The sequence below is a fragment of the Telopea speciosissima genome, chromosome 3 (assembly GCF_018873765.1).
Source record: "Telopea speciosissima isolate NSW1024214 ecotype Mountain lineage chromosome 3, Tspe_v1, whole genome shotgun sequence".
Classification (NCBI taxonomy): domain Eukaryota; kingdom Viridiplantae; phylum Streptophyta; class Magnoliopsida; order Proteales; family Proteaceae; genus Telopea; species Telopea speciosissima.
Window position 1 is genome coordinate 717530 of NC_057918.1, and position 66016 is coordinate 783545.

The window sequence follows — 66016 nt, forward strand, 5'->3', positions numbered from 1 at the left end:
TATGGAATATTTTGAGGATCGCGTTCTTCATGGTGATCAGGAAGGGCCTCATCTCCAAGAGGAAGCTGCTCGTGGACATGAATCTGATGTTGAAGAGGGGTAAGCTACTGAAGAAGACCCTCGGTAGCCTCATATTCCATCATCATCACTCTCACCCACACCCACGTGGTGGTTCCTCTTCGGATGGCCTTCGGTTTGGCCTGCAGGAGTACGAGTTCTCGTGCAGCAACAGCCCCTACCCTGTTTTTTTTAACATGTCAAAGCGCAAACACCATTACTTAAACTTAAACTTCCCCTGCATCAACCCTCCTTCCGTAGATGAGGAATGCGATGCCCACAAGGGAGAAGACGTGCACATGAGCATGGCGGTCCTTGTGTCACCAAACAACAACAACAATAACCTGCTCTCTCCGGCGGACCACTATTACCCTCACTGCTTCCGATTCGACACATAACACCCACTAACCCTGACCTCACCCCTGGAGGAGAGGCAGTGATGAGCCCACTCCTCCTCTCCCCATTTTCTGTTAGGATCTCCAACTACTCCGACGACGAAGACGAAGGCGACAACGAACCCAACAGCCGAGTCGACGATGAAGCTGAAGAATTCATCAGAAAGTTCTATGAGCAGTTAAGGGTGCAAAGTCGTACACAATTACTCCAGTATCAGGAGGAGAGGCTTTCTCGTTCTCGTTCTTCCAAGACCAACTCATCGCTAGCTACCTACCTAGCTAGCTGAAAATATTTATTTATTTACAAAAGTTGCCTCCCCTTCGCTTCGATCCTTTTTAGTTTTTGTTTCAAAATCATTTTCACTTCATTACCCTCACAGTCACCGTCGTCGTCGTCATCGTCATCTTCTTCTCTTCATCAAAGTCATTATCGTGCTGTATCTTAAAAGTCGATCTCCCGTCGTTTTTTATGCGGGAAGGAAGATGGGCCAGTACTGGTTAATTAGTTTCTGATCGATCGTCGTCTTTTTGGTAATTTATATGATCAGGTGTTTAAGGGACATGCTATGCTAATGTGCTGTACCACTTTACTAAATAATATTATATGATTTCGAGTTTATTTTTTATTTAGTAACGTTGAGGAACTTTGGTGTAGCTTCTCCGCATTCTCCCTCCTAATCCAACAAATTAAGAAATGGGGAAATGTTCTCGGCACTGCGTGGGGTAGTTGATCCGGACTCCTGGGTGTAGGTCCTGTAGGATGTGCTCAGACACATGGGGGTAGACGAAATGACCACCCCAACCCCTTGAATGGCTGAAATGATCGCAAGTCCCAGACCCAAGTGTCTTAGTGTCTAGGTGCAGCCTGTGCCCCTGTTCCCTCCCAGACAATACCATTGCCCCTTATATGGAAAAAAGAACTTTGTCGGAGAATGGTCTACGCCAACTCTCACATGAGTCTCTTTCCTATATTCCAAAATATATATTGGAAAAGAGAACGCCATCCAATCGTGCAACGTACGCCTCCTCTCCACCCAAACACAAGGATGCACAAAATGACCACCGCACCACTATTCCATCTTTCCAATGGATGTGGTAGTCATTATGCACGCCCCTACCTATATGTCAGCACTCCCACGAGTCTATCTCTCTCCTCTCCATATGGAAAAACACCTCTGCCCCCTTGTTCCATCACAACACTGCTGGACAGAGAACTATTTCCCATAATATATATGGGAAAAGAACACTATCCTAGAGTGTGGCCTAATCCCATGAATCTATCTCTCTCCTCCCCCACTACTCCATTGTTTTGAGGGGAGTTTGGCCTCCGCCAGACTCATGTGAGTACTAAATTACTAATATTGAAAGGTTTGTTTTTAGTGGGCGAAGTTGTTTGGGTTTGAACGGCAAGTAAAGTTCATGAGAAGTCCGTCAAGTCCCTATATTTGGATATCAAATGATACTTTGAAAATCTTTCTAAATTGTCTTTGCTTTTGCTTTTCACGGTGGTTTGAGCTTTTCCAGGCCCTCTATCCATCGCAACCACATGACTCGGAGGAGAGAGCTCCAAGAATATAATTGAAACGGGGAGATCCGAAATTAAACATAATAAAACATAATTGAAAAATATAAAAAAAGGAAAGAGTAGTGATGAGTCATTACTGCATCCTGGAGTCGGGGTTGCATCGCTTGGTGTTGCTAGTGTTGCCCAAGTCGGCAGCACACTTGGCTGCCTTGTCAAGTGCATCTTTGACACCAGATAGCCAAAGGGAGCCTGCAGCAGAGAAACGGTCGTTGCTCATTATTGCCGACTTCATGTGTTCTGCCGTTTGCTCCACTGCAGAGATTGCCACTCTCGTTTGTTGTGTCAGTACCCTCCCTTTCTCCGACAGCTTATTGTATCTCTCCTCCAGTTCTTCCTTGGCCCTGCAAAATGCTTCATATCCTTCCAAAGCCAGAGCTTGCACTACATACTCTGCACCTGGAATGAGACCTTGCCTTTGATTGTTCTGAACCAATAGATTATGATATTCGTACATTCATTAGCCTACCAAAAACTGGGTTCATTAGCAATTTGTACATTTTAAACTCTCCCCCCACCCCCCAAAATAAAAAGTTTGTACATTAAGCGCAAGGGAGTCGTAATCTTAAATCAAAGTTACAGTTACAAACTATAGAATCCAAGGAGACGGTGGAGTCGTGATCAAAAAATTATCTTCTCCAGTTTTCTGTTCGGCCAGTTCCCCAGTGCCTGTAATAAGGAGAGTGAACCCCACCCAAGCGGGGTCGGGTGATTATTGCCCCCCCCCCCCCCTTATTACAGGCATGGGAACTGGGCAGGCAGGGAGGGTACAAAGATCCGTTGTGATCTTTCTTGCCTTGGAAAAAAACCTGCGCTTGCAACTAATGATCATACTTGTACCTATATGTAAATCATATAAAAGAAGTGGACCCCACACAGCCGCTATTTCTAATTAATATAAGAATCATCATCCTAAAATCCAAAGGCTGAGATCTTATGCTCAATCCTTGGAATATTTTACTTTTTCTTTGGGTTCATAGATACCATCCTAGGTTTCTAAATAACCCTTCAAGATTCCATTTTCTTGGCTGCCAGCAGGGTATGCCTCCTGCTACTCCTCTGGTAACAGCAAAATTTCGTTCAGTGCAGGCAGGCTAGGCCTTACAGTTACAGGGCAAACCTAGTATTTGGATTTTGGATCCTATGTGAGAGAAATGGGCGCCATGAGGCTCCGAAGTCTTGTGACCCTCGATCAGTTCTTCCTTGTCATCCTCGCAAACATGGGTTTTGGGATTGATATCTGACTGGTCGTATTTTCGAAGTCAAGTAGGGATTTAATTAAAGTGGCGAGGGGGGGGTGGGGGGGAAGAGAGATTTCACGTTTCTTCTTTCCGTTTTCTCCCAACTCACCCCTACCCTCTTAGCTAAAACTCAACAAGGGGGCTGTGTCACTTTTTCACTGCTTCAGATCCAAGGGAAGACTAAGGAGATCTAAAGCTCCAGTTTATGAATTCTTGAGAAGTGGTTCTTTGCGAAGACATTTGCATAGCCAATTGGTTGGAGTCTTGCCAGTAAACAACCCCCCCCCTCTCCACACACACAAAAAATGATTCTTTGCCAAACCAACGACTAAAGTAATCCGAACACTAGCTTATCTTCTTTTTCTTCTCTTTTTTTTGCATGAAGATTTCTTGCATTAGTTTGAGTTAGATTAGTGAAGATTCATTGGTTATTTCTCTCATCCAAAGAAACCCCTTTATTTGGATTTAGAAAAATATGTACAAATCTGAAGACATCTATTTCGTTTCTAACCTAAAATCTTCCGATCTAAAACAGACGTTGACGAGGTTACTTGGGTGACGGGTTCAAACTTCAAAGTGCTGGAGAGAGTCTGAGAGGTGTGCAAACCTCCTCCATTCCTTCATAATTATTTGGTTTTTGTTTTGTTTCTTTTTTTCTTTTTTTTTTTAACTAAAATTTTTCCTATTTCAAAGAAAATTTTCAGATTTTTGTAATTATTGTTTTAGCGGCCAAACCCACAGTTACTTCGATCATCAGCCAATACAATCGATAAGACCCGATTGTAAGGGCAACCTCCAAATCCTTGCTCAAAGACATTCATATCTTGCCGCGAGTCTAATTCACCAACCAATTAATGAGCCCAAGGATTGCATATACCAAGAGGTCACAACCTCACTTCATGAATAAATCAAGTCAAACTTAAGTTTTTGTGCGTGACTTGATTTATTTATGAAGTGAGATTCAGACATTCAGTTAATTCCAAAAACAGGACTGCTGATTCCATGATTCATTTGAAGTGAATCCAATCCCTCCTATAGTTTGACAGGGTTAAGCCCTGACCTCACAAAATCCTATTTGCTGTCGCTGATGCCATAATCAAAGTATCAGACCCAGCTATATGGGAGCAACTATTAAATTGAAAACACCCGTGGCCAATCATACAAAAAGCCTGTAAATTCAGGTCTAGGCCTTGGCCACACAAAGAAGAGAATACCTGGGATCCACCAATCGTTTCCTCTGAAATGGGAATATCCACCAAGTTCTGCAAACGGAATACACGAATAGGACGATCTACGACTGTGGCACCCTGCATACAGGAGAAATAAATGGTAGAAGAACAGCTTTAACCCAGTAGACTACATAAAGTCTAAAGTTGAAACAAATTCATAAAGATCTTTGAAAGGAAATACGTCTAAAACAAGAATTTCTATATTGAATCTGAAACATTCCAAACCACCCTCCCCCTCCGTCCCATGAAATACAGCATACACTTCCTTTGCAATAACTTTTGCACGACAAAGCTCTCACTAATAAACAACCATATTACACGCCTTTCTTTTGGGGGCCACTTGTGTTTACACGCATGCAATGTCCATAAATAGAAAACGAGACAATGCAGTATCATATCAATTGGCAATAAAACATGGATTACAAAGATATCAAAGTCATTGACTGCCAGCCTAGCCTGCCAGTTAGGACCATGGCCCCCATTGATTGTCAGGTCTTGGATCAAATCCCACCTTCACCCTCCTCTCTGTCTTAAACCAACCCCCCCCCCCCCTTTTTCTTCCCCCACCCATTGATTGTCAGGTCTTGGATCAAATCCCACCTTCACCCTCCTCTCTGTCTTAAACCAACCCCCCCCCCCTTTTTCTTCCCCCACCGCAAAATTGAGCATTTAAAAAGAAATCAAAGACACATTAATCATTCCTTGATATCATTCAGGATCTCCTACCACCAGCCCATGCATATCAAAGATTTTAAAAAATGTAGTGTGTGTGTGGCGGGCACGCAAGTGTATGTGTTTTTCATCATAACTATTCTGCACCCACTTTCCCCACCCCCTTTTGCAAACAAGCTCGCATGATGGGTGGCTGCAAATCAAGCCTGCAATTCAATCAATTGATATGTTGCTCTGACCATTAGTTAACATGCTCACTGCAACTAGCCATTAAAAAGAGAATAAGAATAATAAATTAAGAAAAAAGTGGACAACGGCTTTGGGCGTGATCACGACATTCTTTGAATGAAGTGAACTTTATCTTGTTCGAAAGGTATGTACTATCACTTACACTTAAGAGAAGAGCAGTTTGGAGGGCATAAGGCTGCCTGAATGTCACATAAGCCATCTGTGATTGGTCTTTGTTTCTGCCCAAAACCATACCATCTAAAAAATCAAATGGACTGCTAGAGAACATAGCAAGCAAATAAGGGTAGGGAAAATTAATAGCGAAAAAGGAAAAGCGAGGTAGGAAGAATGGAGGAAAGAGGATAGTTTACCTCACTAGCTGAACTTTGTCTATCATTCCACAGTAGGAGAAGAAAGTGTTAAGCTCACTGAGGGTCACCTTGGGAGACAGGTCAAGAACGTGCACAGTTTGATCTAATGTATCCATGCAGCAATTTAACAACTTTCTTCCGCTAAACCCTATCTTCACTTTCTGTATAGAAGAAGCAGAAGTAATGAGAATATAAGTAGCGTTGAGAATCCAAACCTGATAAGGTTTTAGGAGAATCAATTAAAGTTGGGAATAAAGGAGTTTGAGAAGTTATTCCTCCATATCCAAATTTAAAATTTTTTGGATATTACAACTGACATGTGCAGCAGGAAGATACCCAACATATACCTTCAGAATATAAAATAACACATACAAGTTGTGATGTCAGGGTTGTTACTACCATGTGACAACAGATGATCCAAGGTCTGGTAAAAATACCTTCAGAATAAAAAAATCTCATGGGAAGACTCCCAGAAATTTTCTTTTTGTGGAATGTGCTCTGCGCTCGATCAATGGAACCAGACTTAGGATTTTCACATTCGGGAAGAAAGACGATGAACGAATATCTTTTATATATATAGCTGGATGTACGGCTATAGCCAACTTCGGTTAACGCAGGAATTCAAATCCTCAATAGATGTGTAAGTCGGTTCAGTTATTTTCATCTGTACTTTTCCTTGCTCTTTTCTATTGATTTACTTCTTTTGTTATATTGATGAGGAAGGCTAACCCATGTTGGGAGAGATTTAGGAACCTCAGTCGCCTGGTAAGAGAGGCAGAGTGTGAAAGTAGAAAAAATGTCCAAAAAAGGGGTCGACAGGAAAATTTCTACCTTTGCTTGGCAAAACACTTCACTCAGAGCTGCAACAACTGTGAACTCATCAAGGTAGGGTTTCTTTGTTACTGGCTGCAAAGGACTGTTCTCCCCACGGGTCCAAGCATACCTTTTCCATCCACTCAAAAATTAATCCAGATTTTAGTTTTCCTCCCATAAACAAGCCAAAAGTGTTCCAAGAAGTGCAGCAGTTAGTTATCCACTGACCTGAAAATGTATTCGTTCCAATAGAAAATGAAGGAACAGTAGTCCCAAAAATAAACTCACTGGAAGCCAACTTGACTGTAAGTCTCTCCTGCACCAAGAGCCGAATGCTGAAATTACATCTAAATTGTTCTTTTTCACAGGTGAAAAAAAGAAAAGCAAAATCCTTGAAGCCCCTGGGGAAAAACTACAGTAAGGAAATAGAACAGTTTAGCAAATCCACAACCTGAAAGATGTATCTTGAAACAACAGGCTCCTCCATATCACCGGCCAATCAAGGAATCTGGAAGATGAGGCAATCAAAAAGTAAGCCTCTTCATGGATCTCTCAAACAAAATGGGACTGCCTAAGGATGGAGTGTATCCTTATTCAAGATCTACCAGGATCATTCTTGTAGACACGTTTAATGAGGATGCATGATGGTATAATCCTCTAGATGTCCTGAGATCTTCAAGTACAGCTAAAGCTTTAGCTCATTTACAGTTCCCATCTCTATTTAGCAGTGTCCTGAAAGTTTCAGCTATGACATTCATATACAGGAAGAATCGACATCCAGTTATGGGAGTATGTTTGCATTTGATAACTATTTGCCTATAGTTGGACCATGATATTAACAGAAGCACTGCAGTTACACAATGAGATGTAAACTGAATTACAAGTATTGCAAAGTATTTGCTTTGTCTTTTTTTAACATTAAACTCAACTGTACCCACCAACTCTTAAACTGATTAATATTTTCTTTTTTCATATGTTGTAAAAAGAAAAGTGGATTTTGTATCAAATGAGCAACAATGGAAGAAATTAACGGGAACCCAGAAATAAAAACTGCATAGAGTATGATATCATTGATTTGATCAATTACACCTTGAGACAACAAGAACAAGGAAGGGGGCAACAAGAAGAAAATCAAAGGAAAAAGAGAGGACAAAGAGAGAACCATTTTCTATACAATCATGATACAATGAAAGAAACTAAAAAAAAATTGTCTTCAATGAACTTTATGATTTATTGCTACCTCTACCCATGGTTTTGTGAGATTATGGAACTTGTCTCCAACATTGTCACACCTTCCTCATCCATTGCAATCCTATTCCAACCACCACTTTTCAAGGATAAAAGCTTAGTCCGTTCAATACCTGTTCCTCTAAATCCCGTCATCCTTGAAGACACCATGGGCATTACAAGAACCGAAGATGCACTGATGGAATCATCTCCTAGGCCTAATGAAGTACAAGCAGTCTGGACACCAGTTTTGAAATGTCAATAAACATCTTATACATTTATTTTTAAAGTGAAATTTCATGCCAGCTTGAAGTACCTTTGCCTTGGTTACTACTGATCTAGCTTTTGTCAAAATCGCTTGCCAAAATGAACCCATGTCTTTATGTTCTGCCTCCTCAGATGGCAATTTCAGCAGCCTGAGGTAGAAAAAAAAATATATGGGAACTTACAGAAAGATCATATAAAAAAATATGAATTTGAACAAAACAAAAATATATCCTATTACAAGGAGAAAAGCTGGAGACTTGAGATTCTAAATGTCTAAAATATTCATTACTTTTTTCTAAAAAAAATACTACAGTCCCTCATGTTAAGATATATATCTAGCAGGAAATCAAGCTTTCAATATATCTAGCAGGAAATCAACATTTCCTCATAAGATTTTTTTCTGGAAATAACTTATAACTTCACGTTTAGGTCAGGAAAAAATAATTACGTTTCTCTCTCTAACATCCCAATTTTCCTCCATCGGAAACCCAGAAAACAACATAACTTAATCTCTCAAAGAACTGCTAGAAATTTCAAGGCAACAATGAGATCAGTCATGTTTGCAAAAGATGACATATTGCACCTGTCCATATCAGTGGTAATGCTTGGAGATGTTGAAGAACCCAAAGAAGAAGAATCCTTGGCCTCGCCAACTGACCAGGAAAAGATCAAGGTCAGTTTACTATTTGTAAAATCTTACACTAGAGCCAGAACCTGGGAAGCTTAATGGAAATACCTTTTGACTCATCAGGTGCCAGCAAAGAAATGCCTATGAAGACAGACAGCATTCCCAGTATAAACATTGTTATCCTTAATGCATCAAAGACCTGTTTACAGATCGAGTGAAAAGCATGAGACTTAAGGTTAATCATGCAGCCTAACAAAGTAGAGGACTGATGTAAGCATTAGTGTAGGTTAACCTGATATTCCTGGAAGTACACAAATCCTGTACAAATAGAGAAGAAGGTCCAAGTTATTTGAAACGTAGGGACAATAAGGATCGCATCAAAGAGTGACAATCCTTCGTTCAACCTTGCCATCTGTTGACGTAGGAAAAAATTTTCAAATTTTAAGTGTGGAAGGCCAGCATTTTCAGTGGTATTTGTATCAATAAGAAGCATATCTGACACGCGCATATATCATTACCCAAAACCCAGCTGTACAAAGAAACAAAAACAGAATTGAGTATGTGAACCAGCTATGCAACTGATAACCATTGGACATTGTCAATCTGAGCAGGTTGGACCTGGAAAAGAAAATGAGAAAATATGCAATCTCAGAAACAAAAAAAAGTAACAAAATTACAAGGGCTATGCATCAGAGAAATGAAACTAAAGTAGCCTACTTACAGGGATTTTGCAAACAACACTGAGCATGATCCTACAGCACCAGAAACTACAGCATAGGAAAAGGGCAGTAGCATGTGCCAATAATGGCTAATGTCATGTCCAGAAATGGCAAGCAGAAGTCTTCCCCTCCTGCAATTTTTATCCATTAATCATTAGAAGAAGCATGTAGTGGTTACCAATGGTTTATTCAATCATTAGAAATGCCACAAAAACACAAGCAGAATGAGGAAACCAAACAGCTCTCCAAAAGTGGCAAACTGCGAAGCTGATTTAGAACACTTAGAAATTCTGGGGAAAAGAAGGGGGGGAAGGAACTCACCTGTAAATGGAATGATGCACAGCAACCACCAAGATCAAAATAAGGCAATAAAGAAGGAATATTACATTGCTGTACTTCTCTGCCAACTGCTCTGGAGTGTAAACTGCCATAATACAACAATATAAATAATGTGTAAAAGAGAGAGAGAGTGAGTAAAACAAATCCTTTGATCATTGAGGAAACCAACAACAGGCAATACAAAACACCATCCTGAGTTTAATGATTCCATGCAAGGGACATTTGTCAAACTTGCAGGAATTTAGGACAACAATATTGAGGAGATTGCCACACTAAAATTAGCCAGTTTAGTGATTATAACCAAAGAGTTTTATGAGCTTCTTATGATGGCAAGGCGAACAGGTTTTGGCAAATGGAATAAAGCATAAAGAATGGATCAGAAGGTCATGGCAGACCATATTTCTGCCTCGTGGCATTCTGTTCGTGCTCAAATTTTGTGGACTGGTTCTCCACATCATTTTATATCAGAGCTGATAAGTTCCAGATGAGTTTGAATTTTTCCATGTTTAGGCATTAAGTTCCAAAAACTGGCTAGTAAAAATTCAACTTTAGTAGTTCGGTTTGAACTTAAAAATACAAGGGAAAAATTCAATCCAATATTCTAATGTGGGCCATAAGGTTGAGATGGGATCATGGGATACAAAATTTGCCACACAGCTAGTATACAAGGTGCAAAAGCCATCTAACAGTGGTCCCCATGACCCTCCTGTAAGTGGCGGCGGAAGCGATGGGATTCTCATGTAATCACAAAATTTTATGAGCATGCAAGGATCTCAATAAACACATTAATGTACTAACCTCAAGGGGAGAGCAAGGTCACCTAGAACACTCAAATGGTGTGTTCCTCCAAAGGAATGCAACACTTGAAGAAGATCTCCCAAGCTTGCTTCACCTCCAATGGCCAATAGTGCTTGAGGAAGAAGAAGACTCTCTTTTTCTCTCTCTAAGCTCTCTCACAATTTTGTGCAAATTGTTCTAATGATTTTTTCTCTATCATCGTCATCAATCATCTTTGGTCTTAGGTCTCTTTATATATATAGAGACCTGATTGAGGAGGTAGCAAACCTACGGTCCAGATCTAACCAAGTGGTGTTGACCTTAAAAGGTAGCCCATAAGATTATCCTAAATTGCACATAAGGACAAAACTTATCCAAAATCGCAGTAAAGGACGATCCCACCAGGGCGTAACCTGAAAAACCCCTTGCGGTAGGTAATTTTATTACATTTTCTTCCCACACTACTAACACCTATAATGGGCCATTGCAACCATGGAATAAATGTCACCGCCACAATTCCGGCCCATTATAATTTATCACAAGAGTATGGAGGACTTTGATTAGCCATAAAACTCTTTGAAAACTCTTTTCCAAAATGCATTTAATTTAATATTAATAAAATAAAATACTCTTTGCAATTTACAAAATACCAAAGCCTCAGATTTGGCACAATCAAATCCGTTCACTCTCTTTTTGGTGTTCTCCCTTTACGGGCAGTGGAAACTTTATTGAGCATCACATCCATAACTATTTACATTGTGCACACCGAGCGGCTGATATTTAGTCAGTCCTTTTGGTAGACATCAACCATTAGCACACCACAAATGTACAGAACATAAATAAAAGGGAAAATATCATCCCCCTCCCCTGTAAGTTTGCCTAATATCATACACCCAAAAAAAAAAAGTTTGCCTAATATCAATCCAGTACCCAAGTTTTGAAAAATATCTAACCCCTCCCCTACTTTATAAAGATTATATCAACCGTACCCTAAGTATGTAACGGTGTTAAAAAAAACCTGTGTAAAGAAAAAATTACCCTTTTTAATATCTATTGAAAGCATATGTCTATCTTCCTTGCTTATGAAAAGACTATATTGCCCTTCTGTTTCTTAAAAAAAAAAAAAAAATTGCAACGGGACCTGCATAGGTTTTAAGCGCACCACTAAACACAACGGTTGAATCTCAACCGTTAAGATTTAACCGATCTATCATAACCGCTGATTTTCTAACCTGCAACCGGCTCTCCCACGTAGTCTTCTTCAGCTACCGACCTGCAACCCAAAACCCATCTTCGGAGCCAACCAATGAACCACCACCTGCAACCCCAAAGACAACCAAGAATCACCACCTGCAACCCAAAACCCATGTTGAAGCAATCCCCTGTAAATCTCTCTTCTCCTGTAAACCAATTCTCTGCAAACCCAGAGAGAATCGATATAAAAAAAAAACCCACTCCTGCAACTCAAAACCCATCTCTGCGTTTTCTACCTCTTCATCTAAAACCATTCAACCTGCAACCTGCAACCTGCAACCTGCTCATCCAACTCACTTTTTCATTTGATTTCTTATAATTTTCTGGGAAACATTGCGTTTCTAGTCAATTTCAATGGAGCTGAGGGAAGTTTCTAGGGTTTTGGATTCATTAATGAAGCATTGGGCTTGTGTTTTGGAGTCTTTGATCTCTTAAGTAACATTAGAAAGTCGAAAACTGGAGGAATTGACCAAGTTTCGAAGCCCTAGGGGCTAATCAGTCTCATCACAGCCCAACAGCGGCTCAGACGAGCTTCGGATTCTGGTTTTTCCCCACCGTTTCTTGGGGGTTATGTCTTCTCAGTTCTCAGGCGTTCTTTGATTTTTTTATGTTCTCGAATTTCGAATCTCGATTCTTTGATGAGAGGGGAAAAAACAACAAAGATGAGAAGACGACGGAAGGGAAAGAAGAAGTTCGGGTTAACCTTTTTTTTTTTTTTTTTAATTTCTCTCATTTTCTTCTTCGTCTTCCTCGCACGCCCAAACCCCCTGCAACGTCACCCTCTCCTTCTATTTGGCAAAGAACAGCCTTCCAGAACCCGTATATCAGAGAAAACCGAAGACAAAAATGGTACAAGTCCATCAAATTTAATTAACATTGAATGAAACCCGAAAAATTGAAGATCATCTACTGCTTGCCTCAGTTTGAAGTTCGAATTGATTCAGATAAAAAGAAGAAGAAATTGATGAAGGAAAAGGACTTAATTTGTGTAAAAAAAAAAAAAATTCTAATAGGACTTCATCTGAACGACCCTCCATTGATATCTGCTTGCAATGGGCATCTCTATGAGAGATCTCAGCAATCACTTGCGACCCTATCTCTCCCGAAAGCTCTGTTTTTCCCCCCCCCCCCTTTTTTTTTTTGTTGGAACAACGGAAGCGATGGAAGAAGAGTGACAATAATTGGAATCGCAGTGGAGGGAACAATCCTTGTAGATGAACCAGCAAAGCTCCAATGGGACGAACGGTTCTAAGAAATGATGTATTTGTGGCAGATCTTAATAAATGATAATTCTTTGATGAGAGGGGAAAAAACGACAAAGATGAGAAGAGGACGGAAGAGAAAAAAGAGCAGCGAAAGTTCAGGTTAGGGGTAAAATTGGAATTAAAATAACTTAAGGGTAATTTTGGTTTTTAGATAAATTAGATTTGTCCACGTCATCAGTTAATGGTCGTTTTTAACAGTTAGGGTACGGTTGATATAATCTTTATAAAGTAGGGGAGGGGGTAGATATTTTTCAAAACTTGGGTACTGGATTGATATTAGGCAAACTTAGAGGGGAGGGGGATGATATTTTCCCTAAATAAAATGGCAAGTGTCTCTCAAGTACAGAGAAAATAACTACCAGAGATTCTCGTTGCAACTACAACTTGACAGTGAATAATTCGGGAATCCCCGTGGATCATGTTCAACACGAAATGTGTCTATATCTACATTTTGGTCTAATCACTATTGTACGAATGTAAAATATAGCAACCATAGAACAGATTGCTCAAATCTATCCGTAGTCGTGAACAAAACGGTTTGAATTGGGCAGATGCAATATACAATTATGACAAGCACATAATTAAATAAAACTAAATTAATTAATTTAATCAAATTAAATTAGGTTTGATGGACACATAAACGTTACATCCAACACCTCCCCCCCCCCCCCACATAATGTTTTTCACAAAAGCAACGGACTATCATGAGAAGGGTTGTGAAGTGGAGCTTTCCCTTGTACTAATAACATGGGATTTTTATAGTATCAAATAAGTTAATGCTAAGATATATCTACTAGAAAGGAAAATAAATCAGCAACAATGATGTGATCTGTTTTCCATAACTAGGCATACCATGGGATTCAGACAGATTAGACATAAATGGGGAGTGTGAGTCAATTACCAGGTGACTGATGGTTGCCAAAAGCAACCAGAAAGACATTTCCAACAACAATAAAAGCTGTGGCAACCAGTACCCTGCAAAAAGCAACATTTGTGAGATTTGAATTTGAAAATAAACTGGAAACATCACAATTCAGAACGTAACAAGTTTAATTCCACTATTTTAACCTACTTCACAGTCACCATCTTGTTCAAAACAAAGTATGTGAATGCAATGTTTGATACGAATTGAATGGATCCGAGGGCTGCAAGAAGTGACTGTTGAAGACAAAATAAAATGATTAGAAATAAAATCCTCAAGGGGGAAAAAGGAGGGAGGGGGGGCGTGTCATGGCTGCTTGGTTTTGAAAATTTTCCCATATAACTGTCCCCAAATTGAATTATTACCATAAGCTGCCATATTTATGAATTTAAAGCATCTAAGATAATCCCAAGGAAGAAGTTCAAATTAGCCTCACCCAAGTTTTTAACAGTAATTTTAAATAACTAGCTTAAATTTTTTTTTTGGCAATTGAAAAAATATACATTTCTACTTGTAGAAAACCCTATCTGCATTAGCACCATTCATGAAGGTAATTCAGACTTTTCTTCTGGCTCTGTATATTGCAACATAGAATAGGCGGAAGGTAAAACCAAAAAAAATAAAAATAAATAAAATTACAATTTTGGATTTCTCTCATCAGAAGTTAAAAAGGGAATGTAAGTTTTACTGTGAGCTTATTATTTTACATCCAAAGACTGTAAAATATAGTTACTTTTGGGCATTTACATTGAAAATCCAGAGTCTCAATGAAGGTTAGCTTAATATATGAAATTCAAAAGGAAGGCATCTCTGAGTCATTTTTCAAATTTGAGGCACTATTTAAAGGAGGGGGGGGGGAAATACTTCGGAACCAAGCAGCTTTTGATAAGCTTTTCAAAAAGAATAGAAAAGAAGAAAATGAATAAAACAACTCTCTAAATTCAGTTATCTTGTGAAAATTTAGAAAGGCACACATTGATCGCCTGGGAAGGTTCAATGGATACAGTTATTTTGTAGCTCTATAATCAAAATAATGCAAATTCCACTTTGGATTTACTAATCTCAATTGCTAGAGCAGTATATCTGACAGACTGACACTGACCTGAGCAGCATAACCGAAGGAAATGAAGTTAAGACAATTCCCCAAAGCAAAAAATAGAAGACCTGTACAATAAAATTCTAGTACTTAAAACTAACTACAGTAGCTTGCAAAAAGATTCTTTTCTGATGATACAAGATCCTAAAAAATTAAGAACCTAATTTAGTGAAAATTACCAACTCTCCAAGTCTGGAAGTATATAATTGGCTTCGAGACAAGTTTGCTTGTGGCTCCATCACTATCTAGCATAGAGAGCCTTTCTCTCTGCAAAAAAATTCAGTTAGAGAAATAAGAATGTGCAACATGATTTGAAGCAAAAATAAAAAACGCAGGTGCACTAGATTTAATGCTTGTGATCACTCTAAAAAAGGTACTGTCCGCAGGTACTGAAATCATTAAAAGAACACCCAATAATTTATTGGGTACTGTACAAAGTATTTGAAATACGGGAAAAAAGTACCATTTGGGTTATATTTACAAAGGGGTTGCAAATGGATCAGCTGGTTCACCAATCATTGATGGTTCTAGAACCGCTAAACCTACTTTAAATGCCTTAAACTAATAAAGGAATATTGGCATGAAAAGACTAAGGTGGTGATAAAAATATTTCTCACCACATGCATGCATGTGTGAATTTATGACAAAAAAATCTATATGGCACTAAACAAAAGCTTACCATGAAATTTTGAGTTTTTGTTACCCAACAAGCCACGCCTCTACAATAACTACTAGATTGAGGAACACAAACAAATCAACTAAATGGAGAGCCCATTAATGATTAATCCTAGTGGAGACCATCCACATGGTCCAATTTCCAGTACCTTCCATCTGACCCTAGTATAACAGCATATCTAAAGGTTACACACATTTACTGCAAAAGTGATCTACATGCATGTTGGGAAGTGGTCAAACAATGGGAAGTACCTTTGCAGATGCTAAAACATAATAATATTAAGCATCATCAATAGGCAATCCAAAATATCTTATCTCCAAAAAAGAATTCAAAATTCTACAAGAAATCTAATATCTAGAAAATTACTGCTGAAATCAAATGAGTGAGTGTTTACCCAAAAAAAATTCAAATGAATTCATTATGCATTATGAAAGTTCAAACTGTTCAATGATTAAAGGCATGAGTAAATTGTTTCCAATGCAAATTAGAAAACACCTAAAATGGGAAAATTCCAAAGTGCCAAGTACTAAAAATTATCAATTGAATGTTTCTTGGCCAACTAGTTTCCTTACTGCCTTGCATCAAAATGGGGGATAACCCCGAGCGCCCTTTTCGCTAAAAAGGCATTCTTTTCTTCCCCCCCCCCCCCCCCTTAAAAGAAAGCGTTTTCAGAAATCAAGCCACATCAAGTCATAAAAAATCAATATTAAGCCACATCAAGTCATAAAAAATTAATATTAAGCACCATCAAGTCATCAAAAATCAACATTAAGTCACATTATGTAATAAAAAATCAATATTAAGCCACAAAGTCATCAAAAATCAACATAGAACTAGAAAACAGTAGAACTGAAGAAAAAAGCTATTGGAAGTACCTTATATCATCAAAAATCAACATTAGGCCACATCAAGTCATAAAAAATCAATATTAAGCAAAATCAAGTCATCAAAAATCAACATTAAGTCACATTAAGTAATCAAAAACCAATATTAAACAACATCAAGTCATAAAAAATCAACATTAAGTCACATTAAGTAATCAAAAATCAATATTAAGCCACATAAAGTCATAAAAAATCAACATAGAACTAAAAGACAACAGAACTGAAAGAAGCAAGCTATTGGAAGTTTGAAACAATCAAAACATATTGGTTTATACTATTCTTAAAAAATATGATCTTATCAATAAGTAATTAAACTGCTCTCGATTTAGAAAAATGTTTTTGTTCTCTAAGAAGTTTGATTGATCAAATGATTTTATTTTTACATGAGACTTTTTGTATTAGGCACCAAACCAGTTTTCCTACAAATCCAAGATTGTTTAAATCTGATTTATTTTGAAGGAGTTATGTTCTGGTCAAACCTTATTTGGTATGCGCAAATGCTGTCAAAATCACTCTGAATGATAATATTTTTTTTAAATATCAAAACAAATAAATATTTTACCACACGTTGGGTTTTTAGCAATGTTTTACCATATTAAGATTTATGGAATTTTTAGATTTGAGCAAAAACTCAACATTAGAAAATTGAAAATTTCACCTATTGCCAAAAATACAATTTTTGTTCTTGAACTTGGGGATTGACTTTTATCCTTTTAGAATTTGATTTTTTAAACTATTTTTATTGGATTCAAATAGGGGGTATTTGCTTATTTATGAATAATATCTTATAAATGATATTTGGCATATATAAGTGTCAAAACTTGGTCTGATACCAATTAAACCAATGCAAGGCACCCTACACTATAGCGGGAGTCGCCTAGGCCTCTAGAGATCCGCTTGTACGCCTTGGCAACTATGCTTACAACCTTATATAAAAGACTCAAAAATATATTCCTACACTAAAAAGGAAAGGCCTAACCCAATCCTTAACCTACTAGGTAACTTAAACTGACTAGGAATCTGAAATAGACTCAAAACAGAGGCCTAGTCTAGCCCCACTAACCACTTAAAAGAAAACTAATAAAATCACTTAAATTGAACCATTGGTTGAACCAGTTCAATTTATGAACAAAAACACCAAAATAAAACTAACTATGGAACTAAAACAACTAATCTTGTATGCAACCCTATTACCCATACTTTAGGTCCATAAAAGTGACCTATTACATAGAAAACTCATGGGATCAAAGGCCCAACATGTATATAACCCAACCCTAGACTTATTCCTAATAAAACAAGCCTATTTCGGTAATGAATCTGCATCAGATGGGGAATGAAATGAGAAATGAGGAATGGAAAATGACAAATGAAAAAGCCCTTCAGGCAATTCCAAAAAGGTTAGTCTCAAATGTTTCCCCGAGTCATGTCCACTCACAGTTGCAAACTGAACCTGGCTCTTGGAGGAACACTGAAGCTGGGTGTTGCCAAAGAGGTGTGATCCACAGTAGACATCTGTCTATGTGAAAGATCGTGAGAGTACCAAAACTCTATGGATTAGGTGAAAACTGTCAACTGGAGGAAAAATATGATAATGATGCAAGTAAAGTTACAAACCACAACACCACTGATGCAGGTGCACTACCTTGGACTGATCAAAACCCATTTGGGTATCCAAACGGAGATGAACCAGGTCCAATTTGGATCTTTAGTCAAGTAGGATATTTTAGGACTTTATTTATTTTATTTGATAGAAGATAGCTATGTAGGAAGTTCGTAGTTTCCTCAGGTGAGTTTAATTAGCTTTCTTAATTTCCTTAGTTCAGTTGATTTCAATTTCTTGTTTGGGGTTTTCTTTATATATTGGCTTGTAACCTATAATACAGACAGATTTGAGAATGAATTGAAGTTGAATTTGTGTGTGTGAGCTTGTGTGGCATGTGCAAGCTCCCCCCCCCCCCCCTCTTCTTCTTCTTCTTCTTATTCTTATGTGATTTCGTGTCTCCCCTGCAACTCTGAGTTTCATCTCAGATTTCCCCCTCTCCTCTAACCGGCCCACCATGATACAAACCTGAATGGGTAAGCAAGCCAAGATCGAATCTGGAAGAGAATAGGGGTAGGTGCTGGACAGCTTGGGTCAGATTTGATTAGTTCTGATCTTGTTGTGTTGGTGTTTGAATGATGAAGGTGGAAATGGTGTAAATGGTGAATGATGAAGATAGTAGGATAACTTTGGCAAGCTAGAGTCCCACTAGTTGCCTAGCCAAAGGAGTCCCACCCAGGCCCGCTGTAGGAATCTCACCTAAGCCCTCTTGAATCACACAAGAAAAAATTCAGATTGTTTGTTGTAAAACTTCATTGGGTGCCTTTGAGAGCAGCCCATGGTTTGCATTATATAGAGGGGCGGGGGGGGGGGGGGAGGCTTTAAAAGCCTTGAGTACATCAAGTAGCATTAAAGTAGACTCTTAGAATTCCAAAGCCCCTTTGGGGAATGCTTTGGAATTCCCCATGCATAAATAACAAATCCTAGACATAGAAATCTGCCCCAAGACATAGAAAACTGTTCCCAAGAAAGTCAAAGTGAAATGACCAAAGCTAAATTAAAACTCAACACTAGACTCTTTGACTACTAGTTAGAAGACTGAAAAGACTAATTAATACTACCTAGGAAAATAAACCCACTACATTAATCAACCCAGGAATGAAAATAAGCTACTATTAAGCCTAATCCCGTATGCCTCCCTTGTACCCACATTTTAGGCTCATTAAAGTTGCCCATTACAAAGAAAACACACGGAATCAAAGGCTAAATGCATACATAACCCCACCCAAGGCTTATTTCCAATAAAATAAGTCTATTATGTGACTTATCGGCATCACTCCACCAATTTGGTATCAAAGCTAAAGAGCATCCATTTCCTCTCCATCAATCTCTCTCTTCCCTCTGATAACCTTCTTCTCACCTATTATTTTTTCTTCTTTTTCACTACTGTGTTACCATTCTACCATAACGAACAGTAAACGCCACTTGCGCTATCACCCTCCCACCCCATCCCCTTTGATTTCCACATTAACCCCCTCCCTCCCGACCATTGCAACAACACCCCATCTTTCTTTTCCCCTGCTGTGACATACCCCCTTCTAGAATACCGCCAAGTGGAGAAAAAAAGAAGCAAGAGAAGAATTTCATACTATAAATCATATTCCAAATATGAGTTAGTGCCTAGAGTTTCAGATCTAGACTCGTTTTGCCTGAGTTACAAACCAGCCACCATCACTGGTTGCGCTTGTGCCGCCATCTTCGATTCCACCAACAAAAAAAAAGAGTGAAAGAGAAGTAGAACAACATCATACATTGATCTTCAAAGTCGCAGCCTCTCGTTACCGAAGTTGAAGTTCCGCTGCTGGTCTCCTATTGCCAGAGTAGAAGACGACTCCAACACGTCTTCCACCCCTTCACACAATAAGGCCTAATTTGGTATGATTTCTATTTCAAATTCATGGGGTGATTTCTATTTCGGAAATTGTTTGGTTTGATTTTTGCACCTTATTTCAGTGAAATAGAAATTCTGAAATAGGTGAGGAGATGTTTCAATTTTGAAATTGAAATTGATTTCACTCTTGCTCTTTACTAAGCATATGGTTAATTTGATGGGCAAAGTAATAATTTCATGTTTAAAATAAAACACCACCCCCTTCTTTTTCTCCTTATGATATCACCATCACCATGCCCCCCCCCACCACCATGCCTCCATTGCCACCGCCACTGGCCCATTGCCACCACCGTCACCGCCATCGCCACCCCCATCACCCCGCTAGCACCACTAACCAATCAGATCATTATTGAGTCTGAGGATTATGCATTCATTGAATTCTCTGTTTCTAAGTATTATAGTTGTCAAGGCGTTGCCTAAATGACTACCTTGGCATCTAGGCACCTTGACAACTAGTGTCGCCCTAGTCCCCTAGGCATGCATTTCGATCGCCTAGGTCACCTTTTTGGTGTCACCTTGCGTCCATGCCCCCTCCAACACCTTGGATCACCTAGACACCATGACAACTATGCTCAGTATTATAATGGTGCTAATTGTGAAGTGTTCGAATCTTCTCAGCGCATTATTAAATTGGGTCGAGAGTGGTTGGAAGAATGAAAATGTGTTGTTCGTGATAGAAATTTGTGCACCCTACAACCTTTTCACATGCACTATGCATTCGTTCTTCAAGGATTGGTTGACAAAAAAGTGATATTGACAGTGCAGCAACAAGACGAGCCGAATGGATCTATAGAAGAGGAAGACAGTTCGAATGAGGGACAGCCAATAACGGTCAAGGAAGATGAGACAGTTATTATGGGTGAAGATACAACACACAGTCAGACTCTACTGCAGCGCCAATTGTTCACAATGAGTTCGTTCTTCCCTACGATTTTCCAGCCATGGAAGCAACCCCAAAGCTTCATATTTTGGATTTTCTTCAAGTTGCAGACAATGAGCAAATAACCCTCATGCGTGTGCTTTTATTTCTACCGTTCTACAAACTCGTAGTCGGGTTATTCTCAACATTGGGGGAATTGATGCAGGTGCACTACCTTGGAGGCTTGGACCAATCCAAACCCATTTGGGAGTCCAAACAAGATGAACCAGGTCCAATTTGGATCTTTAGTCTAGTAGGATATTTTAGGACTTTATTTATTTTAATTAATAGAAGATAGCTACGTAGGAAGTTAGTTTCTTGCATTGAGTTTAATTAGTTTTCTTAGTTGTGTTAATTTTTATTTCTTGTTTGAGAATAAATTTAAGTTGAATTTGTGTGTGTGAGCCTGTGTGGCATATGCGAGCTTCCCCCCCCCCCCCTCTTTTTCTTATGCAATTCCCTCTCTCCCATGCAACTCTGATTTTCATCTCAGATTTCCCCCTCTCCTCTAACCACCCTCCACCATGGCTTTAACTGATAATTGTGATGTATATTGTTTCAGTGTACTGGCATTAGAAACAATTATGGGAAAGCATCCAGGAGAGCTTATATCATATTTAACATCACTAGTTGGGCAAAAGATGCTATTAAGGGACATGTTAAACCCACACCTCACCTTTTCATCAGATCAAAAAATTGCAAAGGATGTGGTTTCTATTGTGAAAATAGCACTTGCATGTTTATGTACACTCCCACAATCTTGCCCAACTATGCATCAAGTATCAAAAGAACTATTTGTTCTCCGACCATCATGTATGGAGCATTTTCATACAATTATTGTAGGTGACTTGAATGATATTGAAGTACAATAATTGTGAAGTAAGCTACAAAGGGCATGAGAACAAGTAAATTCTTGATGGAGAAAGACTGACAAAAACATGGTTTAGATAAAATGAATGTACCTGGTCATGACCCAGCTTGAGAAGATTTGTCCCAAAATTTATAGCTATGCTACCAAAGATGTTGATAAAGGCCCCAATAACCCACTCCCCCATGGAATGCAGATATTAAAGAGAACCTATGTGCAGCTGAAAACGGATCCAGTCTCAGTAAATTTGATGGTCATCGTCGTCGAGGGAACAACTAATCAGCATAGCAGATTCCAATTAAGCTGGGATCAAGGCCCTTGATTTTGGACTACTGCTCACTGCTCAAATGAGTCAGAATCATAAGTGAGTTATAAAAATCTCAAAGAGAGGGGAGAGTCCATTCCATTAGTAGGACCGTATACCGACTAAATGAAGTAAAAGATTAAGGTCTAAGTTGTCTATCACCATTATCAATGACCAAAAAAATATATATATAACAATAGATAAGAGACCTCCTCAGTCCTTAATAGTGTAAAGTGATTCGTAATCCAACACACTACAGACCTTTCGATGAAGGACTTCACATAAATAACCTAAAGTTTCTTATTCAGAAATATAATGCCAAAGGAGACGAATTAGTTGGTCACTTGGCTATCAAAGATGGCTTTATAGAAATACAGATTTTTCAAGAACAACGATATTATTGACGGATCTACTAAATTCTCAGCTTATCTAATGTTACCGGCACTACAGATCGGATTGAGAAAAAAAGATTCAGCAATGGAAGAGTAGAAAAGAGCAGAACAGTAGCTCGTACTGAAAAAAACAAAAAGATAACACAAAAAAAGGGGGGGCTAGCCAATGGATCATACCAGGATTGGAGAATAGCAGCCGATTCATCAGCTGTGAACAAAATAGAACCCTCTATCGATGGATTGGGAGAAACGAGGATAACGGGAAATGACTATGAAGGAACGAAGGAGCGGTTCTTCGTTAAAGAAACGGAAGTGAGAGAAGTTCAACTGATAAATCTCTCCGAGGAAGAAATATCAGAGCCTAAAGAACTGGAAGATCGAAGAGACCAGAACCAGACTAATGAACGATGGAAGACAACAAAACGTCTTTGGTCCGACTGCAGAGAGATAGAGAGAGAGAAGCCTTAGATTGACGCCTTTGAACTTTGAAGTTTTAAGATGGTCAATCGTTTAAACGTGTGGGAGAGAGACGAACATCTACCGACCGCTTCTCCCGCCGTACTTACCGTCAGGGTCTATGAGAAAATTACCATAACTCTCCTTTGCGTTCCATATAATTACTCAAACCCCTGTGATTCAAAATTCTTTCCTAATTACCTATTAAGGCTATGTTTGGTTGTCAATAAATGAAATGAAAAGAAAAAAATAAAAAATAAAAATCATGATGACACAATGATTGATCTATGTGCCAATCTCTTTCTTTAAATTCAAATTTTTTGAATTTTTTCTTTTCTTTTCTATCTATTTCTTGAGAATTTTGAAATTGAGGAGAGAGATAGACTCATAGATCAATCTTTGTGTCATCATGTGTGTTGTCTTCTTTTTTTTTCCTTCCAAACATAGCATAACATAAGAAAAATAAAAAACACCCCCTTATATTTTAAAAGGGAAAAAGAAAGTCACCAGGTTTTGTGACACCAGTACCAAACACAAAAGGGGTGAAATGATCACCCCACTCTCGTGAAATGAAAGGATCCCACCCTATGGAATGCCTTCTCGTGCGCTTTCATTGTTCCCTGCACTAGTCCAAGGACCACGCAGCCTAGCAACGATTCTCCTCCCATTTTTCAATTTATAGATATGTTTGAAAGCTAAGGTAAAAAAAAAAAGAAATTTGAAATTTTTAAAAAAAATAAAAAACAAAAGAAGAAAGATAGGCACAATAGCTCATCACTGGTGTCATCGTGAATTTTGTCCTATTATATTTTCTTGGCTTCCAAACGTAGCATTACCTCTCTAAATCCACGAAGTCTATCAAAATGTCTCCCCTCTTCCCGACTCTCAACCCTCGCCACACCCTCACCTCGTCCCCCTCTGTATTCTCTCCTCGTCTGCAACCCCTCTCAATGCACCCACCCCTACAACTCTCCACCCTAGCCCCATGCAACACCCAATGATGGTGGTGTTTGTCGTACTCTTTTTTTTATAATGAAAAAATAATTAAAACTAGATGACAGTTCTTACATGAGTACGTATAATATCCCTATCATACGTCCTAGGATTAACGTGCTCTAATCTAGCCTTCCAAACTAGACTACATCCCCAACTTATAAATACATTAGATTATACATTCACATCATTCAACTTAAAATTGTTCATCGGGGTTCATTGCCCATTGTTATTGTTCTTGGATCCTTTGGAACAGTCCCTTAACTTTGGCTTCTACCCTGCTTCCTGCCAAACTATGATTCCATGATTCATTGTAATAAAAAAAGAAGTTGCACACATAGTGGTTATCTTAGTTAGTAAGTTCGGGAACAACAATTGAACGGAAATGAATACGTACGGCAATTACATGGATTAGACAGTAATAATACTTTTAAAAAATTCGATTTCATAAAATGCATACGATAATAATACGGTACGTGTTTAATATGGATATAATACGGCATAGACGAAAATAATACTTTAAAAAAAACGGACATATATTCAGTATATAACATGCATTCACCACCTAATAAACAAAATAATATCATGATTTTATGAACTAAAATAAACACAATAATATAACATGCTCTATAACATCTCTAAGATTATCATTTAACATACCAAAATATCAATAATCTACAAGAAATGAATGTAGATTGTCTGAAAATGAGATGAGCAAGTTGATTACCTTATCATTAAATCATTCTTCCAACATTACATTTCTTTCTATCTACATTGAGATAATCATATATTTTTAACCAGATGTGTTATTGTGAAGGGGGATGAGTTCCCACTAATTAACCAACACAAGACAAGAGGGAGAGTTCCAGATATGGATCTCCATTGTACACATTAGCTACAAGAGACAGAAAAACAAGAATAAAATAGAATAGAGATTGAGCCGTTCTCGCCAATATCACACCAGATTCATTTGCTTCACTATCACCATCAAAGTTCAAAGACCAGAGAAACAAGAGGAGAGTACAAGACTTAAGTGCCGCTTTGTTGAACGGAGATGGAGGGTGGCTACTGTTGCCTACTACGGTTGGATGTTCAACGCAAATCGAAAGGGACGAAAGGGAAAGTGAAATCGTTTCCCTAAATTCTTATCTTTTGGGTATTTTTTTTAAAAAAAAAAAAACGTATAATATATGTATTATACGAGTATAATACTCAATCGATTAAAAAACACGTTTTTTTATAAAAAATACGGAAAAATACAGGGACAGGAGTATTATACATTTAAAAATTCAGGTACGCATATAATACGCATATTTACTAACTAAGGTGGTTATATACCCGATTTGAACAAAGGACAAACCTAGTGACCCAAGGTATAATTCGGAGAAAGAGGTATTTTCACAATAAATAAAGCCATATTACTAGGAAAAATACTATGAACAAGATGAATGTCCCAACTACCCTAACTAATAAGGTCACTACTGGGGATGCCTGTGCACTGTAGATGGGATGAGAAAACCATGTATACTTGGAATCCATAGTTCATACCAAATACTTGTAGAACAACCATCTACAATACACTTATAAACTAAACTTTGCAAAAAAAAAATCAAGATACTAACTATACTATTCCATGTCCATTACCCTCTTCTATGATCCATCGAGTCATGAAGCAAGGAGCTTGTAGGAAAATATTCAGCTTTTAAAATAGACCCCCATAAACTAGTAGGGTTAAGTAATAATCTGCAACGCAATTTAATTAGTTGAGTTGTATTTGAGCATAAGCATATCTCAAACCCAAACCCCCAATAGATTTAGGTGTACAAATCTTTTTCCAACAAATAAGACTAGTCTTTCTTAGCAGCATCCAGATAGAAATTAATTTATAGAATCAAGCTCAGTACAAATTAAAATAAAACAATAAATAAGAGGATATAGAAGACAAAACCGATCGAAGCCTGCATGAGTAAGTAGATTAGCTTTCCACAAAGATAACCTTTTTCTCAACTTGACCAACAACAGAATTGTTGTGTTTTATAAAATGAATTTCCGAAATACCTGTGTGTGTTTCTGATTATGTTTGACAATGATCGATTTTGACCCATCTCTTGAAGGGACATATCCGTTGGGAAGGGTATTTCTAATGGATCCTTCTTCTCTACAGTCTCTCTCATTCTCAATTTATCTCTAGTTTTCTTTCTAGAATTTTATTGTTTTGAGAGGTCCTGTTATTCCATTTTCTTTGTTGACTGAGCATGACCCGAACGTGTCTCGACGGGACCAATAAGCGAATGCAACGACTACTAGAAGGGCCAAGAATTGTTTTATCTTGGAGGCTGATTCGCAAGAACCTGGCTTGCATTATAGTACAGTTTTAAGGAAAGTATCAAATGCCACGACTAAACCCCCTAAGTTTCTCAATGTAATTTAAAGTTCATGACATAAATTTGGTGCATGAGTTGTTGACATCGACCCTACAAAATAGATAAGTACTCTAAACCCCTTGTTGCATGAATTTTCATGTCTGATTTGAATATTATATTTCCAACAAGAACTCAATCTTGCAACCTTAGATCGTGAATGAAACAAATTAGTATTCAAGTAAATTGAATCATGACCCATTTCTTTAATACCCAAAAGAGTAGTTTACTGCCTCTTATCTTCTAACGAAACATTTCTACTAAAATACACACCACAGTTATCAAATTTTTTTTTTCTTGCGCTGATAAATTAGAGAACATATCAAGAATTGATCTAATGGTCAAGACATCATTAACCGTAACTCTACACAAAAAAATAAGGAAAAAAAAAAAAAAATCATTAACAAATAAAAGATATGAGAATTCAGGAGCCCTTCTAGCCTCCTTAATAACTGTAAACATATGAAGATCACACTAAACCAACCTGTAAGAGTTTTTGAGAAAATTTATCAAAATATTTGGGCGTGGGCTGCTAGGGAGTTCAAAGAAGGGGTTTCCCATTAAACTTATCATCAAAGACAAAAATGTCATTAAAATCACCAATCATAACAACTGGAAGAGAATTAGCTAGTCAAAAGAAAATCATACACAGTGGAGTGGACCAACAATGAAGGAGCTCTCATCTCGTCCTCATCCTCCCTTCCTCACCCCACTCTCTCTGTCTCTCTCTGCAACCCTCTGTCCACGCCAGTGAACTCAGTAAGTTAGCACGCTCAAAATGTGAAGGAGCTAGTTTGAAAGGTCCTATTGGGAAGACTTGGAAATCCCCTATAACATGACATTATGGAGCTTTCGCATGACGACCAAGAAGATTTTTTTTTAATTATCAGAAGAAGCTAGCAGCAAAGGCTGTGTCGGCCGGCCAACTGCCCAACTTTTTTCTTCTATTCTTCAGTTGCAGGCCTTCTACCTGATTTATGTTCTTCACGAACATTAATGTACTTGATGCTTGGAGGAGTACTACCTATTTCTATTTCATCACAACCTTCTTGGACTCCTTCATCACTTGAAGATGAACCTTTCGATGGAGCAACCGATCGAGATGCAAACAGAATTCAGAACAAAACACCTTACATCTAAAGTTCGTTGCAGAGAGAGTGGAGTGGGGAAGAGAGGACGAGGACGGGATGAGGGGTGATAGGGTAGTCGATCCGTAAAGGTTTACGTGGACAATTATTTATAGCAATTTAAACATATCAAGGGAGAAGAAGAGGTGAAACCTTACTTTTCTAGATAAATCAGAAAAGTAAATATAGAGTGAATACAAGGGAGTTAAAGTAATTGCCCCTCGTCCTTATTTTTAACTGTAATTAGTAGTTAGGGCTCAGCAGGCGGGTACTTCTACTCTGCTGGTGCTAAGGCTAGCCTGCAAGCATTTTCGTTGTGACCTTTGCCACTTGCGTCGGTGGATCCAATAGTGATACATACTATCAACAAATGGAATCAATTAAATCCCCCACCGGAATTCCTTATAATCTTTGTATGCAAGTCTGAACTTTGAAGGGAATATTACTCGTTCCGGTGTAGCAGCAGTTTCTCTTTTTCTTTTTCTTATCCGCTTTCTTTCTCCTTTTCTTTTTTCTAGGGCAGCTCGATTCATACTCTTATAATATTCCTCTTGCTCCTTTCTGCTTTGTTTTTTTTTTTAAAGGTAAAGAGTCAGATGACCGGTCGTCACTCGTCACAGGCATTCAAAATCAAAAATTTTTTATAAAAAAAAAAAAAAGAGAGAGAAAAAGTGAAAAATCCCTTACTTTTATTCCCTCCTCGTTCTCCTTTTCTTTTTATTTTATTTTATTTTATCTTATATATCCCTTTTTCTTCTCCAATTCTCTATAGCTCGCATTATTGATCATGTTGAATTCAAACCATTGGATGTCCAAGTTGTCACGTATTGAACATCCTCAGTAATACTGCTGCACGCACTACCTTGCTTATAGGAAATTGAAGAAGATAAGTCCCATTTTCCTTTTCCAAATGAGAGATGCTTATCGTGGTTAAAATGGTCAATTAGATTCATTATCTTTTCTTTTTTTTTTTTATGTATATATTTATGGTAATTAACTCGTTTATTAATATAATTAGATAAAGAAGTAGGCCCTCTTTCTTATTTTTATCATGTCATGTCCGTCGTCCCAGTCTCTGGTCGTTGTCGAGTACACAGTACACACAAGGCAGATTTTCCCATATGATAAAATCATAAATAGACTAAGTCAAAATGTTTCCCTCTCCGACATTTGCGTGAGGGGCTGGCGATCCGATCCGTCTCTGTCCCTGAAATCTCGCCACCGTATTCCGCCGCTCTTCCTCCGGTCGCCTCTGCTGTCCATCACCACCGCCGCCGTCACTTTACTTTTCAGTGGTAGACTGATAGAGCTTGCCCAAACAGAAACCCAAACCAACTTGATCCGTACACTATCGACCTCTTTCTGGCTTTTTATGAAAGACATTTCCCTGCCGCGCCTCCTCCTCAAAAGTCGAAAACTGGGCTTCGGTTTTCTTGAACTTTCCAGGTAAGGAAGAATAATTAAACACCCCAAGGCAGCTTCTATCTTCTTCTCTCCATCTCTTTCTCTGCATTCCTTTTCATTTCTCCCTTCATTATCGCCTAACAGTCATTCTTCCATAACGGAATCTTTTTGAAACATTTCTGTTTTACCCCATTTACGTGGTGTGTTCCTTCTTGACTTTCGTTCATTTTGTTACATTTCTATTCTTCTCTTCGGAGTTCACTGGGATTTCTTCCAACATTTCTTGTTAATAATTTGTAGTTTCCTTTTCCTGCTCCCTAGTCCCTAACATCCCCCCGCCACCCCCTTTTCAAATCAAAGAAGAAGAAGTAGAAGAAGAAGGAGAAGGCCTTAAATTTACCGGGGTATTTCTCACCCCACTGTGAAGGAATCTTGGGAAACTCTTCTTTCCATCTATTTTGATCAAATCTTTTTCTACTTGATGGTTTTACTCTTCATTTCCTTGCAGATCGCGAAGTTGGAGATTTAATGCGTTGCTAACGCTGATATTTGGCATCTCCTGTGCCAAGATCTGTTCAGGATGCAGGGGAAGCTATACAAGCCTACTCCACCGCCGCAACTCTCCGATTCCAATCGGCGGATCATTGACTCCAACAGTTCATCAAAGCGAGTCTATCAAGTCTGGAAAGGCAGTAACGTAAGCTTCCTTGAACCCTCTATTTATTACACTGGTGATGCAATCTCTTTCTATGGCCGTTTTTGCTTTCTTTCTTCTGTTATTTTTCTTTTTCCTGTATTTTTTTTTTTGTGGGGGGGGGGGGGTTGTTGTGGAAATTATTCTGATCCTTCCCATCTTGTTATTACCGTACATGACATCCTGTTAGTGCTATCTGCTGGTTGTTTTCCCCAGTTTGGATACAATTTTGTGAACCATTGTCTCACAGCCTTCCCAGTAGGGTTTTTTTTTATTATATCATCAGCAAGTGCCTCTTACTTTGAATGCAATAGGGAGTTTATTCACTGAAAACTCCCATGATACCAGTGCTAAATGTAATGTTGGAGAAAGTTTGTTCAATTGAAACCTACTCTGTGATATATAAAGGGATCAAAATTGCTTTCCTTTTCAAATCAAAGAATATGAAAACCTTTTGCAAGCAATGATACAAATGGAATTAACACACACTCTGGATAAGACTCAGATTCTTCTTCTGGAGGGAACAATAATACAAAAATGTGAAGAGGACTTAACTGAGTCTCGCCAAATGCAAAATATCCTTTGTATGTTCTGCCATGATCTTCTATTTTCTACAACATTGTCTTGGGCAAGTGACTCAAATGTATTCTCCATTGGGGCTTGCATGTGCTGGTTAGGTATGGTATTTCGGTAATGAAGACTGTGGTTTCCAGAGAAATGCGGACTGAAAGTAAAATGCCAAATAAATGCAAATTAGTCTTTCTCCCTTTTATATGGTGCCATCAGGCACTGCTTCTCCCATGATTGCTTTTCTGTTTCTTTAACAGGGTTATCCTCTGCAATTGACTTGAATCATGCTTCTTCTCTTAGATCAGGATTTGTCCAATTATGTAGGATGTGGATTCCTCAAAGGTTGACTTTTCTATTTATTCTCTTACACTATAAATTGTTAATTCTTCCCATTAATTGAAATTAATCATTCTTCCTCCAAAATTAGATGGATATTCCAGTTTTTCATAATGTATCAACTTTTTAACATAATTCTACAAGAATTTGTAGCAATTTATTTATTTTTCCCCATCCCTTAATCTTCTTCTGTTGGGAAAGTTAAGGCAATCTGTTTTTCATCTCTAGTTGTTCAAACATCATTGTAGACTTCTACTATGAGCTGTATCATGCAACTAAGGCTGTAACACTAACTGATCTACCTATATATTCAACCCCTCTCCCCCCCCCCCCCCAAAAAAAAAAAAAAAAATAAAAAGAGAAGAAGAAAAGAACGTATGCATAGGATTATGATATTTGAAAATCATAGGATTGTTGAACGTTGGACAGTGAAGAAACAACATGTAAACAAACTGCGGTGTGGCCTTGCGAGCTCTACATGTGGACGCGGCGACATCCAACAGTGCCAAGCTCGAGAAGGGGGAAAAAAAAAAGAAGAAGTGCAATCGAGCTCACCGTTGGATGTCACTGCATGCACGTGTCAAGCTCACAAGGCTGCACCGTAGTGCACTGCAGAGGATTTTTATCTGAAATGAAGATGTTGAGATGGATGAGTGGTAAAATTAGAAAAGATAAAAACAGGAATGAACAAATTAGAGCTAATTTAGGTGAAGCTCCAATACAAAATAAGTTGCGAGAAATTTGTTTGAGGTGGCATGGGCATGCAACGAAGGCCCTTAAATGCTCTAGTAGAGAGGGTTAATTTGATTCAGATTGAAGCAGCTATAGGAGCCTGGGGTAGACATAAAATGACTCTAGGAGAAGTGGTGAGGAAAGCTATGCATAGCTTAGGACTAGTAACTTGAATCGAGCTGATTGGAGAAAAGGATCCATATGGCCGGCCCCATTTAGTTGGGATAAGGCTGTGTTGAGTTGTATTATTTAGTTGGAATAGGTTGTGTGGTTGTGTGTTTCCTCTTCCCTTGCAAACCACTGAATATTGGTTCATCTATGGCATTTTCATGGTCTGACCGACCATATTCTCCACCTTGGCGTGATTCCAACATGGCATCTTCACAACCTAGCCAACCATATTCTCCGCCTCGACGTGGTTCCAACAAACATCCTGTGATGCCAAAAACTTTCATTAAGCATTTTACGTGCTACTAACTGTTTGGTGGCTTATATTGATAATGATTCTTTATACCTTATGTTCCAAAAGAGCACCTCAATTTTGAGACAATTAATTTAGAGGCAGAGCGTGAACCAAGTGAAGTGAACGACAATGATGGTGATGTGGAGCGACACCCTTGTTATATTCTTCATTCTGTTTTGATCACTCACAAATTCAAGAAAAGATTGGCGTCACAGCAGTATTGTCTTCCTGTGTGAAGTGCAATGATCACTTATGTAGCATGGTCGATGGAGGTCGTTGAACTATTGTCGTCTCTGAAGACATTCGTAAGTTGGGATTGTTGAGTCACATCCAACTCCATAAAAAAGTTGCTTGGGTGAACAACACTAATCTCAAGGTTACTGATCGGTGTTTGCTCACCTACTCTATTGGTAGATTTGTGGATACAATACAATGCGATGTCTTCACTCTGAAAGTGTGTCATATTCTTCTTGGTTGACTGTGGCTATTTGATAAGAAGGCACAACATTGTGGGTATGCGAATAACTACTCTTCCAAGCACGGAAACAAAACCATGAAATTTCTTCTTGCTAAAGATCTCCCCGACATTAAACTCAAGAAAGTAATGGGATCGTTCCTCCTCCAACATGTTGATTCAGACAACCTCCTTGGTCCTTTTCCAAACTCGATGGAGTCGAGTTCTTTTCAGAGGAGGAGAATTGATGCAGTAGCACTTGATTGGTTGGATCAACATGACCGAGTTTGGAAAGCTAAACCCAGACGAAACCGGTCCAACCTAGGTTTTTGGTCCACTAGGAGTTGGAAGTAGTTATTTAGTAGTTTATATATTTTTAAGTCTTTTATTTGTTGAGTTGCATACGTAAGAATTAGATAGATAGAGTTTGAATTGCAAGTTGCAAGTTATTTCAGTTTTAGAGTCTAACTAGGAGTTTTTGGTTCTCTTTAAATACTTTCATGTACCCAACAATGGACAAAATGAATTGAATAGAATAATATTGGTTTGCCTATGTGAGTGTGTGGTTGTATGTTTCCTCTTCTCCTGCAAAGTTTCTTCTAAGAAATCTTGCCTTCTCTTAACCGGTCCTCCACCATACTATCTCCTCTACTCTTTTTTTTTTTTTGGGGGGGGGGGGGGGTTGGGTGGGTGTGGGTGGAAGGGTGAGAGATCATGATTAAACATCTTTCACTACTTTCCCCGATGAATTTCCCCCTTTCCTGTTTTTTTTTTTGAACACCTGGTTTCTTTACTCAGTGAGTTACATTTTTTAGTCATCAATTCTAAATTTCTATTCTTGATTTGTAATTTGGTGAAGAATAATTAATTATTTTCTCTAATAATATAAGATTATTTCTGGTCAAAAATAACATTTGATAGTTCAATTGGAAGTGACTCTTGTTTTGTATATTCTCAAAGTTCTGATGTGAAGATCTTGCATGCATTATAAAATCTTCCTAGTTATGGAAAGAGATTCACAATTTTTATTAGCCTTTTCCTCTCCGGTATAGCTCAAAAGGAACTGATCCCCACTTTCTTTAACACGTCTTGCAGAGGTTCTTTCTTGGAGGCAGACTTATATTTGGTCCAGATGTTAGGTCACTATTATTTACAGTATTTCTAATTGTTACTCCAGTAATATTGTTTGGTGCTTTTGTTTCTCAAAAGCTGGTTACTGAGTTTCCATACCATCTCGGCAATCTTATAGTGGCGATTTCTGCTATCTTCACAATATATGTGAGTTTTCCCTTTTCTTATGTATATTTCTACTAAAGAAAAGTAGCTAAAAGCTTTGTTCTTGTCACATCTCTGGAAATTTACTTTGTTTTTCCCCAGATAGATGATTGCTTACTCTATCTGAAGCTACTATAATGATATTGGACATATTATACATTTATACCACACTACGGTTCAATGGGATTTGAAGGGATTCTAGGGTTTTGCTTTTCTCTAAGAATCCATGCGCAGAAGAGTGAAGACCAAATTCGGTGGATTTACTACAGGGATTTAGTTCACAGTACCAGTGATGGTACCAGTCTCCACTGATACTGATACAGATACCGATATGGATTGGCCATATCAGGCCAGATCCGACGATTCCACCCCCCCCCCCCGGCGGAATATTCCAACCCTTTTTTTTTTCTATCTTGGCCTCAATTTTTTTTGTAAATTAATCCGATATCGGCCACAGATCAGCCGATACCAATACCGATTCCTAAATCTGAGAATCACCTTTTTCTGATTTCAGAATCAGGGTGATTCTCATGTTAATTCAATGGTAGGATCCACCCAAATGAAATGCTGACCCTCCTTATTTTGATTCTAGCCCAGGTTCTAGTATCGGAATCCCATCTTTATGTTGGCCTAATATCCAAAAGAGAACTTACGTTTCACTTTGAATCTTCCAAATCTGAGGTCATCTTTTTTTGTTTTTTTTTTTTTTTATAACAAGCTTTATTATCTAAACCCATGGGGGAAAACCACCCCACAGGAGGTCATCCATTATACTTAACCTGAACTATGCCATTTGAGTGACTCTAACTAGATGATGGGCTAATTGAATTTGGAAATTTTCTTGTCTCCATTACTGAAATGATGACTGCTTGTCAGAGAGACATTAGTTTGGCTTGACTTTTCACTGTCCAACGAGTGCTCTAACAGTTGGACTGTTCTATTTCAACATGTTATTGGATTTGCAAGTTCCAATTAATTTCATGGGATAAAGAAGGTTAATTGGGCTGCATCATGTACCTGCGCCCAGACGCAGCCGTGCACGAAATGACCAGCGTACCCTGGTGCTTTCTGCCTTTTAGGGTGTGCCGGTCATTTCGTGCGCGACTGTGTCTGGACGCAGGTATATACTGCGCCCTGCGACCAGTTAGCATTCCTTTTCTTGGAAGTTTTGTGTGTTTCTGAACCTTCTCCATTATGCGTTACCCCAAAATGCATGAACCTCTTTACCAGCCACCTGCGGAGGGAGTGGGAGAAGAAAGGCAGATGAAAGACAATAACTGTAGTTTTGTGGATGTTAGAATTTTGAGAAAACTGTTAGGATCTTTGGATGTATATTTGGTTACTTTTCTTGGCAGATTCTTTGCTTAAAATGGCTGATTGATAGTGCTGGCTTGCTGACTCATGCAGATAATCATGCTTCTCTTCCTTACATCTGGAAGAGATCCAGGAATTATTCCTCGGAATCTTCACCCTCCTGAGTTGGAAGATGACGGTGATGCCTCTAGCTTATCCACAGACTGGGCAGGAAATCAGAGTGGTGCTCCAAGCTTACCACCCACAAAAGATGTCCTTGTCAATGGGACGGTAGTCAAGGTCAAGTACTGTCACACATGCATGTTATATCGACCACCACGATGCTCCCATTGCTCTATTTGCAATAACTGTGTTGAGCGGTTCGATCACCATTGCCCTTGGGTTGGGCAATGTATTGGGAAGGTATGCTCTAATTCTTAAAATCTTGTTCATTGCATTTACTTTGATATTTGAATTTTGCCCTCTTAGTGCTTGTGAAAGTTGGCTTGGGATGTCATAATGAGTGGTGTAGAACCTTGAGTTCACCATTCTTATCAAACCATAGTAGTCTCCTTTTACATGGACACTTAAAATATATTAGATACCTGGCAAAGTAGTAGCGTCGCATATTATGCACATTTGTGCAACGTAGATTCTAATGCTGTTGCAGCATTCTTTTCAATAGATATGATCATACAGTTAAAGAAACAAATAACTATTTTATATTGAATCATTACACTGGTCTATTCAGACTTTTCACCTTTTTCTATTGAGTGAAGAGATCTCATTGTTTGAAATCATATTTGATCGGTCCTGGTTAACAGCTCTTTTTCCAGATGCTTTTGTCCTCTCATCAAACTAACCGATGATTAAATTGTCTTTGATGCAGAGGAATTACCGATTCTTTTTCATGTTCGTGTCTTCCACGACCATGCTGTGCCTATATGTTTTTGCATTTTGCTGGGTAAACATCAGAAAAATAATGGAAATCCATCATTGTAATCTTTGGAAAGCTCTTCTGAAATCCCCTGTTTCAGGCATCCTCATATTATACACATTCATAGCTGTTTGGTTTGTTGGAGGGTTGACAACATTTCATCTCTACTTAATTTGCACGAACCAGGTTTCCTTCAACTCTCATCATCCTTCACAAGCATCCATCATTCTAGTTTCCTTAATTTTAACACAAATCTATTGCTTACACAGACAACTTACGAAAATTTTAGATATCGGTATGATGGAAAGAGGAATCCATATAACCTTGGATGGGTTCGCAATGTCAGGGAGATCTTCTTCTCCAAGATCCCCATTTCTAGAAACAACTTCAGGGCCAAGGTGCAAGAGGATTCATCTTCTGCCTTCAACACCTCGCTCTCAATGGGCCGTGTTATGAGCCCAGAGATGCCTAAAAGAAGCTTTGACATAGAGATGGGTGGGAAGCGGCAGGCTGTTGCTGCAGAGGAGTTTGAAGATATACAGAATCAAATTGAGAGTGTAGCCGCTTTGGAGAGGTGTGGGACTCAACCAAGACATACCAACTGGGTTCAGAAAGGCAACTGGGAGATCACACCTGATTTACATGCATTGGCTGCTGAGTTTGGAATTGAACATGGCTTAACAGATAGAGTAAAGATCGGAGGCCATTGAGGTGATAGTACAGAAAGAGCAAACATGATCAAATGGAGGTTGTCTTATTGTTCTGGGAGTCGAGCACAGGAAATCTATTCATATTACTGGAACTAGCTGGACCAAGAGTAGTGGGGAGATTTCTGCTACTAATTGCATCGTATAGAGGTGTTGTTTTGATTGAGAAGATGGGCCTGTAGGTTTTGTTTCTTTTGTTTTTTCCTTTGTTTTTTTTTTTTCTGGTGGAGAGAGAGGTCGATGGTTCAAAGTATTTTGTACATTGGAACTGTTACTGTAGTTTGCGAGGGTAGTTGATGGTTTACATGGTGTGTCTTTCATGCAATTTGGGTGTTTTATTGTTTCTTCTAAAGCCAGGGCCCCAGTTTCCTCTTAATTTTTTGAGTTGTACTAAAGTGGAACATTTCCCGGCCTGAAGCAAAAGGAAGATTCATCACCCACTTAAGAAGGGCAGGGTACGGTTGGTCTCTGTGGTATGTGGACTCGAACTGATTATCCGAGGAAACGCCTGGTCTTGCTTATACTTTCAGAGGTGAGCATCACATGGTTCATAACGCCCAAAACTGGCCCATGGTCAATGGGATATATGTTTTAAGGACTTCATGGCATACCCAGATTAGTTGTAGCCCAAAATTGCACCAAAATACATGATCAGTGCTATTTGACGAAAGAATGTCACTTGCAATACTGTGTCACTGCAGTGATTTTTGTATCAGTGGCTTCAGTTCAAATCACAGAACAAGATGATTTTTAGCATGTTTTCCAATGGATGGGATGAAAACCCATCTACTTACATATCTGCTGCAGCCTTTAGTAACAACTAATAAAGCCGATGCAGATGCAGGCATGTATGTATTTGGTGGTGTGGTGGCAAAGGGTGGGTTGTTTGAAGGTGACACTTGTTTCACCCACGTTGTAATAACAAAGAACATGGGATGGGAGCGGAAGAATTTAGAGGAGGTATTATCAGATTCCTAGTGGCCCAATTTGAAAATAGATGGCGTCAACATGGTTCTTGGATTCATAAAGCAGAGGATATGGAGAGTCGGCCAATGAAGAAGAGACCAAATCTTCACGTCTCCTGCCTTTCCAGCGTGGAAGTGGAACAGACTCACAGCGTTTTTTAGTAGACGTATAAAGGCCCCATTGCTGACGAATGCTTTTTCACAGCCTTGAATTTGAAAGGCGTTGAGAGGGAAGAGGCTGCAACAGAGGATCCTAATTGGTGTGCACGTCCTGTGTACGTTTTATTCTGTATTTTTCAAACAATAGTGTATATGATAAAATCGCATACAGGCAACACAGAATCCCATGTACTCTTGGGGAAGGGAAAGAAATTGTTAAGAAGAATACTTGAGGGAGTTCCAGCCCTTTTGCTATTCATATCTAGACCCCAGTGGGGGAACCAACCATTAAAGAACAAATTATGAAGGAAAAAGAATAAATAACCAATTTAATCCTGTGTTTAACCTGAGAAATAAGCATCGAATCATGTACATTTTTTTGAGAACAAAAAAAAAAAAAAAAAAAAAAAGGACCATTTAGCAAGGGATTATAAATAAAATCGGTGTAGCTGAATGGACAATGTTGAGATGGGTGACAATGAGGATGAAATTTGAAAAATGATGATGTTCAAGAAAATGTAAAAATTTATCAATAGGTGAAAAGATAGGGGGCAAGTTGGATAAGTACAAGGAAGACCAACAAATGGAGGGTAACGAATAATTGCGTCAAAAAATTGAACGAGGCAAAACGAGGATGAGCTGGGCTGAATTGGTCAGGGAGGAGAAACGTGAGTGGATGGTCTTTAGTTAACAACTGATGTGGTTCTAAACAGCATGATGTGGTACTCTTGTATTGTAGCTCACCTCAATTAGTCGAGTTAATGTTCAGTAGGTTTGATTACTCTTTGATAAATACACAAGATAAGCTCCACCAAATATTTCTAATATAAGGAAACAAGCTGATTAACTATGAACTGCTTTCCAGATGGCTGATCATACGCTTACGACTGTTTGAGAAATACATGGGCTTCTGAGCTCATTCAGTGCTGATATACTGCTGAATTCTACAATAACCAAAACCCCCATCCATCTCTGGTATGAACCATGCTTACAAGTTTCAAGGAATATCAAGAATACCTCCCTTGGATTATGGAAAGCCATCCATCAATGTAGTTCATGTCAACACGGACTCGCAAATCCCTTATAGCTGTTATCGTACAAATATCGACAGATTGTGTTGAGGCCCGTGATTTACATTTTAACAAAAAATACACTGCCCAGATTGATTCTGCACGACAAAACAGTAGCTGGCCACAAAAAACTTTGGGACAACTCATGGATGAAGATGATTAGGTAGAGCTGAATCATAACTCTATTACAGCAATAGCAGTGCCATTTAATCTCAAACACTATAATAGTTTAAACAAACTAGCAAGGGACACTACAAGGAGTACGTGGATGTAGAAGTGGAAGTTCTTCCGTCCTCATTCGTAAAATCACTTTGCACTCCTGAGACCCCTTTTCCTGCTAGTAGGTGTTTGCTCAGGTCAGTTCTTGAGCTTGAGGTTTTTCTTTTTTGCCATTCAGAGGGGGTAGGCAGGAGGGGTGGCCATTGCTTGCTGATGTCCCAGAGTGGAACTTGTCTATTAGCCATCAATCTTGCTAATTCTTGCCAACCCCCACCCCACACTCACAAAAGTACTTTGGCTTGTTATTTTAGTTTGTAAAACTTCCATGGTGAAAGCTCTCTGCAGTATTGCTGTCTTTTGTGTAATGAACCATGTTGCGTTTTTGTCATTGTTTTCAACTTCTTTCCCAGATCCATTTTCTCTGTTCATCACACTGCTTGTGCTATTGAACCTCAATCTATTTTCTCATTTTTCATGGCCATTAGCCCTCAAAGCAAATTTCCCCATATGACTACCTCGTTTTCAGTCTTTGCAATTATACTGAAATAACTTTATATTGCACCTGTACCTTCATTGATTAAACAACACTTCGATCCCTCATTTACAAGTATCATCAAAAGCGAAAGATACAGCAGCTACAAGCTTCCAAACCTTGCTTATCACCCCAGAACCAAAAAATCCAAAACCTTGAGATAAGAAGAGCTATCAAGGATGAAATGACGTATGGAACTTCCCCTTCTCCAGAGGTGATCATCTCTGTTGAAGTTCAAAACCTGCCCTCCAACATGAGAAATCCAATCACGATATTTTTCATCCATAAAAAAAACGAATTTCTTGTTTGATACAAGACAAGCCTAAGTCCTGTGTATATTCAAATGCACGTGTGGCCCTCATGGAAAATTCAACAAGAAAATGAAATGCCAACTAAACCATCTGCAATCCCTCTTCAAGCATAGATTCTATGAACACTGTTTGAAATCTGTATGCCACAACCAATCTTCCACTAAAGCTCTGTCAGTGAAAATCTCCCGCTTATGTAACTTTATGAAATGAGAAATACAGTACATCTGATTTTCTTTCGGCTGCCTCACAACTTGACCTCCTCAAGTCTGTGTCAAGCCCTCTGTCAAAATTTAGAATTCTCTCACCTGCACACTTCAGATGCAGGGGATGTACCTATATCGGTAAACCCTTGGCCATCAATAAAAGTTTGATTTCTTTACAAGATTTAGCTGAAGTGTAAAAAATTTCACTGTTGGCTTCCAACAAATAAGATGATTCTGCTTCTGATCCCTTACCACTCTGTTGAAGGAGAAGCAGTTATTCTTCCGTCATAACCAACGAAGAATATGGACAAAGAGAGACTTCTGCTGTAATACATTGGATGTAAGATAACAACGATGCGGCCACATGTAAAATTGGGCTAGTCATCATGTTGCACCATATTCCTTTCAACTCAGGTCCCTAACATCCTATGCATCAACAGGAATCACCAGTCCATAAGCTTAATCCATAGATAGATTGTTATACAAGTCAGACATCTTATTTCTCCATATAATTCCTACACCTCCTATGCCCTTACAAAACTCCAAAACTCCCATATGATAATCCTTTTACATCCCTACATCTACAGGAAGACAACTTCTTCTCCCCGCCCCCATTGACTGTTATGGTATTATATGCTACTAGAAGATATCAAATAAGAGAATCCTGTCCAAAACTTCCCACTCTAGAATAACTCATGACAAGACACATACTGTCAACCAGTGAACACTATCGTAATTCAATTCATGACAATATATAATATACTACACACTAAATTCAGTTAGAAGACAATAAAATAGATCTCCAAACAGAAACCCCAAATCGTATACCTATGATGCAAACTGGATGCTGGAATTGAGCGCTTATGTCAACAAGATTTCACATTGCAATCAAAGATGGAAAAGTTTTTCCTCTGCAAAGTGCCAGCATTATTCAGCACTCTAACCCATAAAGATGCAATCCCTAAGATTATCTAACAATCTCGTCCTCCACCATAACAGAGAAGCCAAAGAGAGATAAAGCAGATAAAATAAACGCTGTAAAGGGTTGCTTCAAAGAAAAAGAAAGAAGACAACCGTGATCCAAAGCAACGCAAGCTGCCAACTCAAAAAATGAGGGACTTTTGTATAGATTGAATGCTCTTTAAAAATGAGGCACTTTTGTATAGATTAAATTCTCTGAAAAAAAATTCAAGTTACAGTGTAAAAAAGCCTGCCCCTAGGAGTGGGGGTGGGGGGGGGGGGGGGACGACGAAGGGAGAGAGAGAAAAAGAGGGGGATAATGGTTAACTACAACAAAGCATAAAAAGAAAAAAGGATTAACAAAAAGTGCAAAAAAACCAACCAGCAAGAGTCAAGAGCAATAGCAACAGATCACGCTTGTGTTCCGGCCAAGGCCTTCATCTGGACATGATCTGAATCAGCAGTGGACAGCGTGGGCAAAGCTTCGTAAGAGCCGAATCTCCTCAAACCAACAGTCTTGACAACGACGGCATAAATGACCAAGACAATGTCGACGACAAACATGACATGAACCACAAATACAAGATCGAGAATCGCCACAGCCCTTAGACGGGATTCCTCCAAGTCGCACTTGGTGGAGCCCTCGACCCCGTTGGCCACATCCAACAGCCGATGACAGCCCTCGGGGATAAAGGCCTCAACGTAGAGGGAGAGGCCAGTCTGCAAGACCCAGAGCCCCTGCAAACAAAAGGAAGAGCCGAGGCCGACATCGGCAATGAACAATCTGGGCTGGCAAGCAAGCAGCAGGCATTGGAGGGCGGACGCGGCGGAGATGCGAGCGGAGATGGAGTCGCACTTGGCCTGGAGATCCGAAGTCTGGACGGAGGCGGAGGCGGAGGAGACGGAGAATTGAAGGAAGAAGATGACGGACGCAAGGGCGAAAAGGAGGTCGGAGGGTATAGGGAAGAGGGTGGTGGCGTCGGAGAGGAGGAGGGCAAGCGAGAGAAACAGGAAGAGGAAGAGCACGGCAGCGGCCTGGAGGGAAGTGAAGCGATAAACAGGGGTGCGACCCTTGAGGAGAGGGTCGGAATCGGTGGAAGTGAGTAGCCGGTGGACCAAGGCCACCAGCAGAGACAGAATGAGCAGGTACAGCTGGATGTGCTTCAGCCGTGAGGACGAAGAGGACCCCGACAGGGGAAACGGGTGGTAGAGCCTCGCCACGTACTCCCTCGGCGACTTGAGATGGTTCCGAGTGGTGCAGATGAGGTGGTATAGCCCCAGAGACAGCAGTGCCGACGAGGAGAAGATGTCAGAGATTAGGGCGGCCATCACCAACCAAATTTACAACTCCTCACTCCCCTCCCCTCCCCTTCCCTCCCACCCAATATTTAATCAGAGATTTTGAGATAGAGACGACGACGAATAAGCAAGAGCTACAAGCCAAAACTCCCTCAGTTGCGCTATACCTGAAGAACAAAGACACGAAAGCCGGGCAGGTATTGAGAGCTTCACGCCTTCACCTTCCTTGATTAATGGCAAATCTACCCTTGGGAATGGAGTGAACATACTAAATTAACCTTACCTTCGAGCATCAAAAACCCTGGTTTCGTGCACCCTCGTCGCCCAAACCCTAAGCTTCTGCAATTCATCTCGCCCGATGACTTGAGCTCCGCCGTGGCTGAAGATCTGAAGGTGTTTTCGGAAATTTCTGAGAGAGAGAGAGAGAGAGAGAGAGAGAGAATCTCTATTAAATATTAACTAGTGAATTAACAAAACAGTGTCCTGATCTTTTCATTTTTCACATTTCAAAAACATGGTCTTTTTTCTATGATGCTTCTCAATTTCTTGGATCTAGTTAGTGGTCCTTGGTTTTTCTTCTATGCGACATTTGTTCATCAATCAAGTTCAACCATTCACTTCTTCCTCCTCCCTCTTTCTCTTAGATTAGAGTTGGAAGGGTAGTACAAGATAACGGCCTTACACTCTTAGGGCTTAGGGGGTAAAAAATCCTTTATTTAACCGGTAAATGCATCAAGGCATATAAAGCCTCAACAGATGAACATTATTTTTGTTTAACTACTCGGGTTGTAGTCACTACGACCCCACCACCATTGAAAGGAATAGGTTGAAATTTTGAATAGATTATGGGCCTAAAGTGCATCACTAACTTGAATGGAAGTTTATTTGTAATTCAACCAAAAATAAATAAAGAAGTTTATTTGCAATTTATTTTATTTTTTAGGTTTCAATGAACATTGGATCTCTATGATAGGATCTCTGATATCTATTACATCTCTTCTCTTTTAAGATTGAGGGCATTCCCTTTGACTTTCTTAAACTCTCGAGAGGTATTCGATAAGGGTGTTCCCTTAGTTCTTATCTTTTTCCTTCTAGATATGGAGGTTCTCTCCAGGATCTTAGGAGCCTACAGAGATATTGGCATGTTTAAAGGTATTAAGATTGAAAGACATGCCCTTAAATTTACCCACCTCCTATTTGTAGATGATACATTTATCTTTTAGAGGGCCAATGAAGATGATTTCTTGACTATAAAATCAATTTTGAAACTCTTTTCTGACATTTATGGTCAAGAGATTAACTTCTCAAAAAGTGTTTTCTTTAGTAAATCTGTTTCTCAATCTCGTAGAAAGCAGTTATGCTCCCTCCTTTGTATGAGGGAGATGCCAAATGATTCTCTTTATTTGGCAGTTAGACTATGTCATTCTAGATCTAAATGTAAAGATTTGAGCTTTCTGGTTAATAGGGTGAAATCTAAACTATCTTTATGGAAAACCATTTTTCTTTCCCCTGATCGGAGGAAAATCCTGATTCAATCAGTGTTAGCCTCTACACCTTCATATCTTATGTCTTGTATTTTATTCCACTTAAAAATCTTTAAAGCTCTTGATTCTATTTATCTCATCTTTTGGAATAATGGCTCCTGTGAACGGAAGAAATGTCATCTTATTGGGTGGGACAAAATTTGTCAACCTACTTGTGATGGGGGATTCGGTTTGAGAAATGCCTCTCATCATAACAAAGCCCTCATCTTAAAACTTGGTTGGAGACTCATCACTGAAACTTCCACCATTTAGGCCAAAGTCTTGAAGACCAAATACTTCCACAGAACCTCCATTTTTTACCTTAAAACCATTTCAAAAAGAGGTTCTTGGACTTGGAACAACATTATTGCTATCCTTCTTGATTTGAAAAAAATGGTGATTAGACAAGGGGGTAATGGAAAATCTACTTCTTGTTGGCATGATCCATGGATATCATCCTCTACAGGTAACACTTCACCTTTATACTCGTCATAATCTGTGTTTCAATTCTATTAGTGATTTTATTCAAAGTTACAAATGGAACTTTACTGCCCTTTCTTCTTGTTTTTCTAGTTAGACCATCAATGACATCCATAAAATACACTTCTCTGAGTCTAAGGATTATTGGAGATGCTCCCTATCCCAGAAGAGATCGTTCTCCACCAAGCTCGCTGTCAGATCGATTGCCACTCCAAAGCATCCCAGCCCCATGATTTCCAAATGGTGGCACTTTCTTTGAAAAATTAATATTCATCTGAGATTTAAAATTTTCTTTTGGCATGTCTTAAATGCATGTCTACCTGTCAGAGCGACTATCTCAAAATGGATGTCCGTCGAGCCTACATGTGTATTCTGTGGTTCTAGATGAATCAATCCTATTTTTGTCATGTGATTGGATTAAACGTATCTAGGCATCTGGCCCCATCGGATTAATAACCGAACATCTCTCTAGCCCTTCCCTCACTGATCACTGTGTTTCAATATTCTCTTCTCAAGTTCTTAATAAACAATCTTTAATCTAGTTTTTCTCTGTCTTAATGATCACTAGTTATTTTATTTGGAATGTAAGAAACAAGGTTATTTTAGGGTCTTCCAAGGCCAACCCGATGTTGGTTCCCAGTGAGGTTTTCAGATGGATTCAAGATATAAATATTCACCCTCCTCTCGTTTTACCATCTAACCCACTCTCACCACCTAGCACAGACACTCAAAATATTTCTCCAGTGATTGCTAATCTAGATATTCAATTTCCTGATTTAATCTATGCAGGCACATATGAACCAGGCCTTAAAATAACAAGTTGGGCTGTTTCAATCTTGATCGCTGGCCAGGATGTGCTAACAGGTGCAAATAGATTATCTACATTAGATGCAAAGGAAGTAGAGCTTTTTGGGATTGTTCAAGGATGGAGACTTGCACAACAATGGAACCTAAAAATTAAAGAAATCATCTGTACAAGCATAGAGCTTTTTGACTTATTTCATCGTACTCCTAGAACTCGCATCTCTTGGAACTTAATTAAATTTTATTTTGAACTAAAGAAACGTACAATTTGACTAGTATAGCCTTCAAATGTTTTAATTATCTATGGCATGTCCATAACTTTGCAAATCTTTTATTTTAATACTATAAATTTCTTTTCATTTAAAAAAAAAAAATAAAAAAATTAATGCATCAATAAACGTAATGGATATATAACAACTGAGACCGAGAACCCATCTCACACATCAAAATGAGTTCAAAATCACATAAACTCATAAATAAATAAATAAAATATCATTACAATCCATTACGGCATTACCCCCAGAAAAAATATGACAGCTCTATAATTTGATGACTTTAAACTCTCTATAACCATTTATATTTTATAGTGTTAATTTTGGATTGAAATTTAGCAATTAAACCCTCTTTAACCATTTTTAGTGTTAATTTTGGAAAGAAATTTTTTAGCAATGAGATGGGTGTAGGCTGCTTAATCTCATGGACCCATCGTGTCTCTCATAACTATAGAGATTTTCCATACCTATCAATACAGGTTAACAAGGGAGATACCCAAATAGGGCTCTCATCATTACCCTCCCAATTTTCTTATAGGTTATGGAATCGGTACCTTTACGGCCTTACCCTCCATAACACAGGTATGGTAGCTATTAACGGATAAAAATCCTCTCCAATGCACATTCTGGTTGTGCGCCCTCTAGTGAAAGACACATGGCGAAAAAGAATCCAACGGCTATTAAATGTTTACTTCACTTCACTACATTACCAATAACCAAGGTCGACAATCGCAAAATCCCAGGCTTCCGCTGTATCCTCTCTCTTTTTCTCTCTCTCTCTCTCTTGACACAGAACCTAGCTCGACAGTGGTGCTCGCTGGATCTTCCATTCTTCCCTCTCTATCGGTATTGGTGGTAGTACTCTTCAATTAGTTAATTTCTAATTTATTTTTATTTGCTGCAAATCATTCCAACGGTTGAATACTGCAAAACTTCCATCTCTCAGCTCGGATAATCGCCGGAAATCGCAGAGCCAACCGTTCAATAATCCATTTGAGACCTCCATTCTAAGGCGTTCCAATTAATATGTTACCGGTCTGTGCTGGATAAATAGGACTGGCAAGGCGTTGCGCCTGAGAATTGTTAACGGTCTCGTAGGGGAGCGGCGGCGAATGTTTCTAAAACTCGCCAGAGAGTTCGGGTTATTGTCTGGTAAAAGCGAGATCTAGGTAGGTTAACATCGTCGTGGGAGTTCGGGTTTTGGAGGGGAAAGGCAGGATTCATTGATTTGATTGAGAGATTAGGTGTCAAGCGAGGTCTTGAACGGCTTCTGATTTGAGAAGAACCCTAATATAGATGGGCAGAGTCTAGCAGAACCCCACCGTGTTTGGAGGTTGTCGTCTACAATTCGCTGGAACTGATGTGTAACAAAACCTTGACTCGTTTCTGATGGTTTTCGAGGATTTTCCGAATCAGCTCCACATATGTGGAGATTAGATACTCTCCACATAACGTGGTATAACGTGGTAGGCTGACACTTGGACAATCTAAAACTGACTACCTTTCCTTTAAAGGTACATTTTTTTATTTTTTAAAAATGTGGGGCCCACATCATCTTCTTCTTCTTCAACTCCTCTTCCGCCTACCAATCTGCAAACACGAACCACCCTCTGCTCTGCACTACACGATTCACCCTCCGTAAGATAAAATCTATCGATTTAAAGTTCCTCTGTTCTATATTTTATTAGGAGACTAGCATGGCTTATCAATGGTGAGCAATGAGATCACTTAAGTTTGTTCCGGCTTTTTGGTTGTGCAGTAGTTGTAATACCGGTGCCGGAAATGGAATCCTTGGTAGATTGGGTGGTATTGCGACAACGATAGCAACGCCGGTCAAGACGCCAGCACTGGATGCTGAATCAACCTCGTTAGGATGGAGCTGATGGGGCGGTGGATTGGGAGGCACCTTTAAACTCATGCTCCCTCCTGCCCTGCCCTCTCCCCAGCATCACCCATATTCCCTTTATCTGCAAACCCCCGCCTCGATTTCGTTAATGACAGCTTCCCTTACGCCACCCTTATACGACAGTCCGACCCCACCATACATAACTCCAAATCCCTTTTTACCTCTTCCAAGTACCCATTTCAACCTTTAAAACACACAACTGACCCCCTCAGCCTTCCCTCTGCTCTAAGTCACTCGAATCACAAACTCTTGAGACTGCAATTCCGGAGGTGGGTTCATGCTTCTCCTCAATCGCTATTGGTTCTACCTCCGATCTGTCGACGACGGATTTGATGGATACTATGAGTATGTTGGGTTTCAAGATCTGGGTCCATTAGGAAATTGCAGAGAAATTTTTCCAGAAGAACCAAATTTGCTATTCGTTCGGTTCGAATGAGGTTGAGCACTACTTACGAAGGTCGATTAAATCTGGGTTTAATCGATCGGATCGTCAAGTATTCGACAATCCTTCCATTTCCCTTCCAAGATTCTTCACCTGCAAAAAGACCTTCTTTTAAGACATCCATTTTTGTTCTCTTAACCATTAACTCATTAATTTAAACCAAGATTGACTATTTATGGAAAGTCATAGCGCGAACGAGAACATATCTTAAAACAAAATCAGAAGTTAAGACACGAAGAATGGGCTGGGATTGCAGGGTAGGAACGGGGGGTTTTGCAGGGAAGGGGAACAATGGTGAGGTCGAGGGAGGGGCAGGGTTGGAAGGGACTAGGGAGCATGAGTTGGGACGAGGATGCAGAAAAGGGGTGGGCACGGTTGCAGGGAAGGAGTTGAGGAGAGACTATTTTTGGGTGCGACGGTGAGAGATATGATGAGCAGGGAGAATCGACTTAAAGAAGAGGTGTGGGTCCCACAGTTTTGGGATATTTAAAAAAGAAAAAAGAAAAAAGGCAATTTGGGGGGAGAGGAGGTTGCCGGTTTCACATTGTCCAGATGTCAGCCTACCACCTTATGTGGAGATTATCTAGTCTCTACATATGTGGAGCTGATCCGGATTCGATTTTTACGTGCAAATCTAATAATTTACTAACACCGTGAACCATTGAGGGATTTTTTGTAAAATTGAAACTAAGGGGATTGTTTAGTTATTGTTTCAAACTACAGGGGTGCATATCAACCAAAATTTCACAATTTATTGTATTGCAGTCCACAAGAACCTCCAACTTCAACTAAAAAATGTTGGGTATGCATTACAAAGTGTCTTTAACTTGACGAACCATATGACGCTGGGATTTTAGCATTGGAAGAGAAAAGTGTCATAATGAATTGCGCAGGAAAAATTGGGAGGAACGAGCGAGGAAGATGATACACATTTTCTTCCTGGGCGGGTAATCCCTTCAATTGGGTTTGCTTAATGGGTGATATGGCCTGAAGTGAGGAAACGTTTAACAGACATTGGATTCTTTTTCACCACGTGTCACTCACTGGAGGGGGCACCGCCAGATTCACTAAAAAGCATCTCTATCCTACATGCAAACAAGGGACTAGGGAAATATCCCAACCATGTTCATGTGAGTAGGTGACACAGTCCGAATTTCTACCTTTTTTTTTTTTTTTTTTCTCAGCCGAGGGAATAGAGAAACGGAAAGAAAACTTAATAATAAATGAAAAGGAAAACAAACAAGGCTAGACTCATCTATGAGGTGTCTAGACCCAGCAAAAACCAATACAAGCATCTAACCAAACGTCCTTAAATTCCTTTCTTATCTCAAACCATAATCTCAAAGAATGTGAAGTCCGAGTTGCTACTAGCAGGGCATTTCCCCGCCAAAATCATCACAATGTGCGAAGCAAAAATAAAAACAAATTCATAATTACTGAAACTTTACTTCAAAGCTTCAAGAGATCAAAATGGAAGAATACGGACTTACAATAAATTGGGGTACAGAAAACAATGAAAGATGGATATTAGCACAATAAAGGCCCTTGACCATGCTAAACAATTAGTGCCGGATGGGATCGTCTGGTCCAAGCAGCATTAATAATCTATGCAATGCTCCGGTGTACCATCTATGCACATATTTATATTAACTTGTACATCAACTATCTTTAAAAAAAAAAAAAAAAGGAAAGAAAATAAAATATTTCTGTTGGCAAAATCCACTGCACCTGATTCCGAACCACCCATACCAGGTGATATAGATCTGAGGCCATCCCAACTCTTTGCAACCAAATTTGTGCTTGTCTATACTAAAAAAACACAACACAGTTGCACACCCAGAAGCCTGGGTTTTTCACTGGAAAATGGTGGCCCAACATAGTAAATCTTAAGTGGATTGCAACCTCACCCGTCACAGCACTGACCGAAACACCCAAAAGCCTCGGTTTTGTGTTGGAATAGGGCGACCCAACTTAGTAAACAACTTTAAGTAGATTGCAACCTAACATCTCAGCAACGGTGATTGAAACGAAACACACTTTCACACCCAGAAGCCTTGGCTTTGTCCTGGAATAAGGAGGCCCAACTTAATAAACTTGACAGTGGATTGCAAACTTAGGCCTCAGCAGCAGCGATAGCTTCCTCATCAGTTGTATCAGGTGAAACGCTCTCTTCCATTGCATCTGTATCTGGGGTATCAATTTCTGAGTCCTTATCCTTGTCAGTCTCCATGTGCATTAGCTTATCCCGGAGCCTGGTCATCAATTGCTCTCGAATATCCTCATTCTCAGCTAAGTATCGTTTAATAGCATCCTTGCCATGGAAGCTCCGATCATCAAAGCTGTAGTATGCTGATCCCTTCTTGGTGATCAATTTGTGCTTGCAACCCAACTCTACAATCTCTGCATCACGGCATATTCCCTTGCCAAACTCAAGCTCAAACTGAGCAGTTTTAAATGGCGGAGCATGTTTGTTTTTTACTATCTTCACAAGAACTTGACTCCCAACGGTCTTCAAAATAACAAAAGATTCATCCATCAATAAATGCATTTCTATTTTATGGAAAGAAACTAGTCTAAAAGTTGAAGGCCGCATACTCCAGGCATATGGGCACCAAATTTGGGAGGGACTCAAATGGCCCGATTTGAGCCTAACAGATCTCCTAAGTGGTACCTATCTAATTGAAGGGAAAATATGGTGCAACATGGGTTTTGGTAATGATAAAATAAATTTGTATAAAATTTAACATTTTAAATTTATTCCCATCATCCCAAATTGAGTGTCGTTTTTTGAAGGAAAAAAGAACATGCATTATAAGGAAGCTCTTCCAAAAGCACTAAAACCCACTCCCACAACATTTAATTACCAAATGGTTGTAGGAGTGGGCAAACAGGGTATTGTGAGGAAGTGAAAAGATTCCATGCCTAGATGACCACAATGGACAAACATCTTGGGATTGTGAAAAAATAATAATAATAAACACCTGTTTTTGGGACTGAGGGAGCATAAGATATGCATATACTATTAAATAAATCCACGATTTAAATATTCAGATATAAAATTGGCTATTTGTTGACAAATTTGAATTGAAGAGCAGAGACAGTTTCTTTCAAAAAATATTATGCATTTGAAACTACAAGCAAACTACGGGAGGGACCCACTGGATAGCAGTTCCGAACACTCCCTGGTTTACATGACATACGGGCATTCTTTCACTGTAACTAATAACTATCTTGAATTTACCCTGCTACCATGTTTCTATGCAATAAGTCTAAGCAGGTTCTTTTTTTACGAATAGGAAATGCATGAAAGATATTACCTCTTCTCCCTTCTTGACAAGCCCGATTCTTTTAATATTTAGGCGCACTGATGCATAGAACTTCAAAGCATTGCCTCCTGAAGTAACTTCAGTAGGAGCTCCAAATCCTCCAAAAGTGGCCAGCTTTGATCTCACCTGAAAGCATGTGACAAGAATTCTTCAGTCATGACGCTAAGATGAATTTGCGTCCCTTCTATTCAGTTTCCTCATACTGGCCAACTCAACCATTATACAGGCTAAGTTGTTGGAACCCACCACAAGTTGTATTGCATGAATATTTTGGATCAAAATAGCAGATATTTTTCGGATGAGCTCAATTTATTTGGCTATAAAAGGTGAACATGAAAATTTTGATTCAACCATGCCAGGACAAGGTCAATTTGTAAATTCAAGTCATTATTTGGCTATAAATAGTTGCTTCCCCTCTGACACAAACAGTCATATGGCATATTTGAATCAAATTATTAGTTACCCAATCAAGGACAGAAAAAACGGCTGGCTGGTGATGGCATTTTCCAAACTTGCCTGCTTGGATCAAAGTCAGCCTTATACGGCTAAAAGACAACTCTCTAACCGTAGTGAAAGTGGACCTCAAAACTCAACACATTGACTGCATAGGCAAAAACACCAATTGATGAGCCTTAAAAAAGTTTGAAGCTTGAAATAATTCTCTTTTAAACACCAGAAGTTGAACAGCATTGCAATTAGTGGCAACAATTATACCTTGGGTCCCAAAACTAGTTAGAGACATAATCATGATCAAGAAAATGAGATCACCCAAACAGCTAGCAGAGAACTCTCACTGTTGGAAAGTGATTAGTTAAATTCTTCCGTAGACCCTTCCATTCATCAGCTTTGATGTGGGATATCAGGAGGATGTTTTGTGGGGGTTAGTTTTATCGTGTACGAGATTTCCACATCATTGTTTATTTCTACAAAGAAATACTATTATATCTGGTTCAGCAACACACCCACCACCACCACCATGCCCACCCCCCCCCCCCCCCCAAAAAAAAAAAAAAAAGAAGCTTAATGACAGTGTAGGTCTTAGAGAAGATGACAAGTTGCCATCCAGTATCACTCTTCAAAGCCTCAAACCTATCAGCCTATGGTATTGGTTAGTTTCCAGACAAGAAACACATGCCAGTTAGGGCGCTGCTTAAGATCGGCCTCTGAATGGAAAGCCACACACAAAGAAGTGAACATGACCGAGATGGTCATCAGAGATGCAAGAAATGAAGTTGTTCCCTTATGATTGTCGTATGTGCCTAGGAAAATGGGAATCAGTAGATCATCTATTTATTCATTGCAGATTTGCAATAATTTAGACAAATTTCATTTAAAGTCCTTCGAAGTTTGGTTGGTTCCATCAAGCCACATATGAGACCCTGAATAACAATTTGCTCCCTCTGGGAAGGGAAGTAAAGGTCCTTTGCAGATGTATCCCTTAATAGCAGGATATGACCTCTACAATCTTTAGAGATAACAGGAGGACAGGTTATGGCATCCCCAGACATGGATCTAAATGTTAAAAGTTGGGAAATCTGATGGTTCATCCACAAAAAATAGGCTTAATTAGCGTGAAAGAGGGCACCATAGAAAAGATTTAGAATTCTTGGATTAGGCCGTTAGGATGTTGCATTAGGTTAAAGAGAAGTAGGAAAGGAGGATTTAGCTTTGTCAACCATTTAGAGTTAGAGTTTTTAAAATAGTGAATCAATTAGCAAACAAAACAAAGAAATAAAAGAGGAAAAGGAAAAGAAAATCAAATCAAATGAGACCATAATCAGTACAGTAAAACTATATTATACCAGCAGAGCTCACCTAAATTAAAATCAAGAGATAATAATCAACACCAAATCACCAAGCAAGTTATTGTCTTCATTCATCATTGTTAAAAGATATCTTATGATGGATTTATATAGAGACTCACAGAACCAAACACGATCTGGACTCCCACTGTAAGCCATACTTCAAACAAAATAAAATCCACTCGCAAAATGATATACTATAGGCATTAATGTATTATGGACATAACTACCCCTCCCCCAAAAGAAAAGGTGCAAGGCAAGGTGAGAAATTTTTAGCTTCGATTTCCCAAAATACAGTACTTGCTAAAACGGGTTTTCTTTGACCAAAAATAAATAAGGTTTTCTAGGATACAAAGACAACAATTTGAAATACTTGTCAAACAAGAAAGTATGTGTACAGTCAGCCTTTAACTACATTAAGGAACCAAAACAAAGTATATTCTAATCAGTAGTTACTAAATTACCACATCACTTTCAACAAATCATAATCAAGGTGGTGGCTAATTGGAAATCCATGACAGCTATTGATAGGAAGGCTAGGCTGGGTCAATAAATCACAGATGGATTTAGGAAATTTTCACACATCTTAAGGAAGGCTATGCAACATGTTTCCATGATGAACGTATTGTTCCACAGGAAGACCAAATCATCTAATTATTGAACCAATGATGACATCTCAAGAGAGACTTCAATTTATAAAGCAGTCCAGTCTATACCAACATCAAACGTTATTTAGGTGGTATGGTTTTTGGTTTTTTACAATAATCTCTTGGCCAAACTTTCTTTGAGCTCTTTGAATCACCATTTCCACCAAAAGGGGGAAGAGGATAAAAGGAAAATTTTGAGATGGGGGTTCAGACTCACTTGATTAATGAAGATCAAAATAGTCTGGGAGAGGGATAATGAATGGCTCAACTTGCGAAGTGCCTGGCTCATCAGTCTTGCTTGCATTGCCATGTGTGCATCTCCCATTTCACCATCAAGTTCACCTTTAGGCACAAGAGCAGCTACCTGTAATTCAAAACAGTTATAAACAGATCGACTATTCAATGCTGACTCATGTAGCTTATCCAAAACATCCAATTGAAGGAAACAAGAAGCAAAAGCATGCAAAGACAATAAGAACCAAGCCCTCTGTAATCGATGCATAATACATGTATATAGCACAGGTGAAAACCCTCTACTTGAACTACTTACACTGTCCACAACAACAACATCAACGGACCCACTGCGAATTAGGGTGTCCACAAGACTTAGTGCTTGTTCCCCACAATCTGGTTGTGACAGAAGCAAATTTTCAGTCTTTACACCAATCGTCTCAGCCAACTTTGGATCAAGAGCATGCTCAGCATCAACAAAGACACAGTAGCCTACAAGAAGGAGATATCATGGAACATGTTAATAAATTGGAGCAGCATATCCAAAAAACCTGAATGCATGCAAATAAATCATCACTACATGCAAATAAAAAATCATAATTGGTACTGTGCTCCTTGAAGTCTTTGAAGAGAAGATAAGATTTTGCCTTCACTTGAAGAGAAGATAAGATTTTGCCTTCAGTTAAAGAGAAAACAAAAGCATGAATATGATTCTCAACAAAAACCTAATTTATTAAAATAAAAATGAGAAGACCCTCTTATGTGAAGATGTATGAGACTGCAATAAACACATCTCTTTGTTTCTTGGATCCTATGTGTAAGACCAAAGCATTTAATTGATGTTACTATCCATTTAAAAAATTTTAAAAATCAGTTGGAAATGATGCAAATAGGGCAACCTATAGATCTTAGGTTTGTGCTATTTGTATGACTTTACACTCTCTCCAAGAGATGCAGGAAAATTGAATAGTCCAGATCAATTCATAGGAAGTGAGTAGTACACGGAATGGAAACTAGACTTTTGCAATTTGCATTGTTCCAATCTCTTAATAACTCTTACTAAACTGCATTATTAAGCAACTCTAAAGACATAGATGAGAGGTCCAGCACGAATAAATACAGTACTTTATCAGCTCTAACCAGAGACATTATAACACTTGTTTAAGCTCTTTCCCACCCACAAAGAATCAACTTCTCTACACCCTCTCTAAACCAGAAAAGTAAAGTAGAACATTTGCCAACAGCTTAGCAGTCACCTCCGTGTTTCTGTGCTTCAGCAATTACATGAAGAGCAAGAGTTGTTTTCCCAGAGGCCTCTGGGCCATATATCTCCACAACACGTCCCTGCAAAACGACAAAGCTAACATATAAGACAATGAAATGGTAAGAGGCAAAGATCAAAATGCGATGCCATTATTCATTCTAACCAATAGGTTTTGAATTTAAGATGGAAACAACTGCTGATTTGTTACTAGAAGAGAAAATGATAAGTGAAGACATGGGAAGCGAAACTGTGAAATAGTACTGGCCTCTGATCAATACCAAATACTGACTCATTATATAACTAAAAATCATAAGAAGGGAAATCATCCAATCCCTTCATTTCTCTTTAAAAATACTTTATAAGGATATGCTCATTCAACATGGAGAGCATCCAACCGGATGGAATAGAGATAAATTAGAGAAGAATTAAAACGGTAAGAGCACTAAAGAACCTCACTCTGAGTAGCAACGGATCGCAGTCCAGGGGGCACAGACAGATTTACCTTTGGGAGTCCACCAATCCCCAATGCCATATCCAAAGCAAAAGATCCTGTAGACACCACAGGAACATGTCTAGGAGAAACAGAGCGGCCAAGCCACATGATTGCTCCCTTTCCAAAGGCATTTGTTATCTGATCCAGGGCTTGATGTAGGGCCAAATCTTTCTTAGACATGTTCTCTTCACCTGAATCACTTCCATAAGACTTAGACTTCCGTCCAACTGCAGATAAAGAAATGATGCAGCCTGCCATCAGCTCATAACTCACAAAAAAACTGGAGTTAAAGAGTCAACCAGTCATTGACCAGTGAGTGGCATTGTCAAATAATACTAAGTACTAGCTTCCACAGTGTTCCCCCACAGTAATAAATGGAGTTTACTAGGCATAAGGTTTACACTAATTAGAGTTTGTTTTTTCACTTGACAAAGCTATTTCACGCAATGCTGTCTGCTACATACTTGGCTCTTTGTTATGTGGTGTTTAGAAATCATCTTTCCTTTAATGCACATACGTGGGAAGACCTAGGAAACAAGGTACTACTTGATGCTCAAGGAATTTGGTTGCACAACATTGTAAATATGGTGCTCACCTGGTTGGCAAGGCATCCCCTTCCCAGCTTGGCCAGGATTTGACATGGTCAGGCACCATATCTTACGAGCCCTTCTTTTTTCTTTTTTTAAATTAGTGCTGTAACTGATTAAGGTATATCTTGTTGCGCCTAGGCCTATTTTATACTGTACTATGAAGAAATAACTTATGATGGTGCAAGAAGATCACATTAACTCTCAATGCCTTTAAGAGATCCACAGCTACTCAAGGTCTACTATTCCACGAGTATGCAAAAAAATGCAATACTTTTTTCCTAGTTTTTCTTCTTTTGTAGTTCATTGTAACATTAGTAATAGAATGTATGTTACTGAATGCTTGTATCTTAAGGTCGTCAAAGTTACCTCTACACTTTTGGGGACAAATTCCAATACAGCCCCTGACCATTGACTTGGCATCATTACGACTGTGGAGAGAACATAATTTCACAGATTAAAGTAAAAGGACTCGAGGTCCCCTCTCTCGCAAAGATGAATGACCACTCTCTTCAACATAAAGCTATAGATTTGGGCTTTCTCAAACTGTCAAGATCAGCTCCATGTTTCTAAAACCTGCCCCACCAATTGACCTATAAATAAAGCCAGGTCCCTGGTTCCACTCATTGGGTGCAGCAGGCTGAAAATTTTTGTTGACTACAATGTTTAAATTTTTTAAAAGTTAGATATCTATCAAATAAAGTGGTACCTTGCAACCCCAAGGGGTAGCGCAGTTGGCAAGGGAGGAGGCCTAAGGAAGCTGAAGGTCCTGAGTTCGACTCCACCTCCCCCCTTGGGGCCACCCGCCTGAGAGGAAACTCCCTGGTGAACATGGGGGCCCCAGTATCTCCTGGTTCGTGTGTGTTGGGGGGGAAGGTCGTGCACGAGCCTTGGGGGAATTAGTCGGCCAAAGACCAGACACCTCCAGTTCCCAACAAAAAAAAAAAAAAGTGGTACCTTGCCTTATAATGTGGCGTACTTTAAGCATGCCATCTATTTTAGCAATATTACAAAAATCGAAGTACGCACATAGATCCATAAGCTAGTCTATGAAAAACTGTTTCTTCAAACATGAATGCGAGGATTGTAGAGTTTAGACAAATATAATTTTCCAGGGAACAAACTGAGCTAAACTTTTAGACAAATATTATTTTCCAGGGAACAAACTGAGCTAAACTGAGCTGACTGATATCTAAAATCTAAGAAACTAAACTTAGTCAAGAACATTTACTATGATACATGGATGGATTTCCTCGAAACAAAATCATCAAACTATGTCTCAATCAATTATCCACCCCAAAACATATTCTAAGAAATTAAAGTAATCCAATAACATATACAAGTATTATTTTCTTTTTGAGTAATGAAAATATCCAGAAAAGAGAAAAGCCACGGGGGTTAGGGGGAATGATGAGCTGGGCTGGAACCTTCAGACCTTTAGAAGAAAAGTAGCAAATTTGGGAAGATAGCCCCCAAATACCTTGTCTATAACCCTGCAAAAGCATTGAAGAATAAATATATTTAAAAAAAAAAAACGAAGACAATTTGTCATGAATGGCCCTCTTCAAATGCTACAAAATTGTAAGACTTCAGCAACTACCTACTATAAATAATAACCATCATCAAGAAAATAAGTGAAAAAAAGTAGTATGGAACAAGATGAAATTTAATATTCACAGATTAAGCAAAAAAAATAAACTGACGAAACCTAGGAAGTAAGCATAATTTGCACAATGCCTGTGTCTAATGAAAAAGAGTATAGATTAAATAAAAGGTGAATAATTCTAAACTTAATTGCATATTTATGCATGCATTGGTGTCAATGAAACCCCACAAACATAATATACCAATAAATCAGTAAATGCCTGTTCTCTCAAATACAGTTAACCATATTTCAACACAGGCCTCTGAAGCTCAGAAACTAGATAACCCCCATTAAGAAGCTCTACACAAGTTTCACATAATAAACACCCCCTTCCCCCGCTGCCCCCCCCCACAAAAAAAAAAAAAGAGGGTGTCACAGTCCTCATGGAAGAGGATGTTGTGATGGATAAGTGACCAGCCAAGGAAGTATAATTAGAAATGAGTTCAAGGGAACGAAGAAAAAGAGACATGTAACAAGAAAAGGCAAAGTCAGGCAAATGGTTCAGCCATGCACGGCAACAAATAAAAAAAGGCACAAGTTAAAATGGAAAACCATAACAATAAACAATGAATTCGCCGATAAGAATGAGTGATATGGTACAAGTTTAAGGTGCTTAAAGGAGAAAGGGAAAGCCAAGAATGACCTCATTCAAATGGTAAGAAAAGGCATGAATACAGATAGCCCACCGGAAGATAGGGTCTTAATAGAGCAGCGAAACTCGGATTTATCACTTTCATCAAAATAAATAAATAAACTACTTTAACATACTCTCGGAACCACACACACACACACACAAACGAACAAAAAATAAACACTTACTTCGGGGGGGAAGGGGGGAAGGGGGGGGGGGGGGGGGAGGCTTTTCTTTGATAGTTAGACAAACTGCCGACATTAAAACATAAGGAACATAGGTAGTGGCCTGGAAAGTTTATCATTTCAAACGCAAAAGACATGTCCTGAACAAATGAAGACTCTTGCTAAGAAAGATTCAAGGCAACCTTAAAAAGGGAACGCTTCAAGACAAGCGTTCGTTTCTGCTGAAAAATAAAGCCTCCACAAAATCGCATCTTTTGAAAAGATTCCAGCGTTAAGAAGCTTGAAACAAGGGTTTTAAACAAAACGATCAGTCTCCAGAAACAGCACTCTCGATTACAAGGATCTACGGGACACATTCACATCCTAAAATGAATTCGGAAAATAAATATCAACATAAGGAGGTGGAAAAAAATTAAGAGGGAAGCTAGAACCTGTGCTGCAAATAGAGAGCGCTCTAGAGAAGAAGCATGTCGAAGAAGCCCCGCCATCGTCTGCAAGTAAAAGTTCGAAAAACCCACACGAAACACAACCTCGACGGAGACAACAAATAAAGTGAACTAACACTGTTTATATATCTCCTACATACCCGTCTGCTGTAGAGTTATTACTGACGCGTGCAATAGCGTTCCGCAGTAAGCAAGTATTCAACACTCAGCACAACACTACACCTAGGGTTCTTGTATTCTTGTTTCCCTCCCTTTTGAACTTGTATCCTTGCGGCTTGAACAGCTGTTTGCCAGTGGCTTGCGCCCAGTAGGTCAATGGATCGATTCTCTTCTTCCACATTTGTGTCACAAGGCACCCTTTTCAAAATCCCCCACTCCCTTAGTCCCTAACCCCCCGTTCCCCGAATTTTTATCTCCTACAATTCTGACACCCTCCAATTCCCTTACAATCCCTCACATGGGAGTGAAATGACCATTTACCCACTGCCTTGGGAAATGTGTCCAAGCAATGGGTAAGTGGTCATTTCAACTCCCATGTGAGGGATTGTAGGGAATTGGAGGGTATACCCCCCTCACCCGCCTAGATCAGATTCTTTATTAATCGCCATGTTGTTATGGTTCATAATATTGGATCGGATCGGTCGTTATCGATCGATCGGATCGGATCAGTATTGGCCATGATCGATCCCGAGATTAGACCGATCTATCAAAGTATTCTTGGATCGATCAATCCGATCTGATACTTACCATTTATTTGAGTTTTTGAATTTTTTACTGATCGGTATTTTTTATATTTTATTAATATTTTTAATTGATTCAAACCCCTTTTCTTTTCTTTTCTTTTTTTTTTTTTAAACCCTAAATTTTCTTCATTTTTTACCCATCAAACCGAGTTTCACCTATCCATATCGGTATTGACCATGACCGATCTTGAATTCAATATCTGGATTTTGATCTATTGCATGTTGTCCAAAACTGCAATAGTTTTTATTTGAATCACATAATAATGAGGTAGGACCCACAAATTTGTTTTTTTTTTTTTCTTTTCTTGTTTCATCTTCTTCAAAACAATCGAACACTTCTCCACTTGCAGCTCCTCCCCATCTATAACCCCCAACCCTCACCTTGCCCCCGCCAAGACATCCCACCCCATCTTTGCTTTTGCTCTTTGCAAATGAATGATTTCGAAAGTAAAGATTTGGCCTAGGGTTGCAACAAGGTTGGGTTGGATCGGGCCTTATAAACCCCAACCCAACCTCGCTCTTAACTCAACCAAAAAATCCAATTTTGACCCACCCTTCAGATCGGATCGGACTGACCCTGATTGGCCCTGACAATGAGGGAGAAGGGAGATGCATGATCTGGTCATGCAAGGAGAAGAGGTAGACAGAGTCGGGTTGGGTTGGGCTCAATCTAAGGCCTCAACCCTGATCCACCCTCAGGGCCAGAGTATCTCTGCCCATGCCCTATTTGGGTTCAGGACGAGCTCGGGCCATCAGGGCCAAACTTGCACCCCTAGTCTAGCCATTGGACTAAACTGTAGCAAACCCTACCTGCTACACAACACACTTGAGCAAAATTATCCTCTCTAATTTCCTAAAGCTCAGTAGTGTGGCAGTGCTAGGTGGAGATGCTGACACATGACAGCTCGAACATCCAACGATCCAAGCTCAACATAGTCATGGACCGACATACACCACCATCTCTCCATGCATGATGCATACCCACCATTCTTCCATCCTCCAGGCCTACGCGGCCAAGCTAGTCCCAACACAAACACTAAATCTGCGGGTTATATGCAACCAAGTCGAATGCTCAACATCTTATCCTGTGAAAAATGTCCACTATGACCTCTCGTTTCTCGTAGACAATGATCAAACGTTGCCCCTCAAAGGCCAAAACTGAGTGCCCAAATGCCACCCCTTTCGAAGCTCATGCCAGTTGCGACACTCTTCTGGTTAAGCGCCATGTGTATGGAGGACGAGATGTGCAAACTTTCTATATGTATTTACTTCAGGAAACTAATGCCCACTCCCACATGGTTATTTTGGTAATGCTCTACATTTTCTGGTTTGATCCCAAATTAGTTGACTTTTAAATTTTTTTGTTGCAGAAAGGTGGGTGAGGTGGGTTGTAGATTGGGTGGGGAGGAAAAAGACAGGGTGGGATTACAGAAAGGCAGTTGGGGTGAGGTTGCAGATGGGGGGAGGAGCGGCAAGTTGGCGGATGGGTGTTCGGTTGTTTTGAAGAGGAAGAGGAAGAAGAAGAAGGGAAAAAAAAAAAAAAAAGGACGAAGAAGAAAATCAATAACAAATATGTGGGTCCCACCTCATTATTATGTGAGTTTTGGACTTTGGAGGCAACTAGTTTTTGATATACCACAGGTCCACTAAGACCACACTTGCCGTCCTTGTACAAGCTACCTAATCCGAGTTCCTCCCCCTCCCTTTGTGGTTAAAAATATATTGTAGTTGTAGTTAAAGCATGTCCCATTGATCAGTTAAATAGGAAAAAAAGAATCTCTGACTTTATTTGGATGGTAGATAAAAGCCCGGGCTCTAAGGAGATCCATGTACATCATTTGGTAAAAGATAAACCAATAGGGTGTCAAACTTAAAAACAGTTTTACCAAAAAAAACTAAATAAATAAAATAAAATAAAATAAAAATATGGTTAGCAATATGATAAAGTATGACAACCAACCAATCTGCAGTTCTATTTTCCTCACATAATCATTGTTAGAGATGGAACCACTTCAACTGGATCAACATCAGTCAAGAGTCTGTCAGAGCTGTCATGTATTTCCATGGTAGATGTCAGTGGGGATCCTACAAAAATTGAATAACGACAACAGAATCACATGAACTAATAAGATGATATATGTAACATGGGATAAGGTAGTGCGAAGCACCCGGAGTTCAACAACCAAATTAGTTGTAATAATAATAATATATTCGGAGAAAGCATATATAACTAAACTAGTGCCCTCAAAGTCACAAATGAGTCCATCAATTCCAGCGTGGCTATGATTTGGTTTGGTGGATCCATGCATATTGATTTTAAAAGATCCTGGCAAACGAGGGTGGCATGCTAAGAAAACGGGAATAGAAGGTGAAGAGTGAGATATGACGTGCAGGATTGACAAGAAGAAATTATTCACTAAGAAAATAAATAAATAAATAAAATGAAGGATATGAAGGTTTATATTGAAATAGGCAATTGTTTTTCGCTTTCCATATGCTCCATAACCACAATGAGACATATGTTTTCAATTTTTCAAGACAATATTTATGACTCGTAACCTGAAGAAACCACGGAGAAAAAGGAATATAAATAATGTTGAGATAATATGACAAGTAGATAAAAATGATGAAGATGGATTCGTAAAAGTAATGTATTGGAGCAACAGAAAGATGGATGTTCAGGAGCCTTAGAACTAGAGGGAGATTCATTCACATAATGAGCATATTGGTAGAAATTTGAAGATAAATGAATGAGACGATGTGTGGATAGTTTATTATAAAGGGTTTGTCGTCACAAAAAGAGATGTACTTTTTGATGGGCATGGAAGTTTCCATAAGAAAGACGTACCAATTCTAATGAGGACCACCAATATATATATATCAATAGATGAATCAGAAAACAATACTATATTAAATGGGTGACACTATGGGAACGCCACTTGAAATTATATATATTGGTCATATCCCCAAAAGAGAGTATCATGAAATTCAATTAAGGAAATATCAATACTCTGTACGTGGGCATGGATTTAATTAGGTTTTTAGAACATCTTGTAAAGAGGTAAAACCCCTATGATCACATGTGATAAAGACTAGCCTAGTTTCCTTTTTTTCTATTATTTATATTTTGGGTTTTCAATTTGTCATTCAACCCAATCTCGGTATCTCTATTTTCACAACCCCATTGCTCATGATAAATGATGTCAAAAATCATACAAGCTAGGAATGGGAAACAAGTAAGATTGTGAGAGAGATAGGTACCATGTCGAGGCAAAAAAATCTTGTTGGTGGTTCAAAAGTTAATAGTTGTTCAGGGCCCACATGCATATGAAGGCCCAGTTTCAGAATATCACGCCCATAAAAACAAATGAGACCCTTCCAGCCCCAAGAAGAATTACGAGACAGCGGCATGTCCCACATGGTGGATTGAGGTAAATATTTTCACCTTTTATCAAAGATGAGGTGGATGTTGAAATAAGCATCACACCGCTTTTTGCTATAGAAGCTTTGTTAAGCATGAGCTGATTGGGCAATGATATGATGTTTCAATTGACAGAAGCAATGATAGATACATACACATATCTATCTGTCAACGATAGCAATGAGGGGCTCTACACCTCTACTGATTAATACGATGATTAACATGGCGAATGAGAGCATGAAAGTAGTGGAGGTTGCACGTACACTCATTTATGATAGGGGACCCCAAGTATTTACCAGCTTATTTGATAGAGGTGTATTTTGCATTGAGGGTCTTAGTTTAGGTTAATTTGAAGTATATCGATGGTTTAGAATAATTAATTTATTGTCAAGAGAGGAAACAAAATTTAGTGAAAATATAGACTATCATCAGCAAAGAAGATGTGTGATACAAGTGGACCAGAATAGGAAACTTTAAGGGGTACAACAAGATGGGACATAACCACTTTACTGATCGATCATATTAGTAAAGACCTAGAGAGGAAAAACAAACAAGGACGGTGATAAAGGATCACCTTGGCGAAGACCACATACATATAGGAGAAAATGTGTTAGTAAGTGAACCACTAATCCATTAGCAAGATATATAATTAAACTAACAAAACGAACATGTTCCATAATAATGTTAACCCCACTAGATGGAACCGAAAAGCTAGGAGGACACACTGTAAAAATCCCAATTAATTAACTTGATATACGCTTTTGAAAGATCAACTTTAATAACGTTGTAGCCGTATAAGCACGCAATTTAAGAATATAGATATACATCTCATGATCCAATAAATTATGATCAGGGATATGCCTCCCTTTAATGAAAGCAGCCTGGTTTGGGTTTATGAGAGCATGAAGGATACGCCTAAGATCGACGATTTACTATTATACTGCTAACAATTTTGTAAGAAACATTGCAAATTAATTAAGACCAAGGGGATGCAAATCTGAAGGCCGGGACCATGGTATTTTGTTTTTTAAGCTAATAAGATTATATAATAATCACACGCACTCTGCCCCCGGCCACTTGATCCCTGCAGCGTGAATATTTTTTTGTATATTGAAAACAACAAACTAAAATTTACTCACATGTGATTGAGGATTGAAGATTAGCAATATCACGAGTAGTTAATTGAGGAAGGTATAACTCCTGATGAACATCAGAACGAGATGGATGCGAGAAAGGAGGAAAGTGAAATGAGTTTGGAAATGATGACATAGAATTTGCTCAACTTTGAGACGAGAGGACACGTATTGCCTTAATGGTAGTTGAAGATAATGTATATATATGGATACGAGATCAATGACATGTGGTGGAGTGATGAAATAAACGATTATTAGCATCACCATCTCTTAATCAATTAATATGTGATCTCTCCAACTAACAACAATGCTCGTGGTGAAGTGTTTGGAAAATTTTTCTTTCGATGCATCGTTCCTCGTTAAATAAGCTAGGGTTAGGATTTATAGCTATTTCATGGTGGATATGTTGAATCTAAGATGAAATTTGTCGAAGTTTCCACTTAAATTTGGACAAATGCATGGTTTTTTCCAATTAAGGGAGAACATCATCACAAAGAGCATGAAGACGAGATTACAGCAGGTGGGCCAACGAACCCCTAATGGGTATAGACCATAAAAGTTCAACAAGGGTTTAGAATGAGGGATGGTCTAACCATTGGCGTTCAAATCAAAAAGGTCTAGGGGAGAAGCTAGTGTTAATCAAGTAATTATCCAATAAGATAGGATACTAATCTAATATAACACAGGGAAAAATTAGGAAAGTTACATTGCCACTAAGCATTAGCCACAATATGGTCAGGTCTTTGTTGTATGTGGCGAGATTCACGCTGACTATTAGTCCAAGAGCAAGGAGATCCCCTAAATGGGAAATATTACAACAAACATGATAATAAACACAATTTAAATAATGATATTTGATGAAAATAAAGGGACAGCCTCCTTGACCCTTGTTATGTACAAGAGCAAGGAGATCCCCAAATAGCATTATAGTCACCCATATCCATCCAGGCATTATTATGTACAACAACAACAACAACAATCATAACCTTATCCCAACTAAATGGGGTCGGGTACATGGATCCAAAAGAGGCTATGACAATAGTAGAAAAGAGAAGTAAAAAAGAAAACAAGTACAAAAAAAAAGTAAAAGCAACATCCTAAGAACATCCCCCTACAAGAGGTCGGCTACACAGGTCCTTGTCCTCCAAATAACTCTATCTGCGGTCATACTAGAATTGACCCCTACCGCATGCATATCCTTTCTTATCACTTCTCCAATAGTCATTTAATTAGGCTTGCCCCTACCTCTTTTAGCTCCGTCAAACTGAATCTAGTCACTCCTTCCTACTGGAGCATCCATGAGTCTCCGTTGTACATATATGACCATACCACCTCAAGTGGCTCTCACAGAGTTTGTCCTGGATCGAGGCAACTCCCAATCCTGTTCTAATAGAATCATTTCTTATTTTATCTCTCCTGGTCTTGTCGCACATCCTCCTCAACATCCTCATCTCCGCTACAGTCATCTTATCTACATATATTATTCTTCTTAACTGCCCAACATTCTGCCCCATATGTCATAGCCGGTCTTATAACTGTCCTGTAGAATTTTCTCTTAAGCTTAACAGGCATGCGTTTGTCACATAACGTACACTCCCGATGCATCTCTCCACTTCATCCATCCTACGTTAATTCTGTGGGAAACATCATCTTTTATATCACCCTCTTTGTTAGAGGTTGACCCCAGATATCTAAAGCAATCATTTTGTGGTAGCTCTCGTTCCTCAAGTTTTACACCACTTCATCACCTCTTCTGGTTTGATTGAAGTTACCATTATTATATACAACAACCAATAATTTCAGTTTAATGGACACTTGAGCTTGAAAATGTGGCTGAGGG

The 66016-nt window shown here is 39.0% G+C and overlaps 5 protein-coding genes across 10 annotated transcripts; 1 reads left to right on the plus strand and 4 right to left on the minus strand.

The window, feature by feature from the left end:
• Nucleotides 1–2087: 2087 nt before the first annotated feature.
• On the minus strand, nucleotides 2088–6832 carry LOC122653591 (binding partner of ACD11 1-like). Of its 4 annotated transcripts, XM_043847481.1 has the most exons (5): nucleotides 6817–6832; nucleotides 5776–5936; nucleotides 5568–5637; nucleotides 4490–4582; nucleotides 2088–2461 (listed from the first exon to the last, which is right to left on the minus strand). In XM_043847481.1, exons 2-5 carry the CDS (start codon nucleotides 5889–5891, stop codon nucleotides 2111–2113), a joined length of 630 nt encoding a protein of 209 aa, XP_043703416.1. In that variant the 5' UTR covers nucleotides 5892–5936; nucleotides 6817–6832; the 3' UTR covers nucleotides 2088–2110. The 4 variants fall into 4 exon arrangements, with proteins under 4 accessions (XP_043703416.1, XP_043703415.1, XP_043703418.1 ...); XM_043847480.1 differs by lacking the exon at nucleotides 6817–6832 and having other exon boundaries at nucleotides 5568–5643; nucleotides 5776–6112; XM_043847483.1 differs by lacking the exon at nucleotides 6817–6832 and having other exon boundaries at nucleotides 5568–5662; nucleotides 5776–6112.
• A 779-nt stretch (nucleotides 6833–7611) lies between these two features.
• Nucleotides 7612–23070, minus strand: LOC122653589 (probable magnesium transporter NIPA8). 2 transcript variants are annotated; one of them, XM_043847477.1, is made up of 14 exons: nucleotides 22794–23070; nucleotides 22015–22259; nucleotides 15262–15349; nucleotides 15089–15150; nucleotides 14137–14222; nucleotides 13966–14039; nucleotides 9751–9853; nucleotides 9432–9560; nucleotides 9229–9328; nucleotides 9003–9122; nucleotides 8819–8909; nucleotides 8666–8735; nucleotides 8132–8231; nucleotides 7612–8052 (listed from the first exon to the last, which is right to left on the minus strand). In XM_043847477.1, the coding sequence occupies exons 2-14, from the start codon at nucleotides 22105–22107 to the stop codon at nucleotides 7831–7833; spliced, it is 1338 nt and encodes a 445-aa protein (XP_043703412.1). In that variant the 5' UTR covers nucleotides 22108–22259; nucleotides 22794–23070; the 3' UTR covers nucleotides 7612–7830. The 2 variants fall into 2 exon arrangements, with proteins under 2 accessions (XP_043703412.1, XP_043703411.1); XM_043847476.1 differs by lacking the exon at nucleotides 22794–23070 and having other exon boundaries at nucleotides 22015–22453.
• Nucleotides 23071–28981: 5911 nt separating this feature from the next.
• LOC122653590 (probable protein S-acyltransferase 7) lies at nucleotides 28982–36779 on the plus strand. 2 transcript variants are annotated; one of them, XM_043847479.1, is made up of 6 exons: nucleotides 28982–29058; nucleotides 29525–29713; nucleotides 33361–33543; nucleotides 34948–35256; nucleotides 35723–35956; nucleotides 36040–36779. In XM_043847479.1, exons 2-6 carry the CDS (start codon nucleotides 29597–29599, stop codon nucleotides 36478–36480), a joined length of 1284 nt encoding a protein of 427 aa, XP_043703414.1. In that variant the 5' UTR covers nucleotides 28982–29058; nucleotides 29525–29596; the 3' UTR covers nucleotides 36481–36779. The 2 variants fall into 2 exon arrangements, with proteins under 2 accessions (XP_043703414.1, XP_043703413.1); XM_043847478.1 differs by lacking the exon at nucleotides 28982–29058 and having other exon boundaries at nucleotides 29406–29713.
• A 4426-nt stretch (nucleotides 36780–41205) lies between these two features.
• Nucleotides 41206–42259, minus strand: LOC122653687. Its single transcript, XM_043847619.1, has one exon. It carries the CDS (start codon nucleotides 42223–42225, stop codon nucleotides 41308–41310), a length of 918 nt encoding a protein of 305 aa, XP_043703554.1. The 5' UTR covers nucleotides 42226–42259; the 3' UTR covers nucleotides 41206–41307.
• Nucleotides 42260–49595: 7336 nt separating this feature from the next.
• Nucleotides 49596–59043, minus strand: LOC122656608 (DNA repair protein recA homolog 3, mitochondrial-like). The gene is made up of 8 exons (XM_043851205.1): nucleotides 58865–59043; nucleotides 57408–57465; nucleotides 55395–55612; nucleotides 54885–54972; nucleotides 53948–54120; nucleotides 53615–53761; nucleotides 50940–51074; nucleotides 49596–50131 (listed from the first exon to the last, which is right to left on the minus strand). Exons 1-8 carry the CDS (start codon nucleotides 58919–58921, stop codon nucleotides 49736–49738), a joined length of 1272 nt encoding a protein of 423 aa, XP_043707140.1. The 5' UTR covers nucleotides 58922–59043; the 3' UTR covers nucleotides 49596–49735.
• Between the last annotated feature and the right edge of the window lie 6973 nt (nucleotides 59044–66016).

Excerpts from the sequence above, each read along its gene's own strand:
- LOC122653687 (XM_043847619.1), bottom strand. The coding sequence starts at position 42,225 with ATGGCCGCCCTAATCTCTGACATCTTCTCCTCGTCGGCACTGCTGTCT.
- LOC122653590 (XM_043847479.1), top strand. The coding sequence starts at position 29,597 with ATGCAGGGGAAGCTATACAAGCCTACTCCACCGCCGCAACTCTCCGAT. Across the intron at positions 29,714-33,360 it reads AAGTCTGGAAAGGCAGTAAC|AGGTTCTTTCTTGGAGGCAG; the intron begins GTAAGCTTCCTT and ends CACGTCTTGCAG. Across the intron at positions 33,544-34,947 it reads CTGCTATCTTCACAATATAT|ATAATCATGCTTCTCTTCCT; the intron begins GTGAGTTTTCCC and ends TGACTCATGCAG.
- LOC122653591 (XM_043847480.1), bottom strand. The coding sequence starts at position 5,891 with ATGGATACATTAGATCAAACTGTGCACGTTCTTGACCTGTCTCCCAAG. Across the intron at positions 4,583-5,567 it reads AAACTGCTCTTCTCTTAAGT|GGTGCCACAGTCGTAGATCG; the intron begins GTAAGTGATAGT and ends TCCTGTATGCAG. Across the intron at positions 2,462-4,489 it reads AAACGATTGGTGGATCCCAG|AACAATCAAAGGCAAGGTCT; the intron begins GTATTCTCTTCT and ends CTATTGGTTCAG.
- LOC122653589 (XM_043847477.1), bottom strand. The coding sequence starts at position 22,107 with ATGGGGGAGTGGGTTATTGGGGCCTTTATCAACATCTTTGGTAGCATA. Across the intron at positions 15,151-15,261 it reads CTTCCAGACTTGGAGAGTTG|GTCTTCTATTTTTTGCTTTG; the intron begins GTAATTTTCACT and ends TTTATTGTACAG. Across the intron at positions 8,232-8,665 it reads ATTACCACTGATATGGACAG|GCTGCTGAAATTGCCATCTG; the intron begins GTGCAATATGTC and ends TTTCTACCTCAG.
- LOC122656608 (XM_043851205.1), bottom strand. The coding sequence starts at position 58,921 with ATGGCGGGGCTTCTTCGACATGCTTCTTCTCTAGAGCGCTCTCTATTT. Across the intron at positions 57,466-58,864 it reads GCTCTCTATTTGCAGCACAG|GGTTATAGACAAGGTATTTG; the intron begins GTTCTAGCTTCC and ends ATGCTTTTGCAG. Across the intron at positions 54,973-55,394 it reads GGATTGGTGGACTCCCAAAG|GGACGTGTTGTGGAGATATA; the intron begins GTAAATCTGTCT and ends GTCGTTTTGCAG.